The sequence below is a fragment of the Chenopodium album genome, chromosome 24, assembly GCF_948465745.1.
Source record: "Chenopodium album chromosome 24, dcCheAlbu1.1, whole genome shotgun sequence".
Lineage (NCBI taxonomy): Eukaryota > Viridiplantae > Streptophyta > Magnoliopsida > Caryophyllales > Amaranthaceae > Chenopodium > Chenopodium album.
Window position 1 is genome coordinate 33,945,615 of NC_137857.1, and position 72,089 is coordinate 34,017,703.

The 72,089-nt window shown below is 33.2% G+C and overlaps 3 protein-coding genes and 1 long non-coding RNA gene across 13 annotated transcripts; 2 read left to right on the forward strand and 2 right to left on the reverse strand.

Annotated features, from left to right (window-relative positions):
- Positions 1-23,093: 23,093 nt before the first annotated feature.
- Positions 23,094-24,418, reverse strand: LOC145611690 (uncharacterized). Its single transcript, XR_014106433.1, has 2 exons — positions 24,034-24,418; positions 23,094-23,450 (listed from the first exon to the last, which is right to left on the reverse strand). It is a non-coding gene; the product is annotated as an uncharacterized LOC145611690 (long non-coding RNA).
- A 4,101-nt stretch (positions 24,419-28,519) lies between these two features.
- On the forward strand, positions 28,520-33,584 carry LOC145611495 (putative GPI-anchored protein At1g61900). Its single transcript, XM_081666827.1, has 8 exons — positions 28,520-28,976; positions 30,110-30,277; positions 30,366-30,953; positions 31,626-31,871; positions 32,018-32,029; positions 32,685-32,828; positions 32,970-33,014; positions 33,188-33,584. The coding sequence occupies exons 1-8, from the start codon at positions 28,910-28,912 to the stop codon at positions 33,253-33,255; spliced, it is 1,338 nt and encodes a 445-aa protein (XP_081522953.1). The 5' UTR covers positions 28,520-28,909; the 3' UTR covers positions 33,256-33,584.
- A 3,405-nt stretch (positions 33,585-36,989) lies between these two features.
- LOC145610899 (uncharacterized) lies at positions 36,990-37,489 on the reverse strand. The gene is made up of 2 exons (XM_081666161.1): positions 37,095-37,489; positions 36,990-37,005 (listed from the first exon to the last, which is right to left on the reverse strand). The coding sequence occupies exons 1-2, from the start codon at positions 37,487-37,489 to the stop codon at positions 36,990-36,992; spliced, it is 411 nt and encodes a 136-aa protein (XP_081522287.1).
- A 6,062-nt stretch (positions 37,490-43,551) lies between these two features.
- LOC145610271 (arginine biosynthesis bifunctional protein ArgJ, chloroplastic-like) lies at positions 43,552-49,899 on the forward strand. 10 transcript variants are annotated; one of them, XM_081665586.1, is made up of 8 exons: positions 43,552-43,695; positions 44,722-44,868; positions 45,368-45,445; positions 46,924-46,962; positions 47,067-47,166; positions 48,127-48,224; positions 48,338-48,478; positions 48,816-49,899. In XM_081665586.1, exons 4-8 carry the CDS (start codon positions 46,951-46,953, stop codon positions 48,981-48,983), a joined length of 519 nt encoding a protein of 172 aa, XP_081521712.1. In that variant the 5' UTR covers positions 43,552-43,695; positions 44,722-44,868; positions 45,368-45,445; positions 46,924-46,950; the 3' UTR covers positions 48,984-49,899. The 10 variants fall into 10 exon arrangements, 7 of the variants coding, with proteins under 7 accessions (XP_081521712.1, XP_081521713.1, XP_081521714.1 ...); XM_081665587.1 differs by having other exon boundaries at positions 45,379-45,445; XM_081665588.1 differs by having other exon boundaries at positions 45,394-45,445.
- Positions 49,900-72,089: the final 22,190 nt, after the last annotated feature.

Genomic DNA, 72,089 nt, shown 5'->3' on the forward strand with positions numbered 1-72,089 from the left:
TTTTGTTGAATAGGGATCTCTGAGTTTCTTCCTGTTCCAAGTGACAGCATGCTATCTCTACTGAGGGCAAGGTAGTCATCATGAGAAGCTGACTCCTTTGAGGTCCATATTCCTCATCAAGACCATTTAAGAATTGAAACAACTTATGTTCTTCCATTTGCTTGTTCAGAGAGGTCAAGAAGGCATTCACTTCAGAAGTGATGTTAGTGATTACAGGAAGAGCATGAAGAGATTCAAGTTCCTCCCATATTGCTTTCATTCTTGTATAGTACTCACTAATCCTTTTTCCATTTTGCTTGGTCTCATACAAATCTTTATTAAGTTTGTATTTCCTACACTACTAAAAATTAAGGTTTTTGCGACCGCCTCAAACGGTCGCAGAAAACAGCAAAAATGGTCGCAATTCATAATTGCGACCGTCAACGGTCGTAAAGGGATGGTCGTTATTTCCGTTGTCGCAAAAAAAAATTATTACGACCGTGTGGCGGTCGCAGATTTATTGCGACCGTTTTTTGTTATTTTCAACGACCGCAAAGGAAACGGTCGCAAATATAAATAATTGCGACCGGTAAAAGAGGCGGTCGCAATTATGGAAATTGGCGACCGCTTTTGGCCGTCGCTAAAAGTTGAAAAAAAAAACAAAAAAAAAATATTACGCACCACCCCTGCTCTTCACAGCCACGTCCCCCACTTCTCACACCCAAGCCAACTCCACCCACTGCCCTTTCCCAGCCAATCACCTTTACCCACCACACTGCACACCTTCAAAACACCACCCAATCACCACGAAAACCCCAGCCACCCACCACGAAAACCCCATCCACCCACCACGAAAACTAGCAAAAATCAACCCAAAACACAGATAAAATCAAACCCAAATAAACCAGAAAATCCAAACAAAAATTCAAACGGAAAAAGACAAAATTCCAATGATTAAAATATGGAAATTCGAATTAATAAAAAAAAAGCAGACAAAATTCGAAGTAATAAACCACAAAATCGAAAATGATACAATTATCAAACCATAATCATCCAAAAAATCAAATCCAAAATAAAATTGACAAAAATCAACCCAAAAATCGAAACGAAAATCAAACATACATAGTAATATTAACAAAAATAACAAAAATCAAACCCAAACATTAACAAAAAAATGAAAACGAAAATGAATCCCAAAATGAACAAAAATCAACATTCGAATACTGAAATTCGAACAAAAAATAAAAAAAATTCGAATAAAAAATCAGAAAAACAAGTATAAACACGATAACATACCTTAAACCTCGAGTTGACTTCGAATTTCACTTCAAATTTGGTTTAATAAGGCCAAATTCGACTATGAAAAGTCTAGATCAAGACTTTTCATGGTCGAATTTGACCTTAAAAACCATCAACTTGTTTAGCCATAAGATTGTGACGGTGGAGATAGTGGTGGTGAGCTAAAGCTTGACGGTGAAAGTCATGGTGGTGACGGTTGGTGTCGGTTGAATGTTTGGACGATTTTCGATCTATTTCTTTGAAGTGTGTCTGATTTCTGGCGATAAAAGTCAAATAATGAAGGAGGAGAGGAGGAATGATGGAGGAGAAGAGGAATGGAGAGAACGAGAGATGAGGATAGACCAACGTGAGAAGAGAGAGAGGAGAGAGAAAGAGAAAAGAGAGAAGGAGCGGCTGCTGAAAGTGTTGAAAAGAAATTAGGGCTAGGGTTAGTGGGCTTATATATCCCATTTTTTTTTTTTGAAAAAAAAGAAAAAAACTACTTTATTTGCGACTGTTGAAAACAGTCGCAACTAGCGACTATTTGCGACCGTGAGTTAAAACGTTCGTAATCTGCGACTGTTTTAGGCGGTCGCAACTACTTTATTTTTATTTTTAATTAATTTTCACATGTATTTATTAAAAAAAAATTATTTAAATATACTTGCAACGGTGTAAATGAAGGAGTTATATCTTCGATAAGTGCAATTACTAGATATATCAAGGATCACTATTATGGAGATAATAAGTTCATTCTATAGGGTCGTCAATATCTGGTGCTAGATATGATAATTGATCTTTGGGTTAGTTAAATAGCCCAAAGCCTTATAGAATGGATCCTATGAGGTCACACAACAAGGGTATTGGGTTAAGCAAGTAAGAGGCCCATTAATGGGCCTCATGAGTAATTAACTAATCATGAATTGGATTGGGCTAGCATAGTTGGATTGGAATTAGGTTTTGGGCTTTTGACATGGGCTCTTATTTAGAGATGAGATCTATAAATAAGATCCATGCCTAGGGTTTGCAGTAAGCAGTCATAATTCACACACAGTGAATTTTGACATCAAGGCAACCAATCCCAAAACCCTAATTCTCTCTCTAACTCACGGCTCTCTCTCTTCCCTCACGTATGTACGGCCGCCGCCCATAGGTGGTGGTTCGTGGTGGTTATCGTGGTGGTTATTGGTTAGTTTGTCGCTCTTCTCCGTAGAAGGTCAATTGAAGGTTTCAATTGCAACTAACTAGCATTAGTGGAGGTCTTAACTTGTGCCCGTGGACCAAGTAGAGGAATCACGCTTGGGGTTCTTTATCTCCCTTTGTTCTTGCTCGATCGCACGTGGAATCACGCTTCAAAGGTACAATTATGTGTTCTTTATGTGTTATGCAATGATCCTTGGTTTAGGTGCTTTATGAATATGATTCATGTTATTTCCGCTGCGTAGTACCTATAAACTCCTACAGTGGTATCAGTTAGCCTATTACATTTACGCATATTGCCAATAATTCTTTGATAATCCACAATTTTAATTCAATTAGGAGGGAGAATATTTAATTATGGTTCGATTATTATATTTAATGTGATTAAACTTTTGGAATAGATTAAATGCGATTTAATTATGCTCAAATAGCCATAAAGAGGACCGAATTTATGCCCTAATATATTCAAATTTTTCGAACACCCTAACCCTAATTTTCGAATAATTTCGAAATTTATAGCCCTAAAATATGATTTTTGTGCTTGATTTTGATTTAATTCGATTTGTTTTATGTTTCATATTAAAAATTGGGTTGATTTATGCATAAAAATGTTTTATGTATGATCATAGATTTAATTTTAAAAGTTATAATTAAATTGGAATTAATTATATGATGAACCCTAATTTTTAAAATTGAATGTGATTTAATTTTAATCTTATGGACTAATTTAATTTAATTATGATAAATGTTGTTTTAATTAAATTAAAAACACAAAAAAAAAAAATTTATTTAAGGTCGGCAACCGCGGCTGGGTGGCGCAGCCACGGCGGCTGCCGACCAAGCGGTGGTCCAAGAGGGAGGGGAAGGGAGGGCAGCGGTCTTGGTGGCTGGGGCAGCAGCTGTGCAAGCGTTGCACGCTGCTGCCGTGGCTGCCTCTGCTGCTGCCTTGCGGCAGTGGCTGCTATGAAGCGGCCAACCACCGTGGCTAGCTCCGGCTAGCCAACCACCGTGGCCAGCAACCGTGCAGTCACGGTTTTTCAAAAAAAATTCAAAAAAAAAAAATCAGTTTTTGAAAATTTATTTCAGGATAATTATGAATTATTTTGGGATAAAATCAGTTTTATTTTGGATAAGTTAAAATATTTTGAAAATATGATCTTTTATTTTAAAAGATAAAATTGGTTTTATTTGGATAAAATCTTTTATTTTAGGATAAAATCAAATATTCAAAAGTTGTTATATTTGATATTATCCATATTTAAGTTGTTAAATTGGTAATTATCCTAAATTAAAGTGGTTAATTTTGGATAAGATTTTTTAGGATATTCTGAGCATATTCCAAAAGGATAATAATTGATTTAAATAATGTGATTATCCCATAATTATTTTTGGATATAATTGATTTAAAATATTGTGATTGGCTAGTAATTAGGATAGAATTTCCTAACTTTGTTAGGATAATCTTTGAGGATAAATATGATTTATCTTTTAGGATTAAAATAAGATTTGATTCTATCTCATGACTAATTTAGAATATATGATATTTTATTGATGATCATGAATAATATATGATATTATCTAATTACATTAATTAAAATATGAGATATTTAGATGCCATGTTTCCTTAATTGTGAACATTCGATGTTGTAGTTTAGGAAAGCATGATGAGTGATTTATTATGTGGCAATTTTATAATATATGATGTTGTTTATTGCTATATAATGACTAGTATGGCCCAGTAGATTGCTAAATACGATCTGCGCATCGTGATGTATTTTTGTAATCTTAGTACGGTCTACGTACCGATAAAGTATTTTGTAATTTTATTTTATTTTATTTAAGTAGTAGATAGAATAGAGTAGAATTACAGGTTGCAGTTAATCCAAGAAACCCATGAAGTGAAGGCCCAAAGGAGCAAGGTGGATGCGATCCATGAAGATTCAAGTGGGAGCATTTACTTTATTAGTTTTCTTAGGATTAGGGGCCATGCTATGTCTTATTTATGCATTCAGTATTTTATGCATGTTAGATTTTATTGATGTTTTGTGATGATGCGCTAGAGTTCACTATTTAATCACAACATAATAAATCTAGATCCCAGTAATATTGATGCAGCTTTTCCAATTAAAAACCCGACGAAAACCTTGATCGTTTGTGATGGGTCGGCCTCAGCAGAGCGTCATAATATATCTTGGGGAAGTGGGGGTAGATCACGTTCTACACTTTTAATTGGTTATATTCAACAAGGTTACCTAAAGATCAGTTTAGAACCTTGAAGCTAAGGGTAATAATTAAACATGTGATGGTTAATTATTCAACCAAGAATTACAAGAGTTGTAATCAGTAAAGAGTTTACTCACCTTGAAAATGTAATGGTTGATGGCAGGGCCTCAGTCCGGTTAATTATTGCACAAATAAAGGATCTTGGAATCACTTAATTCAAGTTGGGATCACTTAAATTGAATAGAGTGTTTTAAAGTTACCAATTTAATTCGCTTATGGTACTTTAAATTTTAATAAACATAATTGAATTTTGCGTTTACTTGTAAGTAACATATCGTTCTAATTTTATTTTTATATATAATCTCCTCGATTGAAAATAAAGTTGAGAAAAGTTCTCAAAAGGTTAAAAGATAATCCATAAACCTATATTCCAATTTTGCTAAGATGGTTCTAAAAGGCAAGTTTTAGAAATTCATGTCACATGTCTAAGGTTGGTTTTATTCAAAATGTTTGAGTAAAATAACAACACATCTTCATTTTGAAAAATGTTTCAAGGGAAGAGGTACAATCCCTCAAAAGACAAGTGTACAAGTCCAATAAAATCTCTTATCTTCAATATGATTGAATATAAGAAAGTGATTGGAAATCTCTATGATCAAAAGTTGATCAAATAACAGTATTCTTCATCTACTTTATATAGAGTTTAATACTTGATTAAACTCAAATATAAATAATGATACAATAGACTTAGCAGAGTCATGAAAAGTGCTTAAACAAGTTAAGCAAAGTATCATTTTGAACCTAAGAGAAATGTTCTAAGTGGCTCAAACGGGAAAGGTTTAGGAATATATGAGGATTGCATTAAGAAGTTATAGGCCAAGAAATGCAAACAAGTTGCTACTTCTCAAACCTAGAACTACTTACATGCTAAATGTTGTTATGAACAACAAATGTTTCAAATTAAATGGACCAATTCCAATTGATTAGATACTACCTCATATAGTTGGAAGGTAAAAGAATGGAAATGTTCCAATTTAAGAATTATATTATAGAAATTGATTTAGCATATTGCTACTTCTTGGACATATGATGTCTTGTTTAGTTCACTCATTGCACAATCTGGTTGAACTAAAGGAAGAATTTAGCTAAAGGAGGAATAAATCTACAAGTTTAGAAGCAAATGTTGCTACTTCACAAGTAGAATCTACAAGTTTGGAAGCAAAAGTTGCAACTTTACAAGTAGAACCAATATTTCACCTTACCTAGTAATTGGATAGAATTAAATAAATGTTATTCATTCTTGCCATTATCAAAACACCATTCAATGTTAGTAATGACTAAACATCGAAGATTCAAAACGTGGAATAAATGTTATTCTATGCTTCTTTGAGTCATAATGTGTTTTGAATTGCTAAATAGGTTTAAAGTTCTATATGATAGAAATAGTTAAACCATTTCTATGTATATAAGTTGTCTCTAACATGTCAATTAATTCGAATGGAAATGAAAATGCATGCGAAAGATCCAAAGGGATGGACTTTCAATATCATTAGATTATAAATCTATTGATATATGTAATTATCATTCTAATTTGAAATTATGACTAAGTCACCATTTAGAGAAATGATGATGTGAACTCGAGGTCGAATACATATTGATGTAAGAAAACCAAAGGTTCAAAGACTAGAGATGGACAATAAAACTTCATTTGTGATATGATCACTTGTGCTTAGTTGAAGCATAAAAGTGAAGATTTTGAAAAGTTCAAAATTTTCAGTATGAAGTTCAGTATCAACTTGACAAGATAATGATTACACTACAATATGATTGTAATTGTGAAAATTTAAGTCGAGACATGTATTGGCAACACATTCAAAGTATTGCGATATGATCGTAATAATGAGAATTTAAGCCAAGACATTGATAAACATCCAAGAGTTGTGAAATCGTTTTACAACAAAGTCCAAAAGAAAACCTTGTGAAGTGTTTATGAAGGAAGCTATCAATCTATATGAGATATATTTTGATAATGGATGTAAATTACCTATCTTCCAACCATTGTTCAAGGGATATACTTTTAAGATAAGCTCAAAACTAAACAAAAACTACATACGTCAAATCAAAAGTAGCAAAAACTTCATATGTGATATGGATGAGAAAAGTTCTTAAAAAGTCTTTATACAAAAATAAGGTATAAAAGTTGTATTAAAACGTTTAATGCACGTTCTATTCCTATATAGAGCACGAGGTACTACTACACAACCATACTTAGCACAAAATGTTTGTTGCTCAAGTAGGTGCCCTTATGGAAATTGTTCCAAAAGGTCAAGTGGGAGTAGTATAAATCTCGAAAGAGTTCGAGAAAAGCAACAAACAAACATGGCTCAACCATGGTTAGTTCACCCTATGCAAAATATGCCTCCTCAAAAGGCAAGTGGGAGTATAAGAATCTTGAAAAGTTCGAGAGCCTTGAAAGAGTTCAAGAAAAGTGATTTCAAAAATCTCGAAGAAATTTGAGAAGTTATCGAATAAAAGCAACAATATGAGCATGATTCACCTCATGTCACGAATGACAACGCGTGGTCTCATTAAGTGTAATGGGATTAATAACCATGTGTTGAAGGTAGTACATTCCAAGTGCACATCCTCAATTGTCGTTTCTCATTGAAAACTAAACAAAGTTGTTGTATGAGTTTCAATTGTTGCATAACACCCACAATGATAACTAGCATATGTAAACTTAGCCAAAGAAATATGATTTCATATTGACTAAGAGTTCTAAAACATTTATTTTGGAACATGATGATTATGCAAGTAATAAAGATGATTTGACAAGTTATGACTCCAAGTGGTTTTAAAACCATGAAATCTGAAATAGATTCTAAGTATGTAAGCAAGCGTATGACACTTGAATAATTTGCCTAAATTGGGTGAAACCCATTGTAAGCAAAGCAGACAAGAAAGAAAAATGTTTTCTAACTAAAGCAAAGACTTGTTAATGGATTCAACATATTCATAGTATGACTATGATTACGATGAAACCTTTACATTAGTCACGTTGCAAAGATCTATTAAAGATATTTGAGTGATTTCTACCTTATAAGATTTGGTAGATGGATTTCAAAACGCTTTCTTGAAATTGTTCATGAAATAAGTTTTGTATATGATACAATCAAAAGTTTGGAGATCCAATAATCCTAGGGATGCATAAAAGATCAATAATGGATTGAAGTTAGCATCAGGGAGTTAGTGTTCCTAATTTTGTGAGTTAATCAAATCGTTTGATGTTCTCGTAAAATGAAGAAAAGGTCTTGTATGTACAAGGTATTTAGTGGGAGCTATGAAGTCTTCTTGGTCTAGTACAAAGAGCGATTATTTGTTGCTTGAATAGTCAAGTAATAGTTAATGCATTTTGTATGAAAACCTTGGAGAAGAAGATGAGTACATTTGGGATTCAAGATCTATATAGATAGGTCTCGAAGGATGTTTGAGTTTTGGTTAAGAAGCTTATATTGATAAGATTCTTATAAGGTTCAACATTATATTGAAAAGAGTTTCAATCCCTTGTGACATGGCACGTTGCTTAATGATTCAATACCTTGAGAAAGGTTGATGAAATTAAGACTTTGAGTGATGATCCTTATGCAATTCGCAAAGGATGCATCATGCACATGCCATGGACTATACTCGTCTATTTGATTCGCGTGTTTTAAAGAACAAGTGATGATAGATTTCAATCGAAATCCAATGTAATGTTGGAATACAAATTAGAAATTCCTAAGTTCATTCCTTGCGAAAGGGCGAAGGAAAATTCTTAGTGTATGGAGATGAAAATGATTATAAGATTTAGAAATTGCAAAGTTCGTGTCTATGAGAATGTCTCATGAACTCTACTTACTGAACCCCTTTCATGACCAAGGTATGAGAGTCATATTAAGGTTTTTTGGATTGAAGCAAGTTATGTAATTTTAGTTGTGTATGTTTTGAGAAAGCATATTACAAAAGTAAATACATTAGTTTGCAGAATTATGTTTATCAATTGAAACAAAGTTTCAATCTTATTTAATCGTGGTTTCAAGATTAAATAAAATGTCCAAAATAATTATGAATTGATGGGCTCACTAGGTTGATGACCTTTTGAATGAAACCCCACAGGTGAACTAAATTCATATATTATTTAAGTTCCTAGTTCAGAATCATTAAACTGGACATAAATGATTTCCAATAATGGACTAGCATGTTAAGATTGATTGGATAGCGCAGTTTCATGGGCTATAGGAGTGTAGTGATGCTCGGTCAATCACATGGATATGCATGAATGATGCATGATCGAACTATAGACCTACTTTGAAGTTCAAGTATAGAGCTTCCGGATATATTAGTGGATTCCTTTGACATGAGTGGAACACTGATTCCATTCAATGATTGATTTAACTGTGGTACATTCAAACGTCTAGCCGTAACTGGAGATTATAAAGGATGTTTCCCGGTTACTTCATGAGTTGAGTGGGAGCTTTGGTTGCCATAAGATTGGATTGAGTCTACCTATTTAATTAGAAATGTGTCTTGGCCCCTTGAAGAGGAAGAATTCAGAAAATGCATGGCCGTGCTCAAATGGATTACATTGTAACCATTTGTTTTGTAATTCTAACTCAGATTTCAAGAAAAGATTTGTAGATTAATATGATCACGACATAAGATGCAATCATATTATCAAATCGACACACATTGACTTTAGGAATTTGAATATTGCGCACTTGTCTCAGACAAGTGGGAGATTGAAGGACTAATGTCTTCGATAAGTGCAATTACTAGATATATCAAGGATCACTATTATGGAGATAATAAGTTCATTCTATAGGGTCGTCAATATCTGGTGCTAGATATGATAATTGATCTTTGGGTTAGTTAAATAGCCCAAAGCCTTATAGAATGGATCCTATGAGGTCACACAACAAGGGTATTGGGTTAAGCAAGTAAGAGGCCCATTAATGGGCCTCATGAGTAATTAACTAATCATGAATTGGATTGGGCTAGCATAGTTGGATTGGAATTAGGTTTTGGGCTTTTGACATGGGCTCTTATTTAGAGATGAGATCTATAAATAAGATCCATGCCTAGGGTTTGCAGTAAGCAGTCATAATTCACACACAGTGAATTTTGACATCAAGGCAACCAATCCCAAAACCCTAATTCTCTCTCTAACTCACGGCTCTCTCTCTTCCCTCACGTATGTACGGCCGCCGCCCATAGGTGGTGGTTCGTGGTGGTTATCGTGGTGGTTATTGGTTAGTTTGTCGCTCTTCTCCGTAGAAGGTCAATTGAAGGTTTCAATTGCAACTAACTAGCATTAGTGGAGGTCTTAACTTGTGCCCGTGGACCAAGTAGAGGAATCACGCTTGGGGTTCTTTATCTCCCCTTGTTCTTGCTCGATCGCACGTGGAATCACGCTTCAAAGGTACAATTATGTGTTCTTTATGTGTTATGCAATGATCCTTGGTTTAGGTGCTTTATGAATATGATTCATGTTATTTCCGCTGCGTAGTACCTATAAACTCCTACAGTAAATGGTAAAAAAACGGTCGCAAAATTGCGACCCAGCCTTAAAAACGGTCGTAAAATTGCGACCGCCTTTAAAACGGTCGCATATTTTTATTTTTGCGACCGTTTTATTGACGGTCGTAAAAAAATGGTCGCAATTTGACCGAATTCTAGTATTGCTAGACCCATTTGTGAGAGAGAATCTTCTCTCCAGTTCTGTCCAGATCTGGTAAGAACTGTTAACAAACATAATGGATTGCTTGATCGAGTCTGAAACTGATCCAAGTATCCAAGAAATAACCATACTATTACAAGTATCCCATGCTTCTGATTTAACTTCATCATCAACATCTTTCTTTAGTGTTCCAGTGACAAATTCATACTTTCTCTTTGCAGATAGAGCAATCTCCATGGATCTCTTCCATGACCTAAAGTTGGAAGATCCATGAAGTTTCTCAATCCCAACAAATGTCTGACCATCTGAAGGGTGGAGATATAGAGGGCTAACTGGGTCTATAGTGGAAGAAGGCATGATGATTAAAAAGATTCAAACTTTATAATGACAAAAAGGAAAGAAACTTAGTATTTATAATTTATGGCGGAAACTAGAACTATTTTAGGCTAGATCTGAGCCTGCGGCTCTGATACCATGAAGACAAAGATGCACTGAAATAGAGAGAAAGCAATGAAACAATATTTTCTAGGTTTGCTCATTCTGCCTTTTTTTCATTTATTCATTTGTTTGTGTGTTACTGAAGCAGCCCATCACAATACATATATATGAGGCTCTGACCTCTTACAAAGTGACAACACATTACTAGGAATCTTCCTAGGAAACTTACAAAATAAAATGGCTGTTAATACAACCAAAACAAACAGAAAAACAACCGGCAGAAAACAAAAATATTTCTTCATTGACAGAAATGAGCAGCTCCCTTGATCACCTTGAGCAACACCCTTTAACAATTATCTATATATATTTAATTTGTATTGCTTTTCTCTTGAATTGTCGGATTTGCTTTTCTTTACCTAAAATTTAAGTATGAAATAAAATTTTTTAAGTCGCCTTTTGCTCATTATATGATTGATTAGATCTAAGTGGACTCAAGAAGATAATATTATTCTCTTCATAATTTGTACCAAAGAATATTCAGTCATGTTACTCTAAAATAATATAGGCTTTTTGCTCAAGATTTTTGAAACCCCACCAATTAATTTCCCTCATTAAAAGTACGAAGTATATGCTTTGTTATATACCCACTATACATACGTAATACGTAGTACTACGTAATATTGCTAATAAATTAGGTGGACATACTTAATATAAGCTAATTTAATTACGTAGGTGATTATTGGATTTAATGAAAGTTCTATGTTAATAATCTCTTAATTCATCAACTATTGGCTGGTTGATTAACCACTAATAAAGTGTGATTATTCTAAGAGGCATATTATTCTGATATGAAAAGGAAATTAGTGGTACATATATGATTAACTTAACTTTACATCTTTTAAATGCTTTAGTTTTGAACGTATTACCTTGTCTTATTGTGCATGCAAAAGTATTTTATACTTACAAGATTTGTTAAAATAATGTACTCTTAATAACATCTGATTTGTCTCATGTCCTAGAACATTTTATTGATTAAGAAGTGCGTTTAAACTTTAAACTAATAATGTTGCCAATTGTATCTCACAATGTAAGAATGTCCTGGGGGAAGTTTTAAAGAATCAAATGATTTTAATTTTGTTACTAGGGGAGGAGCATAATGTGTTACTATTACTGATGTCGTATAACTTTCATCAACATATTATTATAGATCTAGTGTGTGTGTTGGACAATATCTCAAATCATTACTTATATATTGTGTTTAGGTTGCAAGATAGATTAGCACGAATTTTTTAAAACTAATTAAATTGCATCATTTTGTCAAAAAACAAAAAAATGTTAGGGTAACTTACTTGTTAGAGGGCCAACTCAACTAAAATTTTAACCATATGGTTGAGGCCCTCAAATAGGTTTAATACTCTATCACGACTCCTCACAGTACATACGAGTCCATGGGCCATGTTGCTTGAAATGTGAATGCAGCATGGCTACATAGGTCTCCTCATCATACCCGATCAACGTTAAAAATTCCATTTGAAAGGATAAGTGGATGAGATTTGTGACCTTCTTGTCATGCTGGCTATGATATCGTGTTAGAAGTTCAACCCAACCAAAATTTTAAGCGATGGTTAAGATTTAGGAATACATTTCATACTCTATCACTACTTAACAACTTATATCTCAATTGCCTAGATAGGTTAAATCCATTAACTAACATATGACACATATACTTTCTTAAAAACATGATATATAGCTAAACAATTCTTGGTCCATAGTTCAAACAATTGTGTAAGTATCATAGAAAATACTTCATCCATGTTGTCTCTAATTAAATGTTTATGTTTTCAAGGCTTATATGGGGTAACACATAACGCATATACTTTTTCAAAAATATTTTTAATATAAAATTACTAGTAGGCCCACATATTATTAACATTAAATAAAAAAAATAAAATAAATAATAAAAAAAAGGACGTAGAAGGAATTTTGTCAAAAGATATCACTGTACAACTGCCCTTTTGTCCCAAACCATGAATTCTCTTTTTAGTAGTTTATAGATAGATTTCTTATGCCGAATTTATGGACATGGAGCAAGTACTAATCAAATAAAATGTCGCACATTCGCATAGTCGTATAAATGTATAATTAAACGATATACATATCCAATAGATCACTAGCTAGAAAAGTATTCCGCATCTTTTTTTTTTTTTTCCCTAATCAATCAATAGGTGAAGAGGACTTTTTTTAATTTAATGAAAATACCCTAAAAGCAAACATTTATCATATCATAAAAGTAATAAATTAAACCATACAAAGAAGCCACTTAGCCACTAAAAAATAACAACTTTCTAATGTTGTATGTCAATCAATCATAATTTTTCCTCTATTGACTCCTCCTTAAACCTATTCATCTTAGCTACTTCATATATAATTTGCTTAATTGACTGGTTTGGAAGGATACATCTCTAATTAAGCAGTTTCATGTTTGTAGTAGAGGCGAGTATGATGTGCATCATATCTTGGTATTCTCATTATCACATCCCTAATTTTAGTGTGAGATTCTTACACCCTAATTTTAGTGTAGTGACCAAGTGATTAGAGTTCCAATGTATGAACAAATATTGTCCTCTTAATTGTAATTTTCAATCATAAAACAAGATTAGCTAGATTGTCACGATCATAAACTTAATTTCTGCATCAATGCTTACTAGGATTCAAATCCACAACACTCACTTAGTCACTTTTTTATAAGTACATCTAAGAAAACAAATTTAAGATCTTTATAAGCAGTAGAAAATGAAATAGTGGCCACTCAATCTATAGTTGAGATCTTAAACTAACATGCATGTGTTCATAATAATGTACGAGTACCTACATTTACAGTACTTTGATAATTGAATAATTTGATGAAGGGACCAGCTTTTTTTAGTAAGTACATAGATATTAATTGGCATATATACAAACAAGAAGTACTATACCCTCTTTTATATATCCCATCGTCCTAATAATATGGTTAAACTTTTAATATAAGTAGATGATTAAGATTTTTAATGGTCAAAGATGTGTATTAGAGAACGTAAGAAAAAACAAGTGTAACCACTTTAGTGAAACCGTTGTTGTATGCCTGCATTTATAAATAACAGGAGGGTCGGAGGGGTACTATTTACTCCCTCTGTATTTATTACTTGTTTCATTTCTTCGAATACGAAGTTTTAGGAGGAATAGTAGAAAATATTATCTTATGATAAAAGTGGGGTTGGTTGAATTAATATAAAATAATCTAAAAGAACAAAAATGAGTATGAGAAGAAAAAGATTACGAGTATGAAAAATATCAAAACATGGTATGGGAAAACTAGTAATGAGGAAGTAAATAGTATTCTTAAAAGTTTTCAAAAAAGGAAATAAAATAAGTAATAAAATACGACTGTAAAAGAAAAGTGGAGCAAATAATAAAATATGGTGGCCAAGAGTATTTATACTCATATTGGCGATATATGTATATTTGAAAAAAAATATAAATGACATTATTATTAGTTTATTACTCGTATTTAATTTAATTAATCATTTGTACTCTTATCAATTTGAAGTTGCAACCTAAAGAAAGTATGACCCACGTCCAAATGGTCCAAGACCTAAATATGTTCCGCTAAATATGGAATATTGAGCAAGACTTCTATAGACATTTTTATAGAGAATAAAGGACTATGAAGTTAGCAAGTTGTTTTGTTTTCGAAAAAAAAAAATTAGCAAGTTGTTAAATCAAAGGTTGTAATTTTTTTATTTAATTTTATAAACCTACAATTAGGAGTATTTTATCAAAGAAAAGCTCACGTAATTATATGATAGGTGCATACAAAATTACAAATAGTATGTAGTGATGGAAGAACGATCATGTTAGTGGCAAGTTATAATTCAATCCCTTTATTTTATTTATAACTAGTGTGTGGCCCCGGGCGATGCACCGGGATTTGCTTTGAATATCAATACATATATTATTTGGGCTATAAAATCATAAACTATATAATTACAAAAAATAAGTGGACAAAAATAACTAATGAAATTAAATAAATGCTCTCAAATTGATGTCTTGTAAAGTACAAATTAAAGTATTTAGTGTATTATTATTGAATATGAAGCACAATGAAAAGATAGCATAGTTGGTAATAACATTACTTTATTTGTTATTGGTCTTGTGTTCAAACCTTGTGATAAACATTTTTATTGCAATTGAAACATGTTCGTTCATATTAAAATGGATGATGTGGTATATTACGGTGATGTGGCATACTTCTAATACATGTGAAGGGTGCCACGTGGCACATATCTTGTATTAGGAACGCTTTTTAATATATAAGTATAGATTTATTTATACCAGGTGATTCAATATTTTTTGAAAATGATGAAGAACCAAATAGTATATATCAAGAAGCAAGCCCTCCTTCTTGTTACCGTACCTTTCAATTTTTTTGAACTTCTATAACTCTTTGTATAATTTTGGGTGGTCATTCATGATAAAGTTTATAAGATCTCCAATCATATTTTAGACCTAAATAAAAGAAGACGTTCTTAAATAAGAATACTTAATATATACGATCGATACTCATAATAAATGTGAGTACTTAATTAGTAGATATTATTAAAAGGACGGATAGATTTAAAGTATGTATTATGTGACTTAAACAATAAAAGTGTGCAGAGTCAAATAAAGGTATAAATGAGCGTTATCTCATCAACAATGAAAGATAAGTATGAGTATAGTGTAGCTATGATGAAATGAGGTTCATCTGATCTCATCTATAAGTTTTATAATTGATTTAGAATTGGTTGTAAAAGTATTTAAACTTAGCCATAATAGTTCTTTATAAGTTTGGTGGTCCAACGAAGTTGACACCCATCACCATCGTTCATGATTATTTTGGTTTCTAGGCATCTTTGATTAGCAAATAAGGAAATATTTTACACCCAAATCATTTATCTAGCTACTTTGAATATATTTGGTAGACTCCATTTTTTTAATTTTTTATTTTGAGTTGTTGTATTGGAGGCTCGAAACATGCATGTAATTAGTTCGAGTTCGTATATAATGAACTTAAAATCAAATACTACTGCTATTTCTAAAATTTTGACTCAATGTTATTGTTTGGAAATATGCTTCATATATTGTTACTATAATTTAATGTACGTAATCCTCACGATTGTAAACTCTAAATGTCAGTAAAAAAAAAAAAAAAAAAAAAAAAAAAAAAAAAGTTAAAGCTACTAAAATTGTGCACTTAATCATATAATGTATTAACCGAAAGTGGACGGTTCCATCATCTATATCAATAGACCCCATCGAGGGTAGTGAGGATTCATGGCCATGGTCATGGATAAAAGGGAAGCACTAGCTATAACAGCATTAAACAACTTAAACATGATTAAATTTCTAGAACCTTGACATTTAAAGCTTATCATGCATCTTAAATTAGCCTTTCCGCTCAATAACTAAATCTTGTTCTAGTAATTTTAGCGACTTTGATTTGAATTGTGACTATGGGCCTGTTCACATTTACTTAATTTCAGTTCAGCTCCAATCAGTTCAGATCACCTCCAACCAGTTCAGTTCAGTTCAGTTCAGTTCAGTTTAGCTCCAATCAGTTCAGTTCAGCTTCAATCAGTTCAGTTCAGTTCAGCTCCTAATTTCCTTCTCTCATAAAATATTCATTTCAGCTCAGTTCAGTTCAGCTCCAATTAGTGCAGTTCAACCCAATTCAGTAAATGTGAACAAGTCCTATATCGTACACAAACGCTCTTAATCATTAGGTCAAGATGTCATTGCCTCATTGGTAGTGAGATGAAGTACGGAATACATGGTTTAAAAATTGATGTAAGAATTTGTACTCCCTCCGTTTTTTTTATATGCATCACTTTGACAATTGCACTATTCACATACCATGGTTGACTTAGTTTTTTCACCTCTAAAATATGAATAAATGTGATTATATTATATATTATTATATTCGTCATAATGTCTAGTTTCATAATGTAATTTTGTTATAATTTTTACTAATGCACAATTAAAGATATTTATGGTCAAAGTAGCGTCTCGGCAAATGTGCCGGTCAAACTGATGCATATAAAAAAAAACAGAGGGAATGTTATGTAATTAAAGTTGTGCTTATACTGGGCTGGATAGAGTTGTTCCTATATTGGGCCAGATAGAAGACCGACATATAAATCAATGACCCAATTTAGCCCTATTTGTAATGGGCCAAATTGCGCCAGCATTTTTAACTTGTAAAACTGGAATTAAGAGATCAGGATCAAACAGATTAGGGAATTTTGTCTAAAAGATGTGGCCCATAAATGGATTTGGGCACAGATTTAAACAGTTTTGGGGCGTTTCCAGGTTCTGTTATTTGAGTTACATTAGATTGTGTAATGTACCGGGGTATTAATAAGCTGAGCCAAGGCAACCCAAGCCTAGTATTATCCTGTGTTAGAGTTGTTAAAACCTAACTTGATCAACCTGATATGAAACCGACCCGTAGATACCCCGCTGCAGATTTCGATTTGTATGGACATAATTATTTAGCATTACCTTTATTAGCTCAATAATTTGGTAATGCTTTTAAATTTCCTATGAATTTTTATTATTATTATTTTTTTTTACACGATAAGATACGAGGGGTGCTCCTCCCATCAGTCCATCACATAAGTGGTGGGGTGAGGATCGAACTCAGGTCACTCCAAACCCGTCCCTCCACTCCACGATCCTCTTAAATTTCCTACCAAGTATAAACTTTGGATCATATAAATAATTAAATAAATAAATATGGAGTAAATAAAAACTCGTTAACTATGTCACAGTTTCATTGCGTGTATTTTGCTATACAATGGCAACTCTAGTCTCCACCACTAGGTCTCCTATCTAGAATGTATTGGAAGTTATGCAATATACACTATGAACAAAATATCTTCGCTTTATTCCATAAACATATAATGGCATTTTTTTTTAAAAAAAAAAATTCATAATCAAGGCAGTTTGTTTTTTACTCCGTAATGTTTTTTCTTACACCTGTGCAATTGTGCATTAAAGTTTTGGATCAAAATTTAATTCAATCAAGTACTCCTATTAGATTAAGGCAGACGACTACCATACAATACATTAATAATATCATAATAAAATACGAAATACCTTATTTTAGGTGAAAAGAACATACTCTGTATCATATAAGTGAAGAAAAAAGAAACTCGACCTTGTGATGACCAAAAAGACATGGGCGTATTTTATCCAATTGAACAGTTCCACAGCCAATCTAGGCGAGTAAGGATTTCTTTGTTTTTCAAAGTAGAGATTAGATCAAACAAGAGTAGAGAAAAGGACAGTTTAATTTGATTTGGTATGAAATATGAATGGAATATATTCAAGAAGTGTTACGTCAACCACAAATCCAGCTATATATATACTTTATTTGAGCTGGGGTTTTTCAGGCAAATCCACACCATGTATTCATCACTAATTAGGAAATTATGAAGACAAATTCAGCAAAAGAGGATCTAACAATAAGATTCTTTTCATTTTTTATGTTCTCACTTGTTATTATTAATGAATTAATTAATTGATTGTTTTATTCTAATCATGTAAATTAAGAATATTCTACATCGTAATCCTTTTTATACACGAATTAAGTGAAACATTAGTGACACACGTATAGTAATTTTTATTACTTTTATGAATTTTATGATTTTATTCTTACAGCTTCTTGGCTAGCTAAGGTGAAATAACATCAACAATTTGATTATTATTCATAAAGAATACAACGTCCACTCTCACTTAATTATTTGACAAGTAATCTTATTTTGATGATAATCTTTTATAGGATAAAACTTATCCATCCCATTATTAGTTTATTACAGAGCAATACAATTGAAGATTGTTGTACCTGCACTTGACACAAACGCGCATGAATATGTGTTGGACATGCAAAATCGGAAAAACATAGACCTTACATAAAAACAATAATTAGTACTCCCTCCGTCCCTAAATTAAAAGCCTCTTTCTCTTTATTATGTGAGTAACAAATACTAGAAAGAGACTTTGTATTAAGGGATGGAGGAAGTATTACATTATATGCTTTAGGCCGGGGTTTGTTTGTTTTAGACTTTTAGCTTATTGTACGAAGTATCTTTTATTTTGTTTTATGTTAAACTAAACAGGTTAAGGATTTAAGGTAACTTCAGTCGGATTAAGATAATTTTAGATAAATTCAAACTATAAATTTATATTTCATTGGTATATAATATACTCAATTGACTAGCTCTCTCTTCAAATATTAACTTTTAAAATGATATTAGATATGCATATGCATATGAGAAAATGTACACGAACATTAGCATCACCGTGGTTTTTTTGTTTTTTTAAAATCATATGATATATGTCATTTAATGAATAAAAAATTAGTCAAACTTATTAAGATCATGATAATTTTGAAAAATGACAATAAAAAAGTGGAAACACCTTTTTGACCTTTTTTTTTTTCAAAAAAATTGAAAACAAAATGATGTCAAACAAGCCCTTAATTAACTGATTAGGATTATTGGATGATTGAGAGTAATGACACTGGGAATTCGACATGCCATTATATTCCTAATACAAAGTCAAAAGGAATAAAAGAAATTCACACAATGATCTTAAGGTAGGCAACTGCATACTTCTCCTATATGGCTATATCATTAGTCAATTGTACAAATAATTTGACCATGTATTGGGCATGCAAGTATAAAATATATATACTCTATTACTTATACTCCCTCCATTTTTTACTTTGTGCTATATATGAGTATACGAATTATGAAGTATATTATTAATTGAGTAACAATACATATACATTAAAAAATTGAATATTTTAACCTTTTTTTTTTACAAGTTTTGAATATTTTAACTTTGTTTGACAATGATGTGAATTTAGCAATACATAATAAAGTTACTAGCTGATCAGTGCTATAAACGTTCGTTTGATTTATTGCCAATATTTACATTTTAATCTCATTATTAATGTGTTTCTTAGGGTTGCATATTATTTATAGTTACTATTTTTTTTTTTTTGAAACAATTTATAGTTACTATTTTATACAAGCATTAATTAATTTCTCTGGAAAAAAAAATTTACGCACATTTCCTAATGGTGCCTCAACCCTCATGTTTTTTTTGGTCTGATATTTGCAAGTTAAATACTTTGAGAGTGAGGGGGAAAGGTAAGTATGTAACCCTTAAAGTGTCTCTAGTGGGGATTGAACCTCTAACCTTAAGGTTGAAAGGTGTAATATTTCCCACTAAATCAAGCTTATTTTAGTACAAAAATTAAATTAGTAGGTCCAAAAATAATTTCAAGTACTACCTACGTTAAATATTAGTTGCAATTTTGGGATATTTATATCACAAATAATACCCTAAAATTGCAACTAATATTAACGGAGGTAGTATTTGAAAATCTCACACGGGGCGTTTGGATTGTGGGAATGGGAGTTTTGGGATTAAAAGGTGGGAATGTGATTGGGAATTAATTATGAGAATATGAGAATATATGAAAATATACCAATACGTTGTTTGGATAGCGGGTGGGAATATATAGGGAATAAATAATAATTTGACAAAAATACCCTTATTAAGATTATTATTTCATTCTTTTCATTAATGGCAAAAATGTCATTTTTCCCCTATTACCATTCCCATCCATTTATCACATACCCTCCCTAGGTAATAAAATAGTGGGAATTCACCCATAAATAATCCCATTTTCAAACCCTTTTATATTCCCATTTCCCCCAAACAAATCAGGCTTATTTTTTCAATTGGGATTAAAATTCCCAATCCCACCCTCAATTTCCACTTGCCAAACACCCCCACAGTGTGCGGAGTTCCCCACCAGCGCCTCCCCGGCCCTACGCTGGAGCAAACTTAACAAGAAAGACTAGTAGCTGCTGAGTAGAAGTAATCCTCAAACGCAGTTATTACTCGTAGTACCCATCAATAATAAACATCTAGAATTTTATGTCGACAATGACCTTATATTACCCACTGTCCACTTCAGTTAATTTAAATGACCATTTCTTTTTAATTATTTAAATTAATACCACACCTTCCTAACTCCTAAAAATGAAAAGAAAAAAAAAATTGTTCAATTTTATCCAATAATCTACTGCCACGACACGTTTACTGGTGAATAGTCAGCCAACCTAACCCAAATGAACCTATCTAATCTTGCCACGTACCCCTCCACATCACCTCTCTTTTTCTTTTCACCAATTTTCTTTTTCCCATACTTTTAATTAATTTGGGTAAGCAAAATTTTCCACTTTCTTAGAACATGCAACTTCAACTTTGGTGACCTTTGCTATATATATACCCTCTCATCCACACTCTTCAATCTCTCCTCCATTCCTTTCTATATATCACACACTTTTTATTATTATATCAAGAATTTTTGCCATTTGTCCATCCTTTAAGCCTTATAACGAGTACATTCGTACATAGATATATCCACCGTTTCTTTTTAGTTGCAATTGTGTATACCAGTCAATAATATCAAGTTACGCGTCATTTGAAGAAGCTACCAATTATAAAAATCTTTGCAAACAAAATGGGAAATCATTGTTGTGCAATCCATGGTTCATCGACGGTGGCGGTGTGGACCGAAGACGATTGGGGGCCCAACACGTCGGAGTCATCCATGGAAAAGGAAGAGCTCCTAGGTGGTTGTAAGGAATCATCATCGTCTACGGTTGGGACTACGGGAAATCAAGTAAGAATAAGGATCTCAAAGAAAGAACTTGAAGAGTTGCTAAAAAGGGTAGAAGATAATAAAAGTGGGACCCAATTTAAGAAAATGAAGGCTAATCAAGTTTTGCAAAATTTGATTGATAAAAGTGATCATTTTGAGAGCCATAATCAACGGTCATGGATGCCCGCCCTTCAAAGCATTCCTGAGGTTAATTGATGATAAATTGTAACATTATTTTATATCCTATAGTTTGCTAGTTGCATGTATATATATTGTATAGTAGTAGTGCTGTCAAATTTCAAACCGAAACCGTTTAACTGTCCGAAACCGACCGACCCAAATGAGAACCGAACCGATTAAAAACCGATTTTTTTGAAACCGAAAACCGATCCGAACCGTATTTTAGTAAACCCGAAACCGAATCGACCCGAATAATGTTAAACCGTATAAGAACCGAACCCGTTAACAAACCGAACCGAATATAAACCGAACTAAAAGAAAACCGAACCAAAAAAGAACCGAACCGTATCTAACCCGAAACCGGTTCCAACCCGAAACCGTTTAAACTGGCAAAAAAACCGCTTACACCGAACCGTTAGCAAACTGCTACCCGTTTGCACCGAACCATTTAAAAACCGAACTGATTGTAAACCGAACTGGTTATAAACCGAACCGTTTATGAACCAAACCGCTTCTAAATCGAACCGTTTACAAACTTTTTTATATAATTAAATGGATTTTATTTTTTTTTAATTTTTTTTTTTTTTTTGACAGGGATATAATTAAATGGATTAAATATTAGAAATTTTAGAATACTTTTTTTTAAATAGCAAGGCAAATCATTCATTAAGGTCTTAAGGATAATCACTGATTACTTGATTAGCAACACTTGTGTACATATGATTATCCTTAAGCAAAAGAAGACAAAACTAATTAAAAGATTACTAAGAGGTGTGAGTGTGTGACAGCATGGAACTGAATGTACAGTAGGTTTGATTGATTATAAAAAGGAAGTAGTATAGCAGTAGAATGGTGATGTTTGTGTTTTAAGAGTTGTGAGCTAAAGTGAGTGTGGAGACTTGCAGCCTAAAGCTGCTAACTTGTAAAAAATCATTTGTTATCAATGAAAGCTTCAACCTTTCCTCTTGGTCTTTCTATTTCGGGTTGAAGCAATTACACACCCTAAAATCATGCTATATGGCCTGAGACTCTTCAATCAACAGAAATAATAATCTTCATCAGTTGCGAGCTAGCTGAATATTACACAAAGACAATAAAGGACGCAAATCAAGCTAGCTGCAACATCGCACATTTCTTGGGACACAAAGAAAACAGGAGATTGACTAATTTGCACAAATTGTTTACTGAACATTCAGATTGCAACTCAACTAATTTTATTCTCAAATTACATATACAAATGCTGCCTCCTCCATTTGCATGTATCTCCATTACAAGAAGTAAAATGCAAATCAGAACAGCAAAAGTAATTTGAAGCAATAGAAGAAACAACACAACACTTCAATATAACAATCCCAAAACCAAGCAAAGTCCATTAGCAATTTTTTTCCACAGGAACATTACAGATGAAATTAAACAAGATGAGATGGCAGAACACAGCAGACAGAACAGCATACATGGCTGAACAGCAGCAGAGAGCAGCAGAATAGAAGAACAGCAGCTAGCAGAGAGCAGCAGAATAGAAGAGCAGAAGCAATCAGGAGCAGTATAGAAGAGCAGCAGTCAGCATACTTCAGAACAACAAAGAACAGTCAGTATAATGGAAGAGCAGTCAGCGGACATCAGAACAACAATAAGCAATCAGCAGACGTTCACCCCAATGTAGCATCGCCTAGGCTTGAGGAAAAAGAAAAGCTATATGTGAGCAGAAGGGAGGCAGGAGGAAAAAAAGCTATTTAACAAAAAAAAAAGATTAAAGGACGTCAATTGTTTAATTTTGTTAATTCAAATTCATACATTTCCATCCCTGAGCCATGTTACAAGGAGAAAAGATCCATTTTCATAGTAATTTCCTTGAACCAATTGTTTGTAAGTTTTTTTGGATTTTTTATTTTTATTTAAAAAATGGCTGAAATCAAATTAATTAAAATGGCTGAAAATGGCTGAATTCAAATTAATTAAAATGGCTCGATTAGGGCCCAAAAAATAATGCAAGTCAATAACAATCAAATTTGACTCAATTACGAATCAAATTAGGCTAAAAAAAATTCACATAAAATACTTCTGGATTAAGTATATCAATCTAAATTAAACACAGTAAAATCCTAGAAACAAAATTATTCATTGTACTATTTCATAGCTTCAGTAATTATAAACAATACTTCACGAACCCCTCCTAATTTGAACCCTAAATTGACAAAACTGAAAATTAAATCAATGATAGTTTGATTAAACCCTAGATTATGAAAAACGATCTTACCTCAGAAGCTGCTTCAATGGAGGATAGAGAGTGGGAGAGACAGAGAGTGCTGAGCAGAGTGGGAGAGAGGCATAATCAGGACAGCTTCAAGGTCCGCCGTGAATGAGGGAGACGGAGAGGCGCTGAGCCCGTGAGAATGAGAGGCGTCGTGAGCCCGTGAGTGGTAAAGTGAGAGTGGTAAAGTGAGAGTGAGAGTGAAAGGGTTTCAAAAGGGTTTCATGTAAATCTAACCATTGATTTTTTAATCTATGGTTCAGAATGATTTGTGTGTGTTGTGGGAGAAAGAATCTAACCATTGATTTTTTTAATCTATGGTTGAGAGTGGTGATCCGTGTGTGTTGTAGGAGAAAGAATCTAACCATTGATTTTTTTAATCTATGGTTGAGAGTGGTGATCCGTGTGTGTTGTAGGAGAAAGAATCTAACCATTGATTTTTTTAATCTATGGTTGAGAGTGGTGATCTGTGTGTGTTGTAGGAGAAAGAATCTAACCATTGATTTTTTAATCTATGGTTGAGAGTGGTGATCCGTGTGTGTTTGTGTGTTGTACATTGATCTACAAAAATATTATTCCCTCAATTCTTTAGTATTTTTTTGCCCCATTTGATCGGGATCAGTGCCCAAGACACGTATTAAAACATCTACTAGACTACTAGTATATCTTTATTTTCATACACGTAAAAATTATAAAAACGTTATATTAATGAAATGTATAAATAGATAAATTTAAAAAGATCACTAATGAAGTAATGAGTCTATAACTTTGTACTAATACATATGAATAACGATGATACGAATATTTAACTATGAGATGGTTAGATGCCATGTGTTAATAATGTGTACATATGATCGATTGAACTAATCAATATTACCTTGTTAATCAATCATTAGTGTTTTCTTTCATTATACAAATCAAAGCACTTTGTAATATCTTCATAATTTCAAGAAAATATATAATGATAAACGAGTCATAATTATTAGTCTTGTTGACTAGTCAAGTATCGAATTACCAAATTGCAAACTTCCATTTCACAAGAACTCATCAAATCATGATTATGATACTATGCGTAGTATAAAAATGATTAAATAAGAAGCATATAATAACCTAATTGTAAAACAATAATACATTAATACACTAACTCTTATAATCTACTTCGTAATAAACTAGTAAGATCAGTATGACTAAACTTGAAATAGAACATAATATGTATTTATAAAATCAATGAGAATTTGTTTATAATATGATGCCTAAATATGAAATGATTCGCGACTTTATATAAAACTTGTGAACACAAAAGGTTAGCAAGTATTATCAAATTTCAAACCAAAACCATTTAACTGCCCGAATCCAAACAACTCGATAAACAATTTATTTTTTGAAACCGAAAACCGACCCGAACCGTAATTTAGTAAACTTGAAATGGAACCGATATGAATAACGTTAAAGTGGTTAAACAATCAAAGAACCGAACCAGTTATAAACTGAACCGAAAAAGAACCGAACCAGTTAAAAACTGAACCGAAAAAGAACCGAACCAGTTATAAACTGAACCAAAAAAGAACCGAACTGTTTCTAACCCGAAACCGTTTCCAACCCGAAACTGTTTGAACCGGGATAAAAACCGTTTACACCGCACCGTTAACAAACCGCAACCCGCCTGCACCGAACCGTTTACTACCCGGACTGTTTACAACTCGAACCGAATTAAAACCGCTTAAGAATAAACCGAAACCGAATCGAACCGATAACTATTTAAACCGAACCAAAACCGACCCGTGAGACAATTAAACCGATTCCAAACCGACCCGATTAAATACCGAACCGATTTCAAACCGAACCGAAACCGAACTGTCAAACCGTTTTGACAGTGCTATATAGTAGTGTGTATATGTGCATGTAAACGTACATACTACGTATATATTAATTAATATTAATATTAATGTAAACGGTTTTAAGGGGGAGATAATTAAGCTTTAAGCTAAGGGGTTGATTAATTCTCTCTTTTCCTTTTGTTATACTTCATTTTCCTTCTCTTAGGGGATGTGATGTACAAGTTATTTTTGTTTTTTATTTGTGTTTGAACAGTGGATCTGTAACACGGGAATGTTTCTTATTACAATAGACTTATTATTGTTGATTGATGGCGTGAAATACACACGTGTATTAAGTAAGTTTATACGTAGAAATATAAAGTTACCAGTTGTCATTCCTTACTACATATATGTCATCCAGTTTTAATTAGTAGGATTATTTACGATAAAATTTTAGTTGAAGTTAGTTCGTGACTATGGTGAAGTATTCAAATTTTACTTTACTTCATCTTTCGTGTGTGTACATATAAAAACCATGTTTCTTTATATCAGTTACATGAATATAGTACTTTATCATCTTTTTTCTTGTATTACATCTTCTTTGTAGTTTTAAACAAGTAGCATGGAAGATGCCTTAGCTTGTTGGGGAAGAGGGGAAGTAGTGCGGATTTAATCAAAGTTTGAACTATTGCAATTTTCCTATCTCTAGCTAAAATGTGAATGGTACTACTCCTTAAAAAGTCAACGGATCAATGATACTTATATATTACCCAATTAAGTAAGGGAGCAAGTGATGATAGAGTCATAAGATTTCAATAAAATGAAGAGGATGTGTAAAATTATGCCTGCACTAATTCTAAAATAAAATTCTCTATAATGGTTGGACATGCTCATACTATCGATCTCCATCACTATTTTGGAGTATAATACTTAAATCAGTTTCGCTTGCAAGTACATAATTTCGACCATTAATTAATAAGTATTATAATTATGTAAAAGTTATATAAGAAAATTGGAAGTATTGATAATATAAATTGAAACAAAAATATAGCAAGAGTGTAATAATATAACTATTCTTATCAAAAGGACAGAGCAATAAAGAGAATTGTCATCACTAAACCTAGCCTAATACCCTATTATCTCTGTATTATCATGACATTTTAATGCAAGGTTTGGCAAATTGGCAAGAACCTTGTCAATTTGACATTATGCATTTATGCTTGATTTAATGACACTTCCCTTTCTTTTCTTTTCTTTTCTTTTTTTTTTTTTTTTTTTTCCTTTTCAAATCTCTCTCACAAAATTCAATCTATAGTTATGTACTTACTAGTTCTAGGCACTTAGGGTTGATAAGAATGACAACCATCTAATTGCAAAGATAATTTCACATGTAAAATTTTGTTTTTCCGACAATATATTTTTATTAAATTAAAGACCAAATTTATTTCCTCATCTTTCATAGAATCATTAAATATCAATCCGAAGAGTCATCCAAGTATTTTTCAATACCAATCTAGTTCAATACTAGTAGCCTCTTCGTATGACATACTAAGACCGAAGTCGTGGTATTTGTTTTACTCAATCGTTGCTTTGGGAGTTATTCACGTGTGGCGTACTTCCTTAACCTATACATTTAATGTCAATTGGTTGGCTAGTTGTCAACAATCTCAACACAAACACAAGGCTCAAAATCATCTCCATTTAATGTTCTTGACAAAAAGAGTGCACAAGTGGGTTTTCTAAACAAGTCTAGCCCAACACTATGGGCCCAAATCACAGCAATGGTGGGACTATAGTGTACTAATTGAGTAATCAAGGAGTAAATATATGTACGAAAATAGAGATGGATCCTATAGTAAATTGGTCATGTACTCATCATGTTGGTGATTAGTTGATTAAAAATACGGAGTAGTTTTTATAACGTGTAATTAGTATTATACGAAATGTACACACACTTCATATCACGTCTAATTTGTACAATTTATATAATACGTGTTAATAGCTATGTTTAATAGATGTATGTCTCAAATATGAAAAAAATTTGCATCGAATTTATGTTAAATTGTCACATTAAATTAGAGAAAGTCAAATTTATAAAGCTTCATAGTACCCCTGACCTCATAGCACTACATGTGTTAAAAAAACTTTATTCAACAAAGATCAACTTTTAATTATTAAATTAAAAATTAGCAATTACTAAAAAAATCATGATAATTCCTTTGTCACAAATCACACAAGCTCACAACACTACTCAATTATTATAACTTTCTTGATTTTTAAAGATCCATATGAAACCATTATCCATTGAATTAGTAATCTAATCAATAAAATCCCTTCAAAAAAAAAAAAAAAATTCAATAAAATAGAATAATGCCTTATTTCTACACTACGTTCCGAGGTAAGGCAACTAGGACAGTATTTATATATTACATGAATGAATTACTTATATACTTCGTAATACTCTCTTTAAATCTTTTTGTTTTTATTATTCAAGCCGAGAGACCAAAAAAGTTACTCGTAGAAAGAACAAATAAAGACGGAACGAGTAATATAAAACAAATATCCCTACCCAAAGGTGGATCTATGTTGATCCGTTGAGTTGGGGTTGGGGGTAGAGGCAAGCAATTAATTGGTGCATTAAATGAAACAATGCTGTTGTATATGAGTTAGCGCACCTCTTTATCTCCACCCTCTTTCAATTTATTTATTTACAAAATTTTAAATTTTCTTTTTTAAAGAATTTCTTAAATTTTTTAATTTTGTATTTAATTTAGTATGTAAAAAAGAGAGGTCCCCAATTGTTCCTCCAGCAAAAACCAGCTAATTTTGCTGAAACTTCAGCTGACCCCACTTTCAGTGTTTACTCTACTGCTGCAAAAACCAAAAACCCCTCTTCATTTCTTGTTCTTCAATTTTTAAAACACTTTAATTTGTTGAAATTACCTGAAATTCAATTCATTTTTCTTTGAGAAATCTTCCCTTTTAATGCTTTGGGTACCAACTAATTCCTCTTGTTTTACTACTTTTGGAATCTTTCTTGTGTTTTTACTAGTTTTTGGGCAGGAATGAGAGGAGGGTTCTTCACTTACTTCATCAAGCTTCACTTTTTCAGCTCAGTTCTTGTATTATTCTGTAAGTTTTTTTCTAATTTGCTTACTTTTTAATCTTGATTTGCTTACTTTTACCTTTTTTGTTCATTTCGAGGGTGCCTCATTTGGTAATCCAGAGCCTACTAGACTCCGACTAATCTAGATTAGCCTCGGGTTATTCCCCAAGGCCCGAGGAGGGGCAAAGCTCCCCCAATTAGGTGTTATTGATATTGACCTAGTTATGAGTAATATTGCTGTGAATTTCAGATTTATGTGATGTTCTTTGTGAATGAGGAAATGGGTATTTTATTCTTTGAGTTATTTGTATATAATTTGGTTGGACCTTTAAATTTTGGTTTAAGGTAGTTGTTATTTCAAGATTTTATAGCTTTGGTAGTATGTGCTGCACTCTCATTTCAGTCCAGATAATTTTATCTTATATTGCTAGAAATTTGTCTTGGACAAAATATATTTTTTGTCTACAAGTGAGCTTAATTCCCTTTCAAGTTTTTTTACTAGTTTCTATTGTCTTGTCTTACTTGTATTTTTTTTAATGATATTATTATTATTATTGAGTATAAATTTTACTAGCTCTGTATTGGATTTGCTTGTGTTGTCTATTCACAATGTCACATATAACATATTTATTTTGTGCTTAATGTTTCATAGGGAGAATATTCAGAATAGCGTTGACTGTTGAGGAGCTTATGTAAATTGGTCCTTTCTTTTCTTAGAAGGTTCTTTAAAAAATGCTCTTGAATTTTGTTGGACAATGTCAATTGAGTGGTTAATCCAATATAAAAACCTTTGTTGTATATGTAGAGAGTATGTGTAGCTCAATTTTTGATGAACTAAGCTTACACTGATTGGATACTTTACAATGTATGAAAGATAACCACAGATTTCTAGCTCTTGCTTGGAATTCTTGACTTAGTATTGAATTGTGATCTTAGCTGAATGTCTTTTGCATTATCATTCACATTGTTAAGCAGAATGCTAAATGAAATTTTGTGTTGAAGAATGCTTGAAAGTGAGATGAAAACTGCAAGCCCCGTTGGAACATTTTTGCAACTGTTGTGTGGCTGTCTTTAGAGTAGCTTCATATAATAACTTTGTCTAAAAATAGTTCTGTAATCCTAAATAGATTTTCTAAGCTTACAAATTATTCTTCTACAGATGCCACTGAATTGTACTGTACCCCATTGAGTTATTTCGGAGATCCTGTCCCGGATGGCGGAGACTTCTTACCTATGTCTCCATTTGGGGCTCCTCAGCCCCTTCTTCCTTTTCTGGCACCTTCACCTTTGACTCCATTTACAAATAGTACAGTGCCTAAATTATCAGGTAGATCCACAATAACTAGCTTTTCTTGATTTCCCTGTAAATGATGCACTTTCTACTGAGGTATTAACTAATATATTGCTCATTGTAGGAGCATGTCCTTTTAACTTCACTGCTGCTGAAAGTATGATGGGAATTACAGCCACTGATTGCTTTACTGCGTTTGCTCCATATTTGGCTAATGTAGTATGTTGCCCGCAATTACATGCCACCTTAGTTATTCTTATGGGTGAGTCCAGTAAGAAGACCATGTTGCTTGCCCTGAATGAGACACATTCTAAGCAGTGCCTATCTGATGTTAATCAAGTATTGGCGAGCCAGGGTGCAAATAACGATCTTCAGCAGATATGCAAAATTCGAGAATCCAATCTCACTGAAGGCTCTTGTCCTGTCAAGGATGTCAGTGAATTTGAGAAATCAGTGGACACTTCCAAGCTTCTGGCATCTTGTCAGAAGATTGATCTTGTCAAAGAATGTTGCTCCCAAACTTGTCAGAATGCTTTATCAGAAGCGGCTAGAAATCTCAGTTCGAAGCTTGGTGATCTTGATGATGTCCCTCAGCTTTCAGATATTGATGATGATTGTCAAAGTATTGTTTTGCGGTGGCTGGCTAGTAAACTCAATCCTTCCCGTGCAAAAGAAGTTATAAGAGGCTTGTCAAATTGCCATATCAACAAAGGTGAGAACTGTGCCTGGTAATTGTTGTAGCAGAGTTTAATTTAGCTCAGGAAGCTAGTTGTAAGATCCTGGAATGATTAGCTTCATTTCATTGGAAAGATTAAACATTAGAAAAGGTGTTTAAATGTTTACAAATGAAACTGAGATGTGATGTTTTCTGCCTGGGAGCTTGAACACAAGCGGAAAGATTGATTGTTACTCACGTAGCAGGCCGGCAGTCTAAAGGGATTAAAGATCTAAAAAAAACCTTGCGTGTGGAAAATAACTCTAGTATGCAAAGTTGTAGAATGACTTGTGACTGGCTTGAATTAGTACCACTAGAAGCAGTAAAGTCACTGTTAAAAAAAAAGGACAAGAAGAATTGAACATTGTTGGTCATTAATCAAATGCTGTGAAGAATAGTCTGCTTATCTGATTTTTTCATAGCGCTAACAAAATACTCTATTGCATTATAAAAGTCAAAATTGCCAAGATAGAACAAAAAAGAATCGATATTGTAAATTTGTAATTATATTGAATATGTTCATTGTTGGTATCTTGTTAGTTAGATTTGTTTTGTGCTGAAAGGAAAATAATTTTATAAACTTTGAATTACATGATATATTAATGAAGTATTTTAAGTAATATTGCTTGTTATTCTTTAATGACCATGTGTATCTTTTCATATCTCCAGTGTGTCCTTTAACTTTTCCTGACACAAGACATGTTGCAAAGAAGTGTGCGAATGTAATAAGCAACCAAACAGTATGTTGTAGTGCCATTGAAAGCTATGTGAGTCACTTGCAGAATCAGAGTTTTGTCACCAACTTGCAAGCACTCAATTGTGCTGCTGCACTTGGATTGAAGTTGCAAAGAGAAAATGTTACTACAAATGTTTATGATCTTTGTCACGTGAGTCTCAAGCAATTCTCTGTACAAGGTAATTTGTTCATGCATTCTGCTTCCAATTCCTTAAATCAGTATCAATAACAGAGCTAACCTTTAGTTCTTCTCTCTTTGGGCCCTTTTGCTTCATCATTTGGCCTTGTCGCACCGACTTGATATGATATATGGCAATCACACCAGCTGGAACACAAGGTAAATGCTGAATTTGTTGATTATATAGCTTTGAGAAGATGGTCCTGTATAACTAGTTTGATTCCTTCCCACGTTTATTTTAAATCAGTAAATTTTGCTGCACCATCTTCACCTGGATGTGTGTAGCGACTGATTATGGCACCTGTCATGATAAGTTGCTTTCTCGATGAGTCATTTGACAAGAATAGAATGATAAACTATTATATATACATTTGCAAATTCATGAGTTAGAGCCTCCCAATCCCATCTGGTACAAAGTTAATGTGCAACTTTCTGCTGCTCAATATGAGTGAACACACAAAGGAAGGCAGAATTCTTTTTCAAGCAAGAAAAATGAAACAGATGTATACCAAAAGTTTATGCTGCACTACTGAATACATATCTAGTCTGTTTGATGGAGGGCTTCTTAAAATTGCATGCGTGTTTATTTCGTATTCCATCCTTAGATAATCATAGATGAAACCATAGTTACCCAAAATTGCCCAATATCTCAACTCCTTAAGTATGTGCTAATGCAGTATTGCGTAATGCATAAAAATGTTTAAACCTAAGGGCTAAGGGTTACCATTCTATTGCCATTATTGGCTAACTGTAGTGATTTTCCTCACCTAGAATCCACTTTTCTTGTATCATAATTTGATATTTTTGGTTCCAGAATCGGGATGTCTTCTGCAGAGCTTGCCTTCCGATGTTACATTTGATAAGACATCAGGAATAACCTTCCTCTGTGATCTGAATGATAACATTCCGGCTCCTTGGCCCTCCGCACTTCAGTTGCCAGCTTCTTCATGCAATAAAAGTATGCTTTAATCTGTCTGCTGTATGCTCTTTCATTTTATTGCTGATTATTCGGCTATTTTGATAAACAAGATGTGTTTATATTAATTGTATTGCTTATCATCATTAGCTTCTCATGTTCATAATTTGGTTTTTCCTGAAGCGTTAAATATTCCTGCACTTCCAGCAGCAGCTTCTGGCGAAACTGGTGAGTCAGACATCTCATTATTTAATAGTTCGTTGGGTTTAAAAGGTTAAGACGATTAGACGAGTGCAACATTTCCTCTTGAGTTTGACAATTAGATGGGTAGATAAACTAGTTTGATACATCAGTAATAATACTCTTGGCTGATCTTTAGTTATATGATTTACGTGTTTCAGGTCTGCACAGCAAGCATCATAGGAATTACTTGCTCATGGTCCTCTCATTGATTATGATTCTATATTAAGTTGGACTATCAACTCCAAACAAAAGGGTTGCTTGTACATGGAAGAAAAACAAGGATATAAAATTTGAGGGAATTATGGTTCAACTGGGAGCAAGTTAATTATACGCGATGTTCTTTTGAATATCCTCGAGTACCCAGAGGCCAGAGCTACTTAGAGGTTAATTCAATTTATTTCTGATAGTGAAATTTCTTCCAAAGATTTTGTATAGGAAGTCCAGAATACATGAAAATATTTGCATTGTATAACAATCATAATACTCCTATTGGACAATGTAACTCACCTGTAAATTAAGCAAGTAATCTAAGATATCTTTATTCGGCCGCGTTAACTCAAATTTATTCATCGAAACATTCTAATACTTTGCTAAAGTGTTCTGAAATAATACCAACCATTCCACTTACTAGTTACTACAACGTTATAAGTCAAAATGCTACTACCATGTACAAATACTGGACTAAGGACACTGGTATCGTTCTGTTCATGGCTCTGCTGCTCTTGGCGCAACTTCTTGTAGAACCCAACTAGAGGCAAGTACATCTAGAGGATCCAATGAGCGTACTTTGACAAGCGTCTCTAGAGACTCATACATCTCTGGAGACTCCGGCATATGAGTCTCTTGTGGGACACAACCAGAGGCAAGTGTATTTAGAGGCTCCGGTACATAAGCTTCTTGTTGGACACAACCATCATAGGCAAGTGTATTTAGAGGCTCCGGTACATAAGCTTGTTGTTGGACACAACCAGAGGCAAGTGTTTGTAGAGGCTCTGATGTATGAGCTTCTTGTTGATCGGGAACATTAGGTGCATAACCAAGTTTTTGTAGATACACGTATAGCAATTGAGATGAAAGTTTCGCTTTTCTATATAGATCGATAGCTTCATCAACACTAACGGTAGTAATGTTATGGATGCTAGACCTCTTAGTGACTTTCGGACATTTTTTCTTGATACAGAACTTTTGGGCATGGCTAGCAACCTGGCTTGCATCTCTTGTTAACACAACCGACCTTGATATGCTTCTCCAATCACTCAATCCATAAATCTCCACTCCGATTATAAACAGCCTGTAATAGGAAAATTAAAAATTAAGGTGGGTTTAAGATTTATTATTCGGAATTAAGGAGGGTTTAGGATTCTTATATTCAAGAAACATGCAAATAGTATGCAAAATAAGGATGACTTTTAAGTGGCTACAATGTACAGTAATTATAGCTATTATATTAAATTTGATCACAACTATTTATTTATTATGTGACCAATATAAATCGTTGATATAGATTACTTTTAATTTTTAAAAAATAATACTAGTATAAAAAAAACGCCATGATGTTTTGTCAGTTTCTTTTGCAGAGTAAATTTTTTGGCTTTGCTCCTCAATTTATTCAGAGTTATTCCATCTAATCTATCCTAGATCAATTAAGGCTAAGATCTTTCCATTCCCCAAGCTTTACGAGGGAAGCTATTATAAATCAACAATAAAAAGCTAGAAGAAAAAAAAAAAAAAAAAACTCCATAAACAAGAGAAACCGACAGAAAGTACGTGCCCCACATATTTTTATTTTTTTGACCTTAGTGATTTCTTTTGACTAATGTAAACCGTTAATAAAATTGACTTTAAATTATTTTGAAAAACGTTAAAAAAATAAAATAAAAAGAATTCCTCCCATGTTCTATCCCACTCTCATTCATTTTTTTTCTTCTTTCCTCGCTCAATGTTGTTATCTTACATTCTTCTTTATTGTGCTGCTTCAATCCGATCTTCATCCACTTTAATTAAATTATATATGCATAGATTTCTCAAAAATTAAGAGGAATTCTGTGAAAGGACAACAATATTCTACATTTTGATGAAAAAGTAACAGATGACGAGCACAAGGCAAAGCAGCAGAATATCCAAGCAATCAAAATATGAGTACATTATTTTAGTTATTGGCTCACGCTCCATACTAATAAAAAAATAACACGTGGATATTAGATAAAAACAACATTGATGAAAATTAATTACTCCGTCTTCATCAAGATTATTATTGTGGAGTTAAATTTTGTACTCTACATAATTAAAGAATTTAAAGATTAATGAAAATCAATATAAGTTATAAATTGTAAGTGATGTAATTAACATTTTATTAATTATTCTATGTAATTTCTAAAAGCAAAACAATAAAGAATAATTAAGCCATTATATTGTTCAATTAAATTTCATACTACTACGTTGTAACAATAACAATTACGTACCTGTGTTCATCAACAGACCACTGAGCCTCTTTGCTGCTATTCTTAATCTTTTTATTCGGAGGGGTTGGGATAATGCGACAACTAGTTTCCTCCTCGTACCAATGTCGTGGAAAGTAATCAGCCTGGCCACTTTCAATCCTCCCAAGGTCGTACACAAGTCGGTCGAAGTGAAGTTTAACCTCTAACGCCGCAGTTCTTGATTGGCCGAGAAGGTTGGAGATTTGTTGGAAGAAACTATCTCTGTCCATCTTGTAAAGATGATCCAATATACTCGAAAGACATTTTTCAAAGTTCTTGTTTTCTTCCGGAGTCCATTTTATGTAATTTGAGTATGATGTTGATGGAAAATTATTATTTGAAGGAAGATGCATTTTTTTTTACTGCTTAATTAAAAACAAAGAAGAACTTTAATGAAATTTAATGAACTCAATATTCTCAGGTTAATGTATATATACACAATAAGTAAGTCAATCCTTTGTAAAAAAAAAAAAAAAATTTAAAAAATAAAAAAAGTATGTAAGTCAACCTCCTAAACTGCTTAACGCCTTAACCTCTTGTAAACCCTAAGCCTATGGCTGTATTAAGGAGTGAATTTTATTTTTATATTTTTTTATTTTTTGAAAGTTAGGTATGTAGCTGTATAATAGCTATTTTGATGATTTGGATGGATATTTGTGAAAATGTAATATTTTTTATTATTATTATAATAATAAAATTATAAATCGTACTTGCAAACAAGATAATTTCTTTTTAATAGTCATGAGATCGTATTAGCATTGTTGTACATGGTATGGATCTACAACTAGATACCTTTTTTATTTATTTATTTATGTTTATTAGTACTCTATTCCGTAATATAGTGTATTAAATCAATAAACTGATTTATACTGTATAGTCTCTATAGTCACGTAACCACCTTTCCCATAGTTGTTTTATGGATAAAGATTTGTGTGGGATCAAACAATGAAGATATTAATTCGATTACAATCACATGAATAAGGCTGTAAATTATATACTGTATAACGATCAAAGCTTTGTTATATATAAATCTTTTTGTAGCTGTCATATGACTTATCATTTATAAATCAATCTTTATTAATAAAAGAAAAAGAATCAGACAAAATTAATTGAACAAAAAAATCATATCAAATTAGATCAGGTAAATAAAATAATACGTTCAGACTAGATCATATTCAAATTGGACTAGATATTAAAAAAAATAAGTGGCAAAAAAAAAAAAAAAAAAGGTACTATTTATCATTAAATATTTAGTCTGTACTAAAAAAAAAGGTAATAACTATTAATCTAGTCTAATTTTTTACCTAGTCTAATTTGAGTACAGACTAATTACAACATTGATGAAAATCAATTACTCCGTCTTCATCAAGATTATTATCGTGGAGTTGAATTTTGTACTCCACATAATTAAAGAATTTAAAGATCAATGAAAATCAATATAAGTTATAAATTGTAAGTGATGTAATTAACATTTTATTAATTATTCTATGTAATTTCTAAAAGCAAAACAATAAAGAATAATTAAGCCATTATATTGTTCAATTAAATTTCATACTACTACATTGTAACAATAACAATTACGTACCTGTGTTCATCAACAGACCACTGAGCCCCTTTGCTACTATTCTTAATCTTTTGTTTCGGAGGGGTTGGGATAATGCAACAACTATTCTCCTTCTCGTCGTACCAATTTGATAGGAAGTAATCAGCCTCGCCACCTTCGATCCTCCCAATGTCGTGCACAAGTCGGTCGAACTGATGTTCAACCTCTAGCGGTGTTCTTGATTGGTCGAGAAGGTTGGAAATTTGTAGGAAGAGACTAATTCTGTCCATGTTGTAAAGATCATCAAATAATGTAAGACATTTTTTAAAGTTCTTGTTTTCTTGAGGAGTCCATTTTTTTTGGAGGAATTCTTCAGGTTTCCATTCCATGTAATTTGAGTATGATGTTGATGGAAGATTATTCGTATGAAGATACATTATTATTATTATTTTTTTTTTATTGATTGCTCTTTCAATAAAATAAAAAGAATTTTTTTGATTGCTTCATTAAAACAAAAAAGAGCTTTAATGAACTCAATAATCTCAAGTTAACGTTTATATAGACAAGTAAGTCAACCCTTTGTCAAAAATAAAATTAAATTAAAAAGTAAGTCAATCCCTAAACTGTTTAACGCCTTAACCTCCTGTAAACCTTATGTCTATAGCTGTATTAAAGAGAATTTTAAGCTTAAACAATTTAATACGATAATCTTAATTAGTTATGACTTATGAGTGAATTTTTTATTTTTTGAAATATAGGTATATATCAGTATAACTATTTTGATTGGATTTTTGTGAAGCCTAATATTTTTTATATAATAAATTCATTATAAATGGTACTTTTAGATTATTAAGATTTTTTTTTAATAGTCATGAGATCTTATTAGCATTGTTGTATGTGGTATGTATCTACGTACACCTCTAATTTTTTTTTTTTATTTTTTTTGACAAATTAACACCTCTTGATAGAAGAATGCGTTTTTGTTCAAAATTATTCAAATTAAATACTTAATTCAAATTAAATTGGATTACACTATTAAACCATATAAGATTTAAGTTAAACAAACCACCATCCGACCCTAACCACTCGTTTAGTTTAGTAATGGAGGCCCTAGGAAAGTAGTTCAGCAGAACATACAGAACAAAACAACTCAAAAAAAAAAAAAAAAATAGGCCAAAGTAGTAAACAGAATGATCAATTATTTCCTTCGAAAAAGGAACAAGTGAAAAGGAAATGAGCGAAATTTGCGGTAGTATTATTTTGTGATAAATTTTAAGCTTTGAAATTATAAAAATTTAATTGGAGAATAGAAAGTTTAATTATGTACTCGTATGAATCAAGCTAATAAAGATAAAAGTTGCTATTTCTCCCCTTATTATTAAATTCTTTTAAACCAGATAAGTTTGTTCTCCCTTAAGATTTCATCTTCTTAAAATCTTATCAAAATAGGGGTATAATATGAATCTGTATTTTGACACATTTTTAGTCACATTCATCAGTAACATAATCACATACTCGTATTTTTAAATGTTAAAATTTATTTATTTATCAAACTGATTTTTAACTGACACGTCTTTTTAGTTAGGCTTACCGTTATTTTTTTTAATAAAATAATTTAATTTTGAATTGACACGTCTCTTTAAACACATTTTTGGTTCTTAAAAATTAAATAAACTTGCTGAAGCGAAGCAATTATGAAAGAGAAGTGAAGCTGTCAGTGAATAATATTGGTATTTTTTTTCCTCCCACTCTTCTCCCTAAAGTGACTGTATTTTCAAGAACCTAGAGTATGAAATGGATAATCGACTGAAAATTGGACAATCTTAAAAACTAAATCATATTACAAAGCCTAAACCTAATATTGACGACAACTAAATTAACAACCTAGTCTTAGTTGTAAACTTAATTACGGAGTAATTCAATTCTCCACATTAAATTAGAAGAATCCTAAATACAGAAAAAAAAATATCAATAAACTGTATTATGAAATTGATATTCTGTAAGCAATTTTTAAAAAAAAACAATTTTACCTCTAAACCCTCCTTTTCACCACTAAAACCTTTATTCTTGCCATACTTTTGCCAAGCCAAACCCAATCACAGACAAAGAACACCACTAATAAAAATATATATTGAACTAAAGATTTTCAATACATTCAAGTTAAGATTTTCAATACAAATATCGCATATCCTACTCCTTTATTGATCAATCAAATAACAAATAAAATACCCAAAACTCCAATCAAAATTATTATATTAAACAACAATGAAAACCCAAAAATAAATATAGCGATCCTATGAAATGAAGAGGATAGTATAAAGAAAATGTATCAAAATCACATTACTTTGCCACATTCATTCCATTTCACAAAATGCCACAAAACTAAACAATTCAATAGTCAACCTTACCCAGAACATTGAATTAAGAATTTAACATCTAATTCTCCATACCAAATCCATTATATAATCTGTTAAATGTTAAAAGATCTGAATCTAACAAAAAAGCACAAATCTAGAAACTTTGTCAACTTCAAAGCAACAACAATAACAACAAAAACTAATAAACTCAACAGAGAGCTAAAGTGAAATGAAACAGAAATTTCTCTAGTCCTGTTCATCAATATCAAACATAAAGAACCAAACTTTGCCATCTAACTCTCAGCAATTCAAAAAAAACCCAACAACCTGAACCTAACATTTGTCCATCTCAACATCTTCAAATCATCGAATTATTTCTATCTTTCAAGTTTGGACTCAAAGCCGGGTTTCGAGTTCGTCAAATTTTCATCTAATTGATGTCGATTTGGAGGTTATTTATTTTAAAATTTAACGATAATTCCACAGATATTTGACTAATAGACAATTAAATTAGCGAAAACCCCAAAAGTGTAGAATTGACATTTGATGATTATTATATAATTAATAGCATACATCATAAACAGCTTCAATGGAAGAGAGAAAGCTAAGAAGCCACTTCAACAGAGAATGAATTAAGTGAAGAATTGAGGATACGTGGAGTGCAAGCAGCAAGTGTTTAAAAATTAAGGGTAGAACAGGAAGACCACTGTTTATTTTCAACAGGGTTTACATTTAGGGATGTCAATGGGGCGGGTCGAGACGGATGTTGGCCTTCTCATCCCCATCCCCACCTAAAATTTTCATCCCCATCTCCATCTCCATCCCCATCCCCGCGGCGGGTCGAAAATTCATCCCCGTCCCATAGCCACGGGTACAATTCCAAAACCATCCCCGCCCCACCCCCCACTTGGATATCTATCCCCACTTAATCCCCACCTAAGACCCGCCTAATCCCCACCTAAGACCCACCTCCCAATACACAATCCAACATCTTTATTACTACGTATATATTACAACAAATAAACTTATTATTAATATTACACTTTTTTTAGTTATTAAATTAGTGTATGACAAATTATTAAATTTACTTTTTTATTTTACATTTTTTTTATATATAAAATAGTTTAAAAGTATATATTTTTGTTTTATAAAATATGTAGATGTGGGTGTGAGGTGGGGATAAGGCGGGTACGAAGTGGAGCGGGTGGGGATGATGCGGGTACGAAGTGGGGGGGGGGGTGGAGCGGGGCGGGGACGGGGCGGGTACAATGTAAAATCCACCCCCGCCCCATCACCCATGGCAGGTATGATTTTTATCCCCATCCTTGCCCCACCACCCACCAAACCAAGACCCATCTCCGCCCCACTGGGGCGGGGATAGGGCGGCTCTCCTATTTGACCCGCTCCACTGACATCCCTATTTATATTATTGTTCATAAGGCAGTACTATTCATAAGCACAGTTGCTATTGTTGTCATACGTAGTATTTAATTAAAGAGTTTTAGATTTTAAAAATAAATAGCAATTATACATGAATATAAATAAGAATTACGTACATTTTGTAATTTAAATTTTTTTTTATTTGAATTAAAATTGTGTATAGTATCTGTTCAGCGTACTCTAATTCATAGTTCTATGTAGGAGCTCATTCATTAATGTGTTATTTAAGATTATTTCAATTTCCTACGATAAATTAATACAAGTAGGTTTTAGATATAATGTAAGAGCTTTTAATATTTAAATTTCAAAAATGTAAAATATGATAGCTCTACAACAAAATAAAAAAGATGAATAAAAAATAAACAAGACATCATCATTGCATTTACAAGGTAAATTTTTATTAAGAAAGTGACACGTGTGCAATGGTGCCGTCAGCATCTTCTGTTTTAGTAATTGTTAGTTAATAATATCTCTTTAAGTCACATTTGGCGTAAATTTTATTTTCATGGGAATAAGGCAGGGTATTATTATTATTATTTTTTGAAAGAAGGTATTATCATTCATCAATTTACGTACTGTATTAAATCAATAAATTGGTTCTTAATTTAAATCTTTCTTTAGTCACATTTGATTTAATTTTTTAAATGGGATAAACTAATTTTTAATTGACGGTACAGGTCTCTTTAGTCACATTTCTCGGCCCGTTAGTTTCTTTTAATGGAATAAAAGGGGTGATTTCTTAAATATTAAGAATAATAAAAAAAATTAATATTAGTCATTCGGCACTTAAAAATTAAAATCATCCTTATGAGATATAAATTCTCAATTGTCTAGGAATACTTTAAGATCAGATGTCTTTGTATCTTGAGTCTTTTTAATCTGTAATCCTATACCAACAAACTCACAACTTCGTAAGACAAAGCTTCTAAATTTGTATCTGACTAAAGAAATTAAAGTAATATTTGGGGCTTATTACGATCGATAGCGAGTGTTAACACATTTTATTAGTTATCATAATTAATATGATCAACGATTAATATTTTTATCATCAATATACTATATTAAATCAGTAATTGATTTATTTTTTTTAACATAAATTGTACTCGTACCATAATTAAATTTCTATATGTGGCTGGATAGGCCACACGATGTGGCCAACCACCATGAGAGTTATTTTGTTAGTGTAATATGGGTTACTCGGTCATTATTATATGGATTACTCGGTCGTTATTTTTTTGATGTTTACAGAGCCACAAGGATGGGGTGAAAATCAATCCCAAGATCTCTTATATGGATTACTCGGTCATTATTATTATAGGGGTCGGGTTACTTTATTCTTTTACATGCGGCCACATGTGTGACCCACCGTACACAACAAGACGCACTGAAACAAGAAATTGATTAACTCAAACAACACATAATATAATACTACATGTTACACGACAATAATAAATCATAAGTAGAAGTAACTTTCAATGTTACATATACCCATGGTCTCCCACACAAGCAGTTTGATGCTTATTAAATTAGGTAAATAAAAGTAATATATACCTCTGTTATTTTTCAGTTGCAACAAAGGAATTCTTATGTCTCACAAATAATTATACCCTTTTTTGCAACTAAAAATTAACATAGGTCGTATAGAACTGAGCAACTGATGCCGGAAATGAATGTATGCGCAGATGCCGCAATTGGCTAAGGTTGGCATGTACCACTGAACCAACCGGTGCAGGATAAAGGTGGAGCGCCGGAACAACAGTAACCAGCCACACAAGATTCCCCTTGCTCTGCGCAGAGAAATCCGGCATCAACGCCAGTTGCCGCCATCATGAATACAATGGCAACGATTAGTAGAAGAACCTCAACATGCTTCTTGATCATCTTCATCATATAAGATAACAAAGAGTCTTTTTGCCTGTTTCTTGATGAATTGGTGCTCCAACTAACGATTGAATTCATTCCTTTTTATAACCTTCAAAATGGACGTAGTATTACGTAGCATAACTACGTAGCATAATGACGTAGCTTTTATATATGTACTTAATCCAAGTCAATGCTTCTACATGTGCGATGTGCCCGAACTTTATGGAGATGCGCTGGCAGCAACGCTGCCTCATAATAGTTTACTAAGACCTAATGATTTCTCTATTTCTTTTTATATGTAGTATTTGCAACAAACTTATCTTGTTAGTTGTTGCGGATTCGTATGCAAAAGTTTATTGTGAATGTGAAAGGGACAGAGATAAATTAAATATATGCCTCGATGTGATGAGGAGAGAGATAGAGAGGAGTGACATGTAAAAAAGAAAGTAAATAATTATTACAAATAATATAAAATTTCTATTTTTGATAAAAGTTGCAAATAAAAATAAAGCCTATATGGATAGAATTTGTTATATCACTCGGGTGTATTCGGGTGTACAAAACAGACTCTCCTACATTGATAGAAAGATATATAGAATGAAAGAAATCTACATGAATAGAAATTCACAATCAACTTTGCAGGGTACACATGCCGCTGCACTAATTTCACTTTAATTTTATCTATAACACTTATAAATATGGAAACTTTAGCAACAGTAATTTTGGAGGATATTACATATTCAGCCCCGAATTTAATGAAAAGCCGAAATTACCCTTTGCTCCCTTATCTAATTGGTTGATGCTTCATGCTTGACAGCTTGAGTGATTTATCACCGACTTCCCTTAGCTCTCTTTCTTCTCATCTCAGAAAGAAGCTCAGACTTTTTATGGAAACAAGGAGAGAGAAAGCTAGAGAGAGAAAATATGTTTCCTTCAACAACAATGGCGATGAGCTCAAAATTACCATTGGAGCAGTTTCTGAGGTTAGTTTTTTTCTTTGAATTAGTTGATCAATTACCACTCCTCTCTTGTGAATTCGATTCCTCCAGAGGTAGATGAAATGGCAGAGGTAGCTACAACAATTTCTGCTAAAATTCAGAGGTCAGAGGATACGATTTATGGAGATTATGAAGCACCACAACTAATAATCAGCAAATCTAGAAATCCTTAATTCCGAAAAAAGCATGTTTTGTGCTTAGAAATTGAAGCAAATTTCAGCGATTAATCATCATTGTACTCGAATTGATAAAATAAAATCAATAATCAGATAAATATCAACAAGATTACTATCATCAAGTTCAGAACGAATCAAGATTAGGTATGATAACATAAGTAAAAACCCTAAATTATGAAGAACGCATGAAATTTGAAGATATATACCTGATTAAGTTTGAATTGAAGATTAAGCTCGCAATCTGACTCAAATTAGTAATTCAATCATCCAATTTTTTGCTTCTTCCTTAAACCTCCATTGCCATTTCGCCATAGATAAAATCAACAAAAAATGAAAAAAATGAAACACTAATCTGAATAGAAATTAAAACAAACCCTAGAAATGATCGATTGTTCGAGATTGATTTGCTTTTCTGGGGGGATTGTTTGATTTGGGTCGACGAAGTAAGTAATAGAGGAGAGAGAAAGGAAAAAAATTGGGAGAAGGAAGTCTAACTATCAGAATAATGGGGTGATATTCAGCTTCCCTTCGTCACAGCTTTTCGGTAAAAAAAAAAAAAAAATAATTATTGTTGTTGTTCATTTGATGGTTAATTACCCAACATTTGATTTATTTTTGTTGATTGTGAAATGGGGTAATGTGAATTTTTGTGGGTTTTTGAAAATTTGAGGTTTTTGTGGTTTAATTTAATTTTGTAATTCAATTTTTCTATATATCCTCTCTTTAATTTAATTTTGTAATTGAATTGAGGAAATTTTAATCGGAAATAATCTGAGTAATCCATGAAAGAAGGAGTGTTGATAAAATTCTAAGAATTTTCGCCCTTTTTATTCAGGTTTTCTTTTTTTGTCGAACAAGAAAAAGAGGAGACATATTGCGATGAACGGCGGCAGGGGTACTAGTGATGGCAAAGTTTCCGGCATCAGACTGCCGCTATCTCAGGACTGCAACCACTTAAACTATAGACGAAACTCATAAACTTGTAATGTATTTTCTTTCCCTTTCAATTTGTTGTGGTTGAATAGAAAGATAGAAAAATTGCTCATTTCTAAACAATATTTCTAAATAGCAACTTCTTAATTCAGGCATTCTTTTTTGTCATTGAACTATAAGTTTTGAGTTTTCTTCTCATTTTGGTTATAATATTCATGGGTGTAAAAATTTCTACTTTACTTGAGCTTTGTCATTCATTTGGGTGTTTTAGATGTTAGAAATTTAATTTTTGCAAGGAGGTAGATGGACCCAGGAGAATTTTGATGTATACTAAGATTCTGGAATTTTAATATGGGTTTGGATGTATTTTGGATATTTGAGTTAATTTCTGCAGTTTATTAGGAATATTTGGATTTATTTTGGATATTTGAGAACAATCCTGCAGTGTAATAGAAATATTGATGTGTTGTGTATACAATATCTGTTTCCTTTCTCTTTCTTGTTCTTATTGGTTCAATTTTCAACCCTTCTCTTGTTCGTATTGCTAGCGATCTCACAGGTTTTTCTGCCGCAGCAGTTTCAGAAAGATGGAATTACTACAGATTGGGATGCTGTTATTGATGCTGGTATATGCTCTAAAATTTGATTTTTTGTTTTTAAGTTTTAATTTTTTTTTTTTTTTTTGGGTTTTGTTTTATTTTGTGAAGAACTAATTTCAATTTCTGTTCGTTCATTGGTGATTTATCCTTGATTATGTCTCTAACATTGATCAATTTTTGCTAAATTTAGAGGATTAACTAAGTAGGTTCTATAAATTTTCATTTCTTGATTGAGATTTTAAGGGGTTTAGGTAGATTTTTGTACTGTTTGTAGCGTGTACATTTACCAGAGGTGTAAGTTTTTATCATTGGAGTTTAGCAATGGAACCAAATTGCTGCCTTGATTCAGTCGCAGTAGCTTTGCATGTTTAGCATATTATGGTAATTATTGTTTTATTCTGCCAGTTTTCCATTGCATTGAAATAAGTGGTTATCTGCTGGTGAGCTTGCTTTTAATTAGACATGAGATGCTATAGGTGATGTTTGAGGGTGTTGATTCTTGAAGTTCCAATTGGAGATTAAAAATTAAAGCTAGATTTGTTAGATTAAAAAGGATGAAAATGCATTGCTCTCAACTTCTCATTATACTTGGTTATTAGATGTAATTTTACAATGAAAGTAGGATGTTTTGATAATTTGCCAAAGTGATGAGGATTAATGTATATGTTAAATTTTCAAATGTGTGAGTGACTAAAGTTAATTAGTTTAAATGTATTGAAGGGTTTAAATGTTTATAAAATAGATTTAATGAATGAACACTAATCTCCCCAAGTTTATTCATCACTCTTAATTAACTTCTTATTTCGTATTACATGAGCCTTTTGTTGTTTTTATTAAATGAGATTATTACAATATACTACTCTTCTAGACCTTTTGTTCTCGAGCACTTCAATTAATTTACATCTCTGCTTGCTTATTTTATTTTCTTGATTGTATGTATTAAAAGCCTGCCAATGGCCCAATACTCATTAAAGCTTAGAGAGTAGTCATTACTTTAGGAAAATACAACTCATCACGATCACCAAACAACGTAGTCATGACCCGAAATTAAATATTGTTTATGTCATTTGTCATTTATGACTTTATCTACTCCTATAACAAATAATGTGTGCTACAAAACTGACAGAAGTTTCTGAAGTGTTAATGTTCCGAAGATTCCTCTTACTTGTAATCTTGTGAATAAGACGGGTTCCATGTTCTTAAAGTGTTTGAAAAGGAGGCAGACTTATTTGCCTAAAGTTTGTCATAAGATAAGAGAAACATTATGACCTTTCCCATAACAAAGTTAATCTAGGAGGCATAGATAAAAAAAAGGACACCCTACTATGATTGTGTTCGCAGGTGGGCATTACCTAAATGCCAAATCTGGTCGGGGGTCTTGATGAATTTAAGTGTACGTCTCTTCCTGTTTCTTTGACTATTTAGATTGCTCACTTATACTTCAGTTGTAACTATCTACATCAATGTTTCTGCTATTCATACTTGTTTTGTGTGTTTTTATACAGGTCTTCTTATATAAATCTTGACGATCTATGAGCAATAATGTACCCCTCGAATCTGTCAGCTAGCCCTGATACAACAACTGAGTTGTAATAACTCTAAAGTTGCTATAGTTCTCACTCACTCGTTGTGCTTTGTTGAGTTCCAGGGGGAAAATAGGAGAGGATCGAGAGGAAGACAATCTCAGAGAAGTTCTCAAGCACTCTGCCCAAATGCTTTTGGAGCTCCGAACCTCATAATAAGTATTTGTGAGTGACTTCTTGCTTTTATGGATTTTTGCAGGATTTTTTTTTTTTTTTTGTGCTTGTATGAATTTAACTGTATTTTATAATTATCCTTATTAATCTTTAGACAAAGATTTAATTGACTTACAAATTTCTGAACATTTAGGCTTTGTTACTATAAATTGAGGGAAAAAAAAAACAATTCTTTATTTTGTATAATGTAGCCATCAAGCTTATTACACTCTCCTTTTCTGGCAGCTCTTGCTAAATTGTTGCTTCTTCGTGTTTCTTCTGCACATCCTATATGCCTTGTTCTTGGGTAGGCTTGGGATGAAGGCATCATTGGCATTCCAGAATAATGGTGCTGAATGAATAGTGGGTTCTATGAATTGTTTTTGGGTTTATTTCTTAAGATATACTGCTTACTGTGCTTCCTCTCATCTTATGATGCTTTGCCTAATACAATACATTTATATTTAGATTAGAGAAATTGGCTGCACATTATTCTTTTCGTCAAACATGATAGACAATGAGCTTGGTTATTGCTTATAGGGGTGTTTTAGATGTTAAAAATTTAATTTTTGCTTCTAGCTTCCTTCGAGCTTGTTTTTTTTATTTTTAATTTTTTATTTTTTTTAGGTTGTGCTTGTATGATTGTTTACTGTTTTTTTATAAGTATATACGAAGTATTCTCTTCTCCTTATTATGTCAAATTTGGTTATTAATTCAAATGGGTTTGGTGAATTAGTGAGTGAATTGAATGAATTAGTATGTTGATTATTGTCTTGTTGATTTGTATCAGTTCCTCAATTTGTGGGTTGTTTAGCTCTAAGACACTCAAGAATGTTTTAAGTTTTTCCTTTTTTTTTTTTTTTTTTTTTTTTTTTTTTTTTTTTTTTTTTGCATTCCTCACTTTTCCAGTATTATAGATTTTGAATTTAATATGAAAAACTCTAAAAGTTTGGACATTTTCTTAAAATGCAGCAAGTCCAAATTTGTTCAACAATGTCGATTTGTTTCCATCACATTCCGGTCAAACTTCCAGGATTCAACAACAAAAAGGTCTAGATAATTTCTTAATTGTAAGATTATTATAAGAGTAAGCTAATAATTAGGTTGCTCAGTTTGGAAAATGATATTTGTATGGTGTCTGGATTACCCTGAATCATTTTATTTCAATACACACTTTAATCAGTTTTGCAGACTGTCTGGGTCTAGGAGGGAATTGGCAATAGTCTCCATGTCGTCAGTTGCTACTGATGCGGTGAAGGACGTACTTGCAGCGAATCATATACCTGCAGCTCCTATACTTATCCCTGAAGGACCGTGGCATCAGGTTACTGATTTCCGAATTATATTTGTGTTTTCTTGTTTATCCTGAACAATGTTAATTAATTTGCAGCACATGGAATGGTACATGAATGCAGTTTACTATTTATATTATTTGTTCAAAAGTGTCACTATTTTATAAGTTCTTAAGTGTTTCATTGTACCAATTCGCATGTTTGTGATTGTAGTTTTTGAGGGGGCTGGGGGAGTGGGGTTAGCTAATTAGGTCATGCTGATCCTGAATATTGAGTTAAAAGGATAGCAAGACAGATTCTGGCGTCTATTTCCATATCTGAAATGAAGAAAGAAAAGCTTGAAATCTCAGTGTTTAGTTTCTTTTGTAGATTTCTGGGGGAGGTACAGCTGCCAAAGGATTCAAGGCTGCCGGTATTTATGGTGGTTTGAGGGCCCAAGGAGAGAAACCTCCTTACTTACAAATTTCTGAACATTTAGGCTATAATATGAATGCTATAATAATTAACTCGGTTTCTTCCTTCATTGTTTCATCATGAAGATTGGTTGGGTGCTATTATTGTTTCTACTTTTAAGGTTTTGTTCATTTCCTTTTTTTCGTTATATTTCCTATACCTTGATTATGAACGATGCTTTAATTTCTATCTATGCAGAAATGGAGGGTGACAAATTATTTCAGAATTTTGGGGTGGTTTCAATTCAGTTTGGTAAAAGAAATGGGGATTATATTCCCATGCATCATAAAGCTAGGGTTTTTATTTATATATTTGATTTAGATCATTCAATCTCTAATTGATTATTTTCTATATGAAGTCTGTTGGAATATCAGCTCCAACTATTGGAAGAGTCGAGAACACTCATTATTACCATCCTAGAATTGTTGCTCCTCAGTAAATTTTCAGTTTTTTTATAAGCCCCAAATTACTATAATAATGTTGCCATGTTTTTAATAAATACGGGAAGATAGAAAGCTTGCAAAATTAAACAAAGTTTTCTTATGATTATAAGACAAAGAGGGTTCTTAATTCATCTGGAATAGAGTAACAGACCTTCTTTTGATCTTATAATTTAAGTTTATATTGTGGATATTTAACCTCATGTAAAAATCCCATTTTGACTTTTTTTTTTTTTAAAAAAAAAATGATTTCTACTTTGTTCGTGAAGAGAGTAAAAGGGGAAATGGGGAGATTGAATGGGATCTGAAGTGAAAAGGTTAATGGCTAGCGAAAGAGCAGTATTGAGTGAGTTCTTCGATCTCCAATGCCTTCCCTTTTTAGTATCCTTTTATTCTTTGGCAAATATCTTTTTGGTTCATTTATGTTTAGTCTATTTCTCAGGTGTTTTTTTTTTATGTTTATTTTGATGAATTTGAATTTTGAGATTTGGGTTTTGTTTATTTATAGGTATTGTTGGAATTCTGTAGAGGGGAAAAAATGAGTTTAGTTGTGCAATTTAGGGCCTGTTCATATTTACTTAATTTCAGTTCAGTTCAGTTCAGCTCCAATCAGTTCAGTTCAGTTCAGTTCCAATCAGTTCAGTTCAGTTCAGCTCTTAATTTCCCTCTCACATAAAATATTCATTTCAGCTTAATTCAGTTCAGTTCAGTTCAGTTCCAATCAGTTCAGTTCAGCTCACTTCAGTAAATATGAACAGGCCCTTAATCTAAAATGCTCATAGTTAAATCTGGTTCACTTTTGATTTCTTGATTATCCATGTTTATTTTGATTTGAGTCTCTCTCTTTTGATGCGAGTATTAGTGAGCATTTGGGAAAACTATTACTCATACTTTATTGATCGGTAGCTAACATTAACATTACCTTGAATTGAGAATTTGTACATGCTTATACTATGGCTGAAAACTGTTATTTGTGAGCTATAATAAGCGAATTTATAGTGTTGTCTGAAAATTGTTAAATCTGTTAAGATAGCTCAAAAGATTGGTATTTTTAGTGCCGTAGATAACATGATTCTTTTGCTAAGTAATTTGGTAAAGTTTGGACTAAACAATATGTTTGATTACATTGTAATTTATTTACTTTTATAATATAGCCTCCATTGTGGATCGTTGAGTCCATTCTCGTGTATTATTGATGTATTTTTCTTTAGAGGGCAACTAAGTAGGAGATGAGTGGCATATGATTTCTTATAAACTATCATGGGTGTATTTTTAGAATATACCTTACTATAAAATTATGATATTTAATTTAATGTCTCAATAATTTTGATGGAGGAATAGGAAGCTGAATCAATCACTGCAGAATTGAGTTTTTTCAGCATTATTGATATTTTTACTTATACTATTTTTGCTTTTGTTATATGATGGGACTTCGGAAGAGGTCAAGAAGATAGTAGCTACCCAAGTTCAATGCAGGTGAAGGTTGGTCATGAAAAAGACTGTGAGTCTACTTTACGAAGATTTAGGGGAAAGGAATTTGATATAGTTCATGAAGCAGCTCAAATTAAAGTAATACACATCATTCAATAGAGTATTAGAGAACTTTGTGACCGTGTCTCATTCCTGCTCCCCTTCCAATGAAAGGATTAATAATCAATGTGTTATGTTTGCATTTTTCAACTCATCAAAAGAAAGTCAAGGTCTAGACCGAGTATCTGCTGGTGGAAACAATTGATTGGTTTTGTTGGGTGTTAAACTTTTATTAATAAATTATGAGTACTGGATAATTTTTGCCACTGTTTTTTTAAATTTTTTTTTTATTTTTTTTGTGAAGATAAGTAGGCAATCCATTATAGTGTTTTAGCTTAAGATAGCTTTAAAATGTCCTTGAATAGTTTCTTGCATTTGATGTTACTCAAATGGATATTCTAAGAATTTAACATTAATCGTAATTAGTGGCTATGTTTTTCCATTTGTATGAATGTACATTTTCAATTTCGTTATGTGTGAACACATTTTTCTATATAGCAACAGATGGATTAGCCAAATAGCATAAATATAACTAACCATCAAACAAGTTAAATAACCATACAAACCATGTAACTTCAATTTTTTTTAAATTTATTCATTGTTTTGTTGGATGAATCTCAATGTGTGTGCTAAGAACATTATGTAGAAGAGTATGATAATCAAGGGTCATTGTACTACCCTCGGCTTCTTATTGATGCTTAAGAGTTCTTACAAGTTATGTCGATATTTGTTCACTTTTTCTTGGGGCAATTATAAACTGATTGGTGTTTGATGAAAGCATTTAGTTGCAAAATTGTTACTTTTTCTCCGTAACAAGTAGTACAAGGAAATGAAAACTTAAACAAAATTCAAGGTAGGAGTAATAGATACTCAAAATTGAGAACACAAAATTGTAGATGAGAGGATAGAGGTGAACACACCCAAAAATAACCCATTGAAAAAGGAGGGGTGGAGGGAGAGGGAGGGAGGGAGGGAGAGAGAGAGAGTACTTATTAAGAATACTTATTAGAGTGTCATTAAGGAGAAGATGGCACTACATTTTAAAGTAGTCAAAATTACAAAAGACAAGTGAAATAACGAGAAAGCTAAAGGGAGGGAAAAAAAAAAAGAAATAGCAAAATAGGGGGACTAGATTTTGACAACTATATTTGGACACGCTTTTTTTAAATAATTAGTAAATGTTATTAATTAAACAGCGTGATTTCGTGACAATTGAGGCATCTAATTTATTAACACCTTTAGAATAAGAGTGCGCTCTATTCACTTGATTTTTAACTTATATGAAGTTATCTGATTTAATCCGAACTTATTAACCCTTATTAAAACTTATTTTAGTAATAAATTGAACTTGGGTAACCCTGATAAGCTCTTATCACAACTAATTTAAACTTATTTTTTCTGAATTTATCTTATCTAAACTTATTAACCATTATATGAATTATTTTTCCTGAAATAAGTGAAAATAAGGTCAACATAACAAGGCTTAAATTTTTCAACATTCTGATAAAAAATCATGTTATTCATGACTAAATGTTTTTTTTTAATGTTAATACAATCATAGTTATAGATCACTTTAGAAAGATAAAAGGTAACAGATAGGAAGGGGGAGAAGGAGTGGAAGAGACTCGAGAGAGGAGAGAAAGAGAGAGGAAGAATTAGGAGGAGATGGAGAGGAAAAAAAAAAGAGCGGGGGGGGGGGGGGGGATGGGAAAGGAAGAGAGGGGTAGAGAGAAAAAAAGAGAGGGAGCCAAGAATGAAAAGTGATGGAAAAGAGAGAAAAAAGGGTTGGGAAAGAAAAAGAGGCCAAGAGAAAGAGAAAGAATAGACAGATAGACCGAATGACAATGTCAAAAGAGAAAGAAAGATAGAGGGGGTTGAGATATGATGGTGCTAAAGAGAGAGAAGGCAAGGTCACGAGAAGGGGAGAGGGGAGATGGGCTAAAAGAGAAGCGTGCTATGAAAGAGAGAAAAGGTAAAATAAAATAGAAAGAGAAAAGGCAGGACATGAGCTAAGAGTAAATTAAAAAACATGTTAGGGGATAGACAGAGAAGGGCTGGGAGAGAAGAGCCAAGAGATGGGAGAGAGGAGCCAAGAGATGGGAAAGAGGATTTAGGAGAAAGAGAGAATAAGAAAGAGGAGTTGGGAAAAAGAGAGTGAAATAGAGAGATAACGAGGGCCAAGAGAGATAGAGGAGGTCGAAAGATCGAATAAAGCTAGAGCGCTAAATAGAGATAGTTGGGAAAGAGAGCGAGAGAGAGAGAGAGAGAGGGCTCAAGGGAGAGCAAAATAAAGATAGATGTTGGGGGGGAGGAGAGCAAATAAATACAACCTATAGTTTTAAAAGCCTTTTTTAAGAATGGAACAAGGACAAGAAGGATTAGGATTTAGGACAGAAGAAAGAGAGAGATATATATAGGAAATAGTTTGAGCTAATAAACGAAAGATGAGTGAAATGTGAGCAAGTAAACGTATGATTTCAAAGCTATTGAAAAAAGGGGAGATAAAGTCAAAGGGAGAAGAGAGAGAGAGATAGAGAGAGAGAGAGAGAGAGAGAGAGAGGGAGAGAGAGAGAGAGAGAGATAATATTAATTAGTACACTTAAAAGCCATTAAATAGTTATATAAATCATGAGAAAGAAAACGTTTTTGTAACACCCCAATAATTCTCCCTTTTTCGAACCGTGATACTTTAAATACTTAAGTTTGTTTTTCCGCTGCGATACTTTGATAAAGCCTTAACGTTTTAACACGTGGCGGTATCATGTCAATGGTTCTCCACTATTTTAAAAGGGAGAATTATTGGGGTGTTACAGTTTTATCATGTGTTCCATATTTTCCTATACACAATAGCACTCTTAAAAATACATATTTAATCAACAAACAAAATTAGAATTCAACTTATCTATTATTTAAAGCCCTTAGCGCTCTTTCCTAAAACAACATAAGAACATCCTATTTATAAAATAAGATGCTCGATTGCTAAAAACACTACAATCGTTCAAATGTAACTAATTAGCATAAACCAAACTTATGTGCATTTATATAATCTTAGAGATAAATTAAAAACACACAATTAACATTACATATATTGCACCAATTAGTCCTTAAATTAAGGCTAAGCAAAACTATTTGAAAATTCGAATATTTGTTGATCCAATCTGGATCCGATCCAAAAAATTTGGATATTTGATTCGAAAAAATTGGATATCTGATATTCAAGATAATCACACACAATAATAACATTAATGATTCAACAAGCTCTTTTTAAAATTCATTAAATTATGCTCCCCTAATTAGCATGTTAATAACACCTCAAACTACGAAACACGATCACATCCACGAATCTTACATATCTTACTGTCGAGGGGGCACGCGCGTAGTGTAGGTTGCTGGGAAATTCATAATCTCAAACTACGAAACACGATCACATCTATGAAACACGTGTGTTGACTACGATTTAATTTTTTTTCTAGATTGTTTGTTTTTATACCAATTGTTTTTTTAAAATACACCACGTATGGATCGCACTATGTTTCTTACTTTACATTATGTATACACCGCACTATTTTTACAACATAGCCATTTTTTAAAATAAAACACTTTGCACTTGAACTAATATTTTACACACATTTCTATCATTACACTTCTAATAGACAATTTTTAAAATATACTCTATATCAATTTTTCACTGTTTGTATTACAAAGCCGAAACATAATAACGAATACTACACGAACCATACAAATTCGCGAATATTACTTATCTTGCCGTCGGGGGGGCACGCGCGTAGCGCGTGCACCAACGACTAGTATAATTAAATATTAGGAAAATTTGTTAATTACTACCTCAAAAAGAGAGGTCTTGTCAATTACTACCCATAAAAAAAACGTTTCTAATTACTACCCCAAGTTCACCTAAATTGCACCGATTACTACCCGAGTGTACTTTTCGGTGATTTAACTCACCTTATGACGTCATAACCCATATTTAACCACACTTAAACCTAACTCTAGTATAATTAACCTAACCAACCCAAATTATTAAAAATTACCCCAAACAAATTACCCCCCATTTATTACCCTCACCGAACTACCTAAATTAGAAGAAAAAAGGTTAATTCTCGTTTCTCTCTCATCTGAACTCTTCTTCTTCCTTAGCAAAACCCCCCTAAAACCCAGAATTGCAGTTCGTGTGTGCACTAATCCCATTGAAAGCTCACATTTTGCCCTAACTAACAAAGTAATTCGCTTGTAAACAACATTCCAATTGTATTTTACAAAAAATGCGGAAGAACAAAAAAGTTATCATTGGAGGAGGAAAGAAAACGACCCCTACAATCGTTGGGTCCAAGTAAATTTACAGTCTTTATGCGATTAACACTATTAAGATTCCCCTTGATGTGCGCAGAGAAGAGCATCAACACCAGTTGCCACCATCATGAATATAATGGCAACGATAAGTAGGAGAACCCCAACATGCTTCTTGGTCTTCATCATATATAAAAGATAGAAAATACAGAAATAGAGAGTCTTTTACCTGTTTCTTAGCTTGAATAATATGATTAAATTCATTCCTTTTTATAACTTTCGAAATAAGCGTTTTAAGGGCATGTTCATATTTACTGAACTGAGCTGAACTGAACTGAACTAAACTGATTGGAGCTGAACTGAACTGAACTGAACTGATTGGAACTGAACTGAACTGAATTGAGCTGAAATGAATATTTTATGTGAGAGGGAAATTAAGAGCTGAACTGAACTGAACTGAACTGAACTGATTGGAACTGAACTGAACTGAACTAAACTGAAATTAAGTAAATGTGAACAGGCCCTAAGTCGCATAATGACGTGGCTTTTATACTTCGTATAAACTTAATCCAAGTCAATGCTTCCAGCCACTTGTCTCCGGCTTTTGTGGAGATGCGCTTGCAACTTCGTGAGGTTTTCTCATCGAAGTTGCCTTAATAATTTACTAAGACCAAATGATTCCTCTGTTTCTATGTATATGAGTACATGTTTGCAACAAACTTCCGTTTCTTTCTTTTTTTGTGAGTATATATTTGCAACAAACTTTCGTTTCTTTTTATATGAGTATATATTTGCAACAAACTTGTTGCTACGGATTCATAGGCAAAATTGATTGTGAGTGTGTAAGGGATAGAAAGAGATATATGTATGGATATGTGATGAGGAGAGATAGAGAAAAATGACAACAACAACAAAAACAAAAACAAAAAAAGGGGGGGGGGGGGGGGAAAGAAAACATTTATTACAAATACTACGTTAATTAACTTAATTACACATGTATTAGGTTTGCATCTAAAAAATGCTTATAAAAAAATTTGAACTTAAGGCCAACAAGTGTTAAGTTATAAGTCTTACCATCTAAGCCATTTATTAATTGTGTTTTTTTATCCAACAATTATAGTTAACTTAGATAAGTTAATTGGTGTTTTATTATACTATTTGTTTCCATTATGTAATGATTGTGTTTGGCAACTAAAAATATTTATAGCAAGACTTAAACTCGAAATCCAACAAGTACGTACAAACTAGCAACCCGGGGCATCGCCCGGACCACACACTAGTTAGATGATTAAATTATTGCCCATGTGACGCACAGATTTAACCAAAAAAATTTGCGTAAATTAAAGTTATATACTCCCCCCGTTTTTAAATACTTGCTCCACTTTCTTTTTCCGACCTTTTTTAAATACTTGCTTCATTTCCTTTTTTGGAAATCTTTTACAATATTTAATTCATTTCTCACACTTGATGGACCCAACATAATACTCTCTCTCCTCCTATTCTTCCACTACTTTTTACAGTTACTACCTACATATTTTATTACTTTCTTCAATTTCTCCTAAAACTTCACGCATGGAGAAATATAGCAAGTATTTAAAAACGGATGGAGTATATATATTAGTCAGATAGTTTAAAAATAAATATGTAACGTATTACAATTATAATAATATGTTTGATGCTTCAATCCTTAATTCAATGATACATATGAAGTGAAAAAAAAAGACAAACAAACAAAATAGGGTTGTGATATGATAAAGATGAGATTCAACACCAGAAAGACAGTTTCTTTTGGAAAAAAGGGTAATAGTTAATCAGTTTATTTTTGTCCGGGTTTTTCTACACAGTAACCCTGTTTTTTTCACTTTTCTACGTTGTGCCCCAACATATATGACTTTCTACACGGTAACCCCAATACACCTTTTGTTTCCATATGGTAACCTTGTCGTTATCCTGCCGTTAAACATTCCGTTAGTGGGGCCCACTCTCCATTTATTAATATTATTTTTATCGAATTGGTATTCCGTCAAAGGTTTCGGGGGCTATTTTGGTTCTTAAGGGTCCAAATTGAGTTCAGATTTGGCAAAAAAATAACGTAGATGCCTCGTTTTGCTTATTAAGAAATGTCTCGATTTACGTGTTGACATTTTAACACACAAAATGAGTCATTTACGTTATTTTTTTTGTTAAATCTGAGCTCAATTTGGATCCCTAAGGACCAAAATAGACCCCAAAACCTTTAACGGAATACCAATTCGATAAAAATAATATTAATAAATGGAGGGTGGGCCCCACTAATGGAGTTTTTTAACGGCAGGATAACGACAAGGTTACCGTATGGAAACAAAAAGTATATTGGGGTTACCATGTAGAAAGTCATATATGTTGGGGCACAACGTAGAAAAGTGAAAAAAACAGGGTTATTATATAGAAAAACCCTTTTTGTCCGAAAGAAATACTAGTGCATTTTCCCTTCGTCCCTATTTCTTTGCCCCATTGCCAAAATATGGGTCAAAATTTTCAAACTTTGACCATAAATTTTCGTTGCTTTATAAAAGGAAATATAGTCATGCGAGAACTTGTTTAGTTCGTCTCATTGTCAATTTAATAAAAATCAACCTTTTATAAATTTTACATGTATGAAAATAGAGATATAAATTTTTTAACATGTGTACATGTTAGAGACCATGCAAAGTCAAATGGGGCAAAAATAAAGGGACGAAGGAAGTATTAATGTTTGATACTCCAACACTTTCAATTGAAAACGAATGATACTTGATACTCCCTCCGTTTAAGAAAATTATAGACTAGGCTTATAATATAAAGTATTGTTAGTAAGAGATAGAAATAATAAAAAAGTAGTGTGGGTGAGTTGGTAGGAAAGAAAAATAATACTACCTCCGTTACATGTTATTTGCAATGATTTGACATAAAGTAGAGATGAAAAATGTCTAATCGTTGCAAATAAAATGTAACTGAGGTAGTACATCATTTGTGAAAGTGGGGTTAATAAAAGAGAGAAATTATAAAATAATAGTGGGTTCTTTCCAAATAAAGTAGTGTTATAACTAATATAAAACGACCGAAAATAAATAGTGTTGCAACTAATGTGAAAAGAATGAAGGGGGTAATCCTTTATTGAAGTCAACCCTTGAGGCCCTGACATACTAAATCAAGAGTTCGGGGAGCACATAATAAGCTGCTAGTTTCGCTGCTTGAGTGTCTTAGGCAGCATAATTTGTTTGTTCAAGAATGCATAATAAACTGCTTTCAACATTTTAGTGGTGATTGAGACTGCACTTAGGGCATGTTCTCATTTACTAAAATCAGCTGAACTGAACTGAACTGAACTGAACTGAGTGAACTAAGCTGAACTGAACTGAAATGAATATTTTATAAGATAGGAAATTAGGAAATGAACTAAACTGAACTGAGCTGAGATGAGCTGAACTGAACTGAATTTCAACGTATAAGAACAGGCCCTTAACAGAAAGGATCGCGTGTTTGACCCAGTAGTTGAAAGAAGACTGAAACCTAACCCCTAGATGATCATAACTAATCTCTTAATCTGAATTAGCTCAAAAGGTGAATCAGGTGGAATATAAAAATAAAAAAATAAAAATAAAAATAAATTAAAAAAAGTTAAAAATCTTTCTTAAAAAAATATGATAAAAAATATTAATGATATAAAACGTGTATTTAAGTTTAAAATCCCAAACGTCAATATTTACCTTGGTTAATCAACTTTCGATTGTTTATTTTTGGTTGGAATTACATATTTACCTTTAGAAAATTGAAAAGTAGTTAAGTTTGTTATGTATGTGAATACAATTTTCTTCGTGTCAACCAAAAATGACTTTAACATTTCCTATGAATTTCAATATCTAGTACTCCCTCTGTCCCTATAATCCCTTCTTACAAGTAATTTTCACAAGAATTAAATATAAGGGAATTTTAACTTTTACCACCTTCAAATAACCACTTAATTGAATTTACCACCTCCAAAAAAACAAGATTTACTATACCACCACCAAAATTTCCAAAAATTCAAATTTACCACCAACTAACGGATTCCGTCCATGAATCCGTTAGTAGGCCCACCTTTTTGACGTTTCTTCTTCATCTTCCTCGATTTCCATATCAGCCCAGCCGTCAACGAAATTAACTCACCGTGGTTAGTCGGAATTTCGTGTGGGGGCAAGGGAGGGGCCGGAATTTGGTGTGGACTAGGGAGGTGGTCGGAATTAGGTGGTGGTTAGGGTTTTAGGAGTGCGAAATTTGGTGGCTAGGGTTTTAAGAGTTGTCGGAATTAGGGGGGCTATACGGGTGGTCGGAATTTGGTGGCTAGGGTTTTGAGGTCGTAAATTGGTGAAAAGGGGGTCGAAATCCGGTGTGGGGGCTGTGGCTGTGCGGTGCGATGCGGTGGTAGCGATTAGGTGGTGGGGTTGGTCGTAGTGGTTAGGTGGTGTCTAGGGTTTTGAGGTCGGAAATTGGTGGAAAGGGGGTCGAAATCGGTGCGATGGTTGTGGCTGTGCGGTGCGGTGTGGTGGCTGTGCAGTGTGGTGGTAGCAATTAGGTGGTGGGGTTGGTCGTAGCGGTTAGGTGGTGGAGGCTGGTCGTAGCGGTTAGGTGGTGGGGCTGGTCGTAATCGGTCCGGTGGTGGGGGTCTTGACGGTGGCAGCAGCCACCGGTTGATGGATGGGGATTTTAAAAAAAAAAATTGTTTTTTTTAAAATTTTTTTTTTTCTAAAACCTACCCAATAATATGGCGACACGTGTGCAAGGTAGGCCCCACTAACGGATTTATAGACGGAATCCGTTAGTTGGAGGTGATTGGTGGTAAAACTGATGTTTTATTTTTTTATGAGGTGGTAAAGTAAATTTTTTTTTTTTTGGAGGTGGTAAATTCAATAAAGTCGTTATTTGAAGGTGGTAAAAATCAGAATTTCCTAAATATAAATAAGAAATAGTAAAAATATATTAGGAATGTAAATTTACATTGGGCATGCAAAAAGTAGAGAGAGAAAGTAATAAAAGTATATAGAAAAGCAAAATTTACATGGGAAAGTTAAATTTTCACAAATATTATTGTTGTAAATTGAAGGCAATTTTGGTAAAAAATTAATGCAATTGGTTGTTGAAAAAAACAAAGGAAAATTTCACATTTGCTACTAGGGAAATCGCCCTAATTTACATTTGCTACCCCTTTAAATTTTTTATTTTATTTTACTACCACCCAAATAACAAAATTTTAGATATCACTACCATTTGACGGATGCCGTTACTATTTGTGTTAGTGGAGCCCAACAATCGTGCAACCACCTAATCGCCACCGTTCCATCTTCAACCACCCTCATTGCCACCATCCAACCTCCATTTCCCATCAACGCCGGCGCCCAATGAAGCCCACGGCAGCCGCGAACTCCACCAGCAGCCCACCTCCTTCCCAAACGCCACCAACACCTCCTCACCTTCACACAACCACCAAGAGCGAACCCCTTTCCCAGCCCAATTCTAGCGAACACCTTCATACAACCACGAATTGAAAACGGCTCCATTCCCAACCCGATTCCAGCGCAAACCCTAGCCAACCATCAGCGCGAAGGTTCTCCAGCCAGCCACAAATTAAATCGCAAACCCTAGCCACCCAATCAGCCACCAACCCTCACGAGAAAACCAATCAGTCACCAACCCTAAATTCTTATTTCGTGGTTTTGGGGTGGTGGTTTATGGTTAGGGAAGGCCGAAAACGCGGTAGGGGAAGGGGAGGGGGTAGATTCGGTGGGGGGAACGGGGCTGGGGGGCGAATTCCGGATGTGGTTTTGGTTTTGGTTCGGGGTAGGAGTCGAGGCAGCGAGAACGACGAAAGGGAGAGGGTTCGCATTGGTAGCGTAGGGGTGGGGGAAGGGAGGGGGGTGGGTACGCCCCGGCGCCGGCCGAAGCTATGGGCGCCGGCCGCCGGCATGGGGAAGGGGATGGGTGGCAAGGGAGGGGAAGGGGGGAGGGTGGTTTATTTATTTATTTTAATTATTTTCAATTTTTAAATTTTTTTTTATTTTTTTAATAGACTTTACGGAAATCCTAACTGCCGTAGGGGCAGAATCCGTTAGGATTTTCGTTAAGTGGTAGTGATTTTTTAAAAAAACTCTTATTTAGGTGGTAGCAATATAAAATAAAAAATTAAAGGGGTAGCAAATGTGAATTAGGGTCATTTCCCTGGTAGCAAATGTGAAATTTTCCAAAAACAAATGTTGTGAACATTTTGGGAGTTGACTAAAATTTGGCAAATGAATTGTCGTTAAGGGATGGAGGGAGTAAGTTGTAATTTCCTATTCATATCTTATTTATAGGTGTCAAAACCACACCCGACCCAACCCGAAAAATATCCGATTCAAATTTGGACTCGCGTGAACATAATAGTTTAACATGACTCAACTTTAAAATTGACCTGACTCGATCCGACTTCCTTAGACCCGATCCGATCATCCAAATTGACACCTCTAATCTTATTCCCTAAACTAGACCTAAATCAACCATAACCACTTGTATATCTTAGCAAAAATAAGTGAAGGTGATCAAGAGAATGACCAACTTTTCCCTCAAAAAAGTATCAACAAGTGAAAACGAAATCGAGCTTAGAAGACTCGGCGGTCTTGCGACTCTTGTTCCCTCTTCTTTCCTTCCGCAACCCCTCTCTCTCCTCGTACCTATCATCGACCACCGCACCACCACCACCTCCTCCTCCACGGCCGTGCCGTGTAACACTTGCTGATTAAGTGATTTCAACACCCACCACAGGGTTAACAATTGATTAGTTTGTTGAAATGGGAAATATTTTTGTGAAAAAACCCAAGATCAATGAGGTTGATCGTGCAATTCTCTCTCTTAAAACTCAGAGGCGCAAGCTTGGTCAGTTGATTTAATAAGACAGGTTTTATTTTTTTTTTTGAAAGAAGGTGTTATCTATATTATCATTCATCAATTTACGTACTGTATTAAATCATAAATTGATTCTTAATTGAAATGTTTCTTTAGTCACATTTATTTAATTTTTAAATGGGATAAACTAAATTTTGATTGACTGTACACGACTCATTAGGCACATTTCCCGGCCCGTAAATTTCTTTTAATGGAATAAAAGGTGTGATTTCTTAAATGATGATAAAATAAAAAAAATAATAAAAGTCATTCGGCACTTAAAATCATCCTTACAGGATATAACTTTTCAATTGTCTAGGAATACTTTTAGATTAGATCTCTTTGTATCTTGAGTCTTTTAAATCTGCAATCCTATACCAGCAGACTCACAAATTCGTAAGACAAACCTTCTAAATTTGTATTTGACAAAAGAAATTAAAGTAAGCTTTGAGCTTACGATGGATAGCGAGTGTTAACACATTATTAATTATTATTCATCATAATTAATATGTTCAACGATTAATATTTTTTATCATCAATATACTATATTAAATCAGTAATTGACTTTTTTTAACATAAGTTGTACCATATTTAAATATCTATATATGGCTGGCCACACGGTGTGACCAAGCACCATGAGAGTTATTTGGTTAGTGTAATATAGGTTTGTCGGTCATTAATCATTATTATATGGATTACTCGGCCATTTTTTTTTTTTTTTTGTGTTTAGAGAGCCACAATGCAAGGACGGAGGTAAAAATCGATCTCAAGATCTCTTATATGGATTACCCGATCATTATTATAAGGGTCAGATTACTTTATTCTTTAGATGTGACTCACCGTACACTACAAGACGCAAACAAGGAATTGATTAACACCAAACAACACATAATACAATACAACACCGATTGGTACACGACAATAATAAATCATAAGTAGAAGTACATTTCAACGTTACATGTACTCATGGTCTCCTACACAAGCACGCAGTTTGACGATTATTAAATTAGGTAAATAAAAGTACTACCTCCTTTATTTTTCAATTGCAACAAGGAATTCTTATGTCTCACAAATATTACTCCTTTGTTGCAACTAAAAATAGCAGTAATTAAAGGTATGTAGATGCCGCAATTGGCTAAGGTTGGCCATCCATCCGTATGCATGTACCACTAAGCCAACCGCTGCAGGTTAAAGCTGGGCCACCAGAACAACAGTAACCAGCCACACAAAATTCATCTTTTTGTGCGCAGAGAAAAGCATCAACACTAGTTGCCGCCGCCATGAATATAATGGCAACGATTAGTAGGAGAGCCCCAACATGCTTCTTGGTCTTCATCATCATATAGGTTAAAGAAAGACTAGTCTTTTGCCTGTTTCTTTGTGCTATGATCCATCGATTGAATTCATTCCTTTTTATAGCCTTCAAAATGAACGTATTACGTAGCATAACTAAGTACCATGTGCGATGCGACCAAACTTTATGGAGATGCGCTGGCAGCACCGTGAGGTACCCTTAATTGAAGCTGCTTCTTAATAGTTTACTAAGACCAAATGATTTCTCCGTTTCTTTTTATATATATTTGCAACAAAACTGAGTTAAGACTTCTAGAGGGGACTAAACTTCCAAGAAATGTAAAAGTAGGGGACTGCAGTTACGAAATGTAACTTTAGGAGACTAAACCGGTTGTTCAAGTTATCACCGGTTTCTTAACCTGTAGTAGGGAGTCTCCACAAGAGAAAGACCTTTTTGGTTGATAAATTAGTCTTTTCCCAAAATACCCTTCTTAAATTTTAAAATTACATTATTTATTATTTATTTTTTATTTTACCACAAAAATTACATTTTATATTTTTGTTGAAGTAAATCCCACCAAGTAACACATGTAAGAGTCCCACATTGATTTAAGAAGAGAGAGTTAAACACTTTATAAGGCTAAGAGGCTACTCCTCCTATTGCCATATGGTTTTGGGATGGAACCTCCTTGGACTTGTAAAGTGGACTCACTCTCTTGGTTTGCGGGTGCGGCCCAGGCCCGCGTTTAACAATTTTCCAGTCACACACCAGTACAATATACTACAACCGTTCCCACTCAAAATTTCCCCTTAACTGAGAAGAAATACCACGATATAGTTCCCTCTAGGTTTTCTCCTTGGGAGGGTTTTTTGGTTCCCTCTAGGTTTTCTCCTTTGTGAGGGTTTTTCTAGCCTCCATTGCTAGATTTTCTCTATTTTCTTGAAGGTTTTCCTTCAATCTTCTCTTCTCTCTCTTTCTCTTCCATCTCTTTTCTTCTGGTCTCAATTGTAAATTTTTGTAGGAGCCTCCATCGGTGTTTTTACCGGTGGTAAGCCCAAAAAAACTTTTTAATTGTTTTCAATAAAGGATCACATCTTTATGATGGAGTTTATTCTATTAGGTTTAATTTATTTGTTTGTTCGTCTGTCAAAGATTGAAGATTTAGGGTTTCACAATCTCCAAAAGTGTCTAGAAGGCCATATGAGTTTTTTCACCCAAACTTTTATTCATATGTGGATCTCAAGCCGAATTAGTGCTAACTCACAGATTATATTGCTTCAGATGAAGATTTTTATAAAGGCGATCGTTGATTGAATCAGTGATGTAACTAGTTTTAAGGTAAATTGTATCTGTATTGGAATTTTAGATTTCCTCGGAATTGTTTGTAATGCTGTTTGGTTATCTTTCATTAATGAAATCCTTTTTTCTTGTAAAAAAAATAAAAAATAAATAATATATATGTATACATATATATATATATATATATATATATATATATATATACACACACTTTTTTATACATACATGACAATAATATTATTTAAATCATGCACCGCACAAGTCTAATTTAGTATAGCCCGTCATGTGCATGTGTAGCCAGCCACACCATGTGCCTATTACACTGACCAAGTAATTTCTACCACACGGTGTGGCCAGCCATATATAAGACTTTGTGAATCTAGTATATTATTTACGTAGTATATGCATGGATGGATGTATGAAAAGAGAGATAGGGAGGAGTGATGACATGGGAAAAAAAAAAACATTTATTACAAATAATATAAAATTTCAAATTTTGATAAATGTTAAGTATTAATTTTTGTACGTAAAGCATTAAATGATTAATATGTTGTTTTGAGATATAGAAGCCTATATGGATAAAAATATATAATATAATGAAAGAAATTCACATACACCCTTTCAATTAAAAATGAATGTTATTTGATCATCCTTTATTGAAGTCCACCCTTGAGGCATTGACATCTGAAGTACTACCTCTGTCTCACAACAACTGACACACCAGTCAACTTTACACACATGTCGATGCAAAAAAATTTGATTTTATTTTATATAATTAATATTAATTAAAATTTATATTATGAAACTATATATGAATACCTATGTAACAACATATTTTATGATATTTCCTCAAAAAAAAAAATAAAAAAATAAAAACATGTTTTATGATAAATTTTATTTTGTTAGTAAAAAATTTCGGTCGAAGCTAATACATACAAGTAGGTATTAAAAATAGTCCAACGTCCCAGTTATTATTCTAATGAAGAGAGTAATACTAGGTATTTACTAATTTTTAAATCAAGAGTTTGGGGAGCGCATAATAAGCTGCTAGTCTTGTACGAAGAGAGTAATATTTACTTGACATGTCCTTATATAGTAACGTTCGTGATTTTTTTTCAGTGGAATAAACTCTTTTAAACTAATTCAATTTATTTCTCATTGTGGTGATAGTAAAATTTCTTCCTAAGATTTTGTATAGGAAGTCCAGAATACATGAAAATATTAGCATTGTAAAACAATCATAATACTCCTATTGGATAGTGTAACTCACCTGTAAATTTAGCAAGCAAGTAATGTAAGATATCTTTATTCGGCCATGTTAACTCTAATTTCATTCATCCAAACGTACTAATATATACTTAGCTGAATTGTTCAGAAAGAATACTATACAACTTACTATGTAATAAGTATATATTAGTACGTTTGGATGCTATACAACTTACTATACAACTTACTATGTAATAAGTATATAACTATACAACTTACTATGTAATAAGTATATAACTATACAACTTACTATGTAATAAGTCAGAATGCTATTACTATGTACTATACTTAGAACACTGGCATCGTTCTCTTGTTTGTTTTGTTCATGGCTGATGTATAGGCTTCTTGTTGAACCAAACTAAGCTAGCTAGAGGCAAGTATATATATATATTACTCGGTCATAATCATAGGGATTACTTTTTTCTTTTACAAGCAGTATAAGCGATCACATACTGTGACCAACCATACACAAGATGCACTTAAACAAGGGATTGGTTAACTCAAACAACACAAAATGCAGAATGGTACACAACGATAATAAATCATAAGCAGTTTGACGCTTATTGAATTAATTAAGTAAATAAAAGTACTATCTCCTTTATTTTTAGTTACAAAAAAGATTTTTTTTAAATAATTATACCCTTTTTTTTTTTGCAACTAAAAATTAACGGAGGTCGTATAAAACAGAGCAACTGAAGCAAGAAATGAAGGTATGCAGATGCTGCAATGGGCTAATAAGGTTGGCATGTACCACTGAACCAACCGGTGCAGGATAAAGGTGGCGCGTTGGGACCACAACAGTAACCAGCCACACAAGCTTCCCCTTGATGTGCGCAGAGAAAAGCATCAACACCAGTTGCCGCCATCATGAATATAATGGCAACGATTAGTAGGAGAGCCCCAACATGCTTCTTGGTCTTCATCATCATATAAGATTATTAAGATAAAGAAATAAAGAGTCTTTTGCCTGTTTCTTGGTGCTCCAAATAACGACTGAATTCATTCCATTTTATAACCTTCAAAATGAACGTATGTATAACGTAGCATAATGACATTGCTTTTATATAAACTTAATCCAAGTCAATGCTTCCACATGTGCGACGTGCCCAAACTTTATGGAGATAGTACCCTTCATCGAAGCTGCCTCTTAATAGTTTACTAAGACCAAATGATTTCTCCGTTTCTTTTTATATGTATTTGCAACAAACTTGTAGTTGCGGATTCCTAGCTAGGCAAAAGTTTATTGTGAGTGTATAAGGGATAAAGAGAAATATATTATACTAGGTTAAAACCCGTGCGATGCACGGTTTATATAAAACATAGGTTTAGATTTCTACATTTTAAAAATAAGGAAAAATTGACATTTACTACTAGGGAAAACACCCCATATCAGATTTACTACCTGTTTAAAAAAATATTTTAAATTACTACCACACAAATTCCCTAATTGTATATATTGCTACCACTTAACAGAATCCGTTAAGATTCCGTTAAGTGGGTCCCATATTTCATTAAATAATAATTTAAATTATATAAAAAAAATTAAAAAAAAAAATCTCAAACATCTCCCCTCCCCTTCCCGGCGTCAGCCACCCTCCCCCCTCCCCTAGCTGGCGGCCAAATGTTTCCTCGAAACCGGCAAACCCCACCTCCTCCATTTCTCCACCTGCCAACCACCCCTAACCTCGTGGTCGGTGCACGAAATCGTCACCTGCCCGCTGCAAAACCGTCACCACCGCCGCGAAACTCCACCAAATTCTTCATCAGCGGCGCCTCGACCCTTCCCCCACCCCTACGCAGCCATGAACCCCTTTCTCCTTCTTGTTGCCCCGACCACCAGCCCCAAACCACCAGCCACTCAAAACCCTAAATTCGAAAATCGAATTCGAAATCCTTAACCACCAGCCCCAAACCACCGAAATCGAAACCCTCGTTTAGGGTGGTTTGGGGATGGTGGTTTAGAATTAGGGAGGGGGGCAATTTTCGGTGTAGGGAATAGGGAGGGGGGCGATTTCCGGTGGGGGAAGGGGAAAGGGAGTAGTTTGCGTTACAGGGTGGGGGTTGGGGCAGCAACAACAGGAAAAGGGAGGGGGGTGTGGTGGGGTCGCGCCGGCGCCGGCGGGGGAGGGGGTGGCTGCCATTGTTGTGGGGCCCTCAAACAGAAACAATAACGGAGTTAGTCACTGGTAGTTATTTCTACAGTTAGGAAAATATGGTGGTAGTAATATAAAATATTTTTTTAGACAGGTAGTAAATCTGATACGGGGTGCTTTTGCTGGTAGTAAATGTGAATTTTTCCTAAAAATAAATCGCTATTATATATGGATATAAATAAGAATTACGTATATTTTATCATTTAAATTTTTTTTTATTTTCATCAACATTATGATATAGTATCTGTTCAACGTTCTCTAATTCATAATTCAATGTAGGAGGTTATCTATTAGTGTGTTATTTAAAATTATTTCAATTTGCTAAGATAAATTGATAGGTTTTAGTTGTAATATAGAAGCTTCCAATAGTTAAATTTCAAAAATGTTAAATATGATAACTCTACAAAATTTAAAATTATAAAAAAAAAAAAAAAGATGACATCAGCATTGCATTTAATTAGGCTTTCAATTTTTGACAAATTTTAAGTATTTATTTTTGTAAGTAAAACATTAGATGATTAATATTTTGTTATGAGATATAGAATCATATATGGATAAAAATATATAATATACAGAATAGAAGAAATTCACATACACCCTTTTAATTGAAAATGAATGCTATTTGATCATCCTTTATTGAAGTCAACCCTTGAGGCTCTGACATCTGAAATATTCCCTCTGTCTCAAAACAACTGACACATACAGTCAACTTACACACATGTCGATGCAATAATTTAATTTTATTTTTATATAATTAAATATTAATGAATATTATATTAAAATTTATATTATGAAACTATATATGAATGCCTATGTAACAAGTCTATAACATATTTTATGATAAAAATATGTTTATTTTGTTAGTAAAAAATTACGGTCAAAGCTAATACATAGGTATTAAAAAAAGTCCAACGTCCCAATTATTATTCTAGTCTAAAGAGAGTAATTTTTACTGATTTCTAAATCAAGAGTTTGGGGAGCGCATAATAAGCTGCTAGTCTTGTACGAAGAGAGTAATATTTACTTGACATGTCTTTATATAGTAACGTTTGTGATTTTTTAAAAATGGAATTAACTAATTTTAAACTAATTCAATTTATTTTGTCATTGTAGTGATAGTGAAATTTCATCCAAAGATTTTGTATAGGAAGTTCAGAATACATAAAAATAATTATTTGCATTGTAAAACAATCATAATACTCACCTGTAAATTTAGCAAGCGAGTAATCTACGATATCTTTATTGGCCGCATTAACTCTAATATTATTCATCCAAACGTACTAATAATACAGTAACACTTTGCTAATTAATCTGAAATAAACTAACCAGACAACTGTCAAAATCACGATTTCTCCATTGAAGACAACCAGCAAAGAACAAATTTAGAGGAAGAAGAGAGAGAATTTTATTGAAATGTATTGAAGGAAATTAATACAACTAACTTTTTACAGCTGTGAGAAAGTATTTATATAACTCACTAAAGGACAAAAGAAGTAAACTATTGTAACTAACTTAACAAACTCAGTAAGCATGAGCTCTGGACTCTTCTGTGTATTGGGCCTGGGCCTGATCCAAGTTATCCTCAACACCCCCCCTCAAGCTAGACTTACTGTGGTTTGAACAGTCCTAACTTGGACAACAACTCAGAGAATTGAGCAGAAGGCAGGATCTTGGTAAAAACATCTGCAAGCTGAGACTTTGTGGGAAGATAAGTCAACTGAATTATCCCTTCCATCACTTTCTCTCTAGTGAAATGATAGTCGATTTCTATATGCTTTGTCCTCTCGTGGAAAACTGGATTCCTTGCAATGTGTAATGCTGACTGGTTGTCACAATGAAGAGTGACAGGAAGCAAATTAGAAACCCCAAGCTCTTGTAGTAGTCTGACCATCCATGTAACTTCAGCAGCAGCACAAGCCATAGCTCTGTATTCAGACTCTGATGATGACTTAGAAGTAGTTGCCTGCTTTTTAGACTTCCAAATAATAGGGGAAGAACCTAGCTGCAAGACATAACCAGTTATACTCTTTCTGCTATCAATACAAGCACCCCAGTCTAAATCACTAAAAGCTTGTAGAGTCAAAGGATTTGAGGCTTTTAACAGAATTCCTTGCCCTGCTGTATGATAAACATATCTCAATGTATGCTGTAAAGCTTCCCAATGAGTAGTTCTAGGATTTTGCATGAATTGACTCAAATGTTGAACTGTGTAAGTAAGATTTGGTCTGGTGTTTGTCAGAAAGTTCAGTTTTCCTATCAAACCACTAGTAGAAAAATGCAAAGAGGCACCGCTCTATGGCCACCGGTTTTCGAAAACCGGTGGCTTAAAAAATGGGCGAGATAGGCTAATTTAAATTGCCACCGGTTCAAACCGAACCAGTGGCAAAAATAGTAAAGGCCACCGGTTTGAACCTGTGGCAATAATCAATTAAAAAAAAACCGCCCCCCTTATAAACCCCAAACCCTACTCATTCAATTCCTCACAGCCGCTCATCCTCTTTCTCTCTCCTGCTCTCCCCTCTCTTTGTTCTCTTTCAATTCGTCCTCCTTCTTCTTCGATCTCCTTCTTCTTCTATCTCCTCCTTCTCTTTCTCTTTCTCATCTCCTTCTCTTGCTCGAATTCTTGAGAAAAAAAGTCTGAAAATCTCCACTCCCGCAACAATCTCGATCTCATTTCCATCTTTATGTTGGGTGTTCTTCTGTCGTGCGACCCGGCGGCTAGTTCTTTCTACTCTCGAGTTACCTTTCGAGCAGGCTCAGAAAAAGAAGAAGCCCACGGAGCGGTAGCAGCTACTTCTTCTGCTTCTTCGGTTGTTGCCGCCTCTGAAAGCATGGTTCTTGCCTCCCTCCTTGGAGCTCGTCCATTCGTTGGAACCGCCGCTAGAATACCACCACGAACACCGACTTTAATCGAGGTTAGGGTTTGATTTTAATTGATTTTTTTTAATTTTAATTCAATTTTAATTCGGTTTTACTCGATTTTAATTCGAACTTTATTTGATTTTAATCTATTTAATTCGATTTCTTCTTGGTTTTTCTGGGTTTTTAAATCCAATTTATCTGGGTTTTTAAATCGAATTTTTCTGGGCTTTTTAATTCGAATTTTCTGAGTTTTAAAATCGGCATTAATTCGATTTTTATTTGATTTTAATCGATTTTATTCGATTTCTTCTGGGTTTTTTTTGGGTTTTGAAATCGATTTTTTCTGGGTTTTCAATCGAATTTTTCTGGGTTTTTTAAATCGAATTTTCTGAGTTTTAAAATCAATTTTAATTCGATTTTAATTATGGGTTTTTTTTCTGGGTTTTTTTGAATGATTGTAATCGATTATGCATAGTGTTCTGAGTTTTTTTTTTTTTTTAATCGATTTGTTTTTTTTTGTTTTAATTGATGCAGGTATATTGATTTAGATCTTCAATTGAAGAATCAAGATTTAGGATTATTGATTTAGATGTTGTATGGGTTTTTTTTTTTTTTTTTTATTTTGATGTTGTAATTTTTTTTTTGATTTATATTGTATTTTTTTTTTTTGATTTATATGTTGTAATGGGTAGATGTCGTAAGTTTGTTTTTGATTAATTATATGTTGTAAGTTTGCGATTATATTGAATGGTAAATTGATAATATGATATTGGGAATTTTTTTGTTGGTCTAATTGTTTGATATTGCCATTATATCTATATTTTGATATTGGGAATTTTTTTTGTTGGTTTAATTGTTTGGTATTTCAAGTGAATTAAAAAAAAATTATATGGGACAATTGCCACCGGTTAACCGGTGGCATAAAATTTAATATCAAAAAAAAAAAAAGTGGGAAGTGACTATTGCCACCGGTTAACCGGTGGCAATAATGATTTTTGCCACCGGTTTTGAACCGGTGGCTTTTTAAAGGAGCTATTGCCACCCCCCAAATGACCACCGGTTCAAAACCGGTGGCATTGGGGGGTTTTGAACCGGTGGCCAATTCATATTTTCGCCTAGTGAACTT

Bases quoted from the DNA above. Each gene is read 5' to 3' on its own strand.
- LOC145610899 (XM_081666161.1), bottom strand. From the start codon at position 37,489: ATGTATCTTCATACGAATAATCTTCCATCAACATCATACTCAAATTAC.
- LOC145610271 (XM_081665583.1), top strand. From the start codon at position 45,407: ATGGAATTACTACAGATTGGGATGCTGTTATTGATGCTG. The intron at 47,167-48,126 runs GTGAGTGACTTC...CTTAAAATGCAG, and splicing joins GAACCTCATAATAAGTATTT to CAAGTCCAAATTTGTTCAAC. The intron at 48,479-48,815 runs GTTACTGATTTC...TTTCTTTTGTAG, and splicing joins CTGAAGGACCGTGGCATCAG to ATTTCTGGGGGAGGTACAGC.
- LOC145611495 (XM_081666827.1), top strand. From the start codon at position 28,910: ATGAGAGGAGGGTTCTTCACTTACTTCATCAAGCTTCACTTTTTCAGC. The intron at 30,278-30,365 runs GTAGATCCACAA...TGCTCATTGTAG, and splicing joins TACAGTGCCTAAATTATCAG to GAGCATGTCCTTTTAACTTC. The intron at 32,829-32,969 runs GTATGCTTTAAT...TTTTTCCTGAAG, and splicing joins AGCTTCTTCATGCAATAAAA to CGTTAAATATTCCTGCACTT.